This window comes from Choloepus didactylus, chromosome 18 (assembly GCF_015220235.1).
Source record: "Choloepus didactylus isolate mChoDid1 chromosome 18, mChoDid1.pri, whole genome shotgun sequence".
In the NCBI taxonomy this organism is placed as follows: domain Eukaryota; kingdom Metazoa; phylum Chordata; class Mammalia; order Pilosa; family Megalonychidae; genus Choloepus; species Choloepus didactylus.
The window spans coordinates 18,917,950-18,990,038 of record NC_051324.1 but is presented as its reverse complement, the minus strand read 5'-3'; the positions used below and the strand labels follow the sequence as shown (position 1 = coordinate 18,990,038).

The following is a 72,089-nucleotide window of genomic DNA, read 5'->3' as shown; positions in this document are numbered from 1 at the left end:
CCACAAAACTGGGTGTGGACATTAGTCTTCCCTGCAACCTCAACTGATTGTCCCAGATTTGGGAAGGTGGAGCAGTGTGAATTAACAAAGCCCCATTCAGCCATCATTTCAGCAGACTGGGAGACTCCCTACACAGCCCAGCAGCCCAGAACTGCCTTGGGGGGACGGCACTCACCTGTGACATAGCACAGTCATCCCTCAACAGAGGACCCGGGGTGCACAGCCTGGAAGAGGGGCCCACTTGCAAGTCTCAGGAGCCATACGCCAATACCAAGGACTTGTGGGTCAGTGGCAGAGACAAACTGTGGCAGGACTGAACTGAAGGATTAGACTATTGCAGCAGCTTTAAAACTCTAGGATCACCAGGGAGATTTGATTCTTAGAGCCACCCCCCCCTCCCTGACTGCCCAGAAACACGCCCCATATACAGGGCGGGCAACACCAACTACACACGCAAGCTTGGTACACCAATTGGACCCCACAAGACTCACTCCCCCACTCACCAAAAAGGCTAAGCAGGGGAGAACTGGCTTGTGGAGAACAGGTGGCTCGTGGACGCCACCTGCTGGTTAGTTAGAGAAAGTGTACTCCACGAAGCTGTAGATCTGATAAATTAGAGATAAGGACTTCAATTGGTCTACAGATCCTAAAAGAACCCTATCAAGTTCAGCAAATGCCAAGAGGCCAAAAACAACAGAAAATTATAAAGCATATGAAAAAACCAGACGATATGGATAACCCAAGCCCAAGCAACCAAATCAAAAGATCAGAAGAGACACAGCACCTAGAGCAGCTACTCAAAGAACTAAAGATGAACAATGAGACCATAGTACGGGATAAAAAGGAAATCAAGAAGACCCTAGAAGAGCATAAAGAAGACATTGCAAGACTAAATAAAAAAATGGATGATCTTATGGAAATTAAAGAAACTGTTGACCAAATTAAAAAGATTCTGGACACTCATAGTACAAGACTAGAGGAAGTTGAACAACGAATCAGTGACCTGGAAGATGACAGAATGGAAAATGAAAGCATAAAAGAAAGAATGGGGAAAAAAATCGAAAAAATCGAAATGGACCTCAGGGATATGATAGATAATATGAGACATCCTAATATAAGACTCCTTGGTGTTCCAGAAGGGGAAGAAAAGGGTAAAGGTCTAGGAAGAGTATTCAAAGAAATTGTTGGGGAAAACTTCCCAAATCTTCTAAACAACATAAATACACAAATCATAAATGCTCAGCGAACTCCAAATAGAAAAAATCCAAATAAACCCACTCCGAGACACATTCTGATCACACTGTCAAACACGGAAGAGAAGGAGCAAGTTCTGAAAGCAGCAAGAGAAAAGCAATTCATCACATACAAAGGAAACAGCATAAGACTAAGTAGTGACTACTCAGCAGCCACCATGGAGGCGAGAAGGCAGTGGCATGATATATTTAAAATTCTGAGTGAGAAAAATTTCCAGCCAAGAATACTTTATCCAGCAAAGCTCTCCTTCAAATTTGAGGGAGAGCTTAAATTTTTCACAGACAAACAAATGCTGAGAGAATTTGCTAACAAGAGACCTGCCCTACTGGAGATACTAAAGGGATCCCTACAGACAGAGAAACAAAGAAAGGACAGAGAGACTTGGAGAAAGGTTCAGTACTAAAGAGATTCGGTATGGGTACAATAAAGGATATTAATAGACAGAGGAGAAAAATATGACAAACATAAACCAAAGGATAAGATGCCTGATTCAAGAAATGCCTTCACGGTTATAACGTTGAATGTAAATGGATTAAACTCCCCAATTAAAAGATATAGATTGGCAGAATGGATCAAAAAAAAAAATGAAACATCAATATGTTGCATACAAGAGACTCATCTTAGACACAGGGACACAAAGAAATTGAAAGTGAAAGGATGAAAAAAAATATTTCATGCAAGCTATAGCCAAAAGAAAGCAGGTGTAGCAATATTAATCTCAGATAAAATAGACTTTAAATGCAGGGATGTTGTGAGAGACAAAGAAGGCCACTACATACTAATAAAAGGGGCAATTCAACAAGAAGAAATAACAATCGTAAATGTCTATGCACCCAATCAAGGTGCCACAAAATACATGAGAGAAACACTGGAAAAACTAAAGGAAGCTATTGATGTTTCCACAATAATTATGGGAGACTTCAACACATCACTCTCTCCTATAGATAGATCAACCAGACAGAAGACCAATAAGGAAATTGAAAGCCTAAACAATCTGATAAATGAATTAGATTTAACAGACATATACACGACATTACATCCCAAATCACCAGGATACACATACTTTTCTAGTGCTCATGGAACTTTCTCCAGAATAGATCATATGCTGGGACATAAAACAAGCCTCAATAAATTTAAAAAGATTGAAATTATTCAAAGCACATTCTCTGACCACAGTGGAATACAATTAGAAGTCAATAACCATCAGAGACTTAGAAAATTCACAAATACCTGGAGGTTAAACAACACACTCCTAAACAATCAGTGGGTTAAAGAAGAAATAGCAAGAGAAATTGCTAAATATATAGAGACGAATGAAAATGAGTACACAACATACCAAAACCTATGGCATGCAGCAAAAGCAGTGCTGAGGGGGAAATTTATACCACTAAACGCATATATTAAAAAGGAAGAAAGAGCCAAAATCAAAGAACTAATGGATCAACTGAAGAAGCCACAAAATGAACAGCAATCCAATCCTAAACCAAGTACAAGAAAAGAAATAACAAGGATTAACGCAGAAATAAATGACATAGAGAACAAAAAAACAATAGAGAGGATAAATATCACCAAAAGTTGGTTCTTTGAGCAGATCAACAAGATTGACAAGCCGCTAGCTAGACTGACAAAATCATAAAGAGAGAAGACCCATACAAACAAAATAATGAATGAAAAAGTTGACATAACTGCAGATCCTGAAGAAATTAAAAAAATTATAAGAGGATATTATGAACAACTGTATGGCAACAAACTGGATAACGTAGAAGAAATGGACAATTTCCTGGAAACATATGAACAACCTAGACTGACCAGAGAAGAAATAGAAGACCTCAACCAACCCATCACAAGCAAAGAGATCCAATGAGTCATCAAAAAGCTTCCCACAAATAAATGCCCAGACCAGATGGCTTCACAGGGGAATTCTACCAAACTTTCCAAAAAGAATTGACACCAATCTTACTTAAATTCTTTCAAAACATTGAAGAAAATGGAACACTACCTAACTCATTTTATGAAGCTAACATCAATCTAATACCAAATCCAGGCAAAGATGCTACAAAAAAGGAAAAGTACCGGCCAATCTCCCTAATGAATATAGATGCAAAAATCCTCAACAAAATACTTGCAAATCGAATCCAAAGACACATTAAAAAAATCATACACCATGACCAAGTGGCGTTCAGTCCAGGCATGCAAGGATGATTCAACATAAGAAAATCAATCAATGTATTACAACACATTAACAAGTCAAAAGGGAAAAATCAATTGATCATCTCAATAGATGCTGAAAAAGCATTTGACAAAATCCAACATCCCTTTTTGATAAAAACACTTCAAAAGGTAGGAATTGAAGGAAACTTCCTCAACATGATAAAGCGCATATATGAAAAACCCACAGCCAGCATAGTACTCAATGGTGAGAGACTGAAAGCCTTCACTCTAAGATCAGGAACAAGACAAGGATGCCCGCTGTCACCACTGTTATTCAACATTGTGCTGGAAGTGCTAGCCAGGGCAATCCGGCAAGACAAAGAAATAAAAGGCATCCAAATTGGAAAAGAAGAAGTAAAACTGTCATTGTTTGCAGATGATATGATCTTATATCTAGAAAACCCAGAGAAATCGACGATACAGCTACTAGAGCTAATAAACAAATTTAGCAAATTAGCGGGATACAAGATTAATGCACATAAGTAAGTAATGTTTCTACATGCTAGAAATGAACGAACTGAAGAGACACTCAAGAAAAAGATACCATTTTCAATAGCAACTAAAAAAATCAAGTACCTAGGAATAAACTTAACCAAAGATGTAAAAGACCTATACAAAGAAAACTACATAACTCTACTAAAAGAAATAGAAGGGGACCTTAAAAGATGGAAAAATATTCCATGTTCATGGATAAGAGGGCTAATTCTACCCAAACTCATCTACAGATTCAATGCAATCCCAATCAAAATTCCAACAACCTACTTTGCAGACTTGGAAAAGCTAGTTATCAAATTTATTTGGAAAGGGAAGATGCCTCGAATTGCTAAAGACACTCTAAAAAAGAAAAACCAAGTGGGAGGACTTACACTCCCTGACTTTGAAGCTTATTATAATGCCACAGTTGCCAAAACAGCATGGTACCGGCACAAAGATAGACATATAGATCAATGGAATTGAATTGAGAATTCAGAGATAGACCCTCAGATCTATGGCCGACTGATCTTTGATAAGGCCCCCAAAGTCACTGAACTGAGTCATAATGGTCTTTTCAACAAATGGGGCTGGGAGAGTTGGATATCCATATCCAAAAGAATGAAAGAGGACCCCTACCTCACACCCTACACAAAAATTAACTCAAAATGGACCAAAGATCTCAATATGAAAGAAAGTACCATAAAACTCCTAGAAGATAATGTAGGAAAACATCTTCAAGACCTTGTATTAGGCGGCCACTTCCTAGACTTTACACCCAAAGCACAAGCAACAAAAGAGAAAATAGATAAATGGGAACTCCTCAAGCTTAGAAGTTTCTGCACCTCAAAGGAATTTCTCAAAAAGGTAAAGAGGCAGCCAACTCAATGGGAAAAAATGTTTGGAAACCGTGTATCTGACAAAAGACTGATATCTTGCATATATAAAGAAATCCTACAACTCAATGACAATAGTACAGACAGCCCAGTTATAAAATGGGAAAAAGACATGAAAAGACAGTTCTCTGAAGAGGAAATACAAATGGCCAAGAAACACATGAAAAAATGTTCAGCTTCACTAGCTATTAGAGAGATGCAAATTAAGACCACAATGAGATACCATCTAACACTGATTAGAATGGCTGTCATTAAACAAACAGGAAACTACAAATGCTGGAGGGGATATGGAGAAATTGGAACTCTTATTAATTGTTGGTGGGACTGTATGGTTCAGCCACTCTGGAATTCAGTCTGGCAGTTCCTTAGAAAACTAGAAATAGAGTTACCATTAGATCCAGCGATTGCACTTCTCGGTATATACCCGGAAGGTCAGAAAGCAGTGACACGAACAGATATCTACACTCCAATGTTCATAGCAGCATTATTCACAATTGCCAAGAGATGAAAACAACCCAAATGTCCTTCAACAGATGAGTGGATAAATAAAATGTGGTATATACACATGATGGAATACTACACGGCAGTAAGAAGGAACGATCTCACAAAACATATGACAACATGGATGAACCTTGAAGACATAATGCTAAGCAAAATAAGCCAGGCAGAAAAAGAGAAATATTATATGCTACCACTAATGTGAACTTTGAAAAATGTAAAACAAATGGTTTATAATGTAGAATGTAGGGGAACTAGCAATAGAGAGCAATTAAGGAAGGGGGAACAATAATCCAAGAAGGACAGATAAGCTATTTAACGTTCTGGGGATGCCCAGGAATGACTATGGTCTGTTAATTTCTGATGGATATAGTAGGAACAAGTTCACAGAAATGTTGCTATATTAGGTAACTTTCTTGGGGTAAAGTAGGAACATGTTGGAAGTTAAGCAGTTATCTTAGCTTAGTTGTCTTTCTCTTACTCCCTTGTTATGGTCTCTTTGAAATGTTCTTTTACTGTATGTTTGTTTTCTTTTTAACTTTTTTTCATACAGTTGATTTAAAAAAGAACGGAAAGTTAAAAAAAAAAAAAAAAGAAAAACAAGGAAAAAAAGATGTAGTGCCCCCTTGAGGAGCCTGTGGAGAATGCAGGGGTATTTGCCTACCCCACCTCGATGATTGCTAACATGACCACAGATATAGGTGACTGGTGGTTTGATGGCTTGAGCCCTCTACCATAGGTTTTACCCTTGGGAAGACGGTTGCTGCAAAGGAGAGGCTAGGCCTCCCTATAATTGTGCCTAAGAGCCTCCTCCCGAATGCCTCTTTGTTGCTCAGATGTGGCCCTGTCTCTCTAGCTAAGCCAACTTGAAAGGTGAAATCACTGCCCTCCCCCCTATGTGGGATCAGACACCCAGGGGAGTGAATCTCCCTGGCAACGTGGAATATGACTCCTGGGGAGGAATGTAGACCTGGCATCATGGGACGGAGAACATCTTCTTGACCAAAAGGGGGATGTGAAAAGAAATGAAATAAGCTTCAGTAGCAGAGAGATTCCAAAAGGAGCCGAGAGGTCACTCTGGTGGGCACTCTTACGCACACTTTAGACAACCCTTTTTAGGTTCTAAAGAATTGGGGTAGCTGGTGGTGGATACCTGAAACTATCAAACTACAACCCAGAACCCATGAATCTTGAAGACAGTTGTATAAAAATGTAGCTTATGAGGGGTGACAATGGGATTGGGAAAGCCATAAGGACCACACTGCACTTTGTCTAGTTTACGGATGGATGAGTAGAAAAATAGGGGAAGGAAACAAACAGACAAAAGTGCCCAGTGTTCTTTTTTACTTCAATTGCTCTTTTTCACTCTAATTATTATTCTTGTTATTTTTGTGTGTGTGCTAATGAAGGTGTCAGGGATTGATTTAGGTGATGAATGTACAACTATGTAATGATACTGTGAACAATTGAAAGTTTGATTTGTTTTGTATGACTGTGTGGTATGTGAATATATCTCAATTAAAAAAAAACAATCAGTGCGTCAAAGAAGAAATTAAATAAAAATGAGTATATATCTCAAGATGAATGGAAATGGGAACACAGCATATTGGAACTTGAGGGATGTAGTGTTGAGAGGGAAATTTATAGTCCTAAATACTTACATTACAACAAAAGAGCTAAAAATCAAAGACTAAGTGAACAGCTGCAGAAAACAGACAAAGAACAGAAAATGAATATCAAAGCAAACAGAAGGAAATAACAAAGATTACAGTGACAATAAATGAATCCCAGAACAACAACCAAAAAAAAAAAAAAAAAAAAACAATAGCAAGAATCAAGAAAACCAAATGTTGGTTCCTTGAGAAATCATTAAAATTGACAAACCATTAACTAGACTGAAAAGACAAAAAGAGAGAAGATGTAAATAAAATCAGAAATGAGAGAGGAGTCATTACCATGAACAGTGAAGAAATTAAAAAGATCATAAGAGGATACAATGAACAACTGTACAGCAACAAACTAGACAACTTAGATGAAATGGAAAATTTCCTAGAAGTACATGAACACCCTACACTGGTTTGAGAAGAAATAGAAGACCTCAACAAACCAATCCCAAGTAAAGGGATTGAATCAGTCCTCAAAAACCTCCCAAAAAACAAAATCCCAGGAGCAGATGGCTTCACAGGTTGATTTTACCAAGGATTCCAAGAAGAATACCAATTCTGCTCAAACTCTTCCAAAAAACTGATGAAGAGGGAACACTACCTGTTCTAGTTTGCTAATGCTGCCAGAATGCAAAACACCAGAAACAGACTGGCTTTTATAAAGGGGGTTTACTTGGTTACAAAGTTACAGTCTTAAAGCCATAAAGTGTCCAAGATAACACATCAACAATCAGGTACCTTCACTGGAGGATGGCCAATGGTGTCTGGAAAATCTCTGTTAGCTGGGAAGGCACATGGTTGGTGTGTGCTCCAAAGTTCTGGTTTCAAATTGGCTTTCTTCCAGGATGTTCCTCTCTAGGCTGCAGTTCCTCAAAAATGTCACTCTTAGTTACTCTTGGGGCATTTGTTCTCTCTTAGCTTCTCCGGAGCAAAAGTCTGCTTTCAAAGGCCATCTCCAAAATGTATCTGTAAACTGAAGCTCCTCTCTCAGTTCCTGTATACTCTTCAAGTGTCCATCTTGGCTATCTAGCTTGCTCCTTTGATCTGAGCTTATATACTGCTCCAGTAATCAACACCCATGCTGAATGGGCGAGGCCATGCCTCCATGGAAATTATCTCATCAGAGTAATCACCTACAGTTGGGTGGGTCACATCTCCATGGAAATACTCAAAGGATTCCAATCTAATCAGCACTAAAATGTTTGCCCCACAAGATTGCATCAAAGAATACCACTTTTTCTGAGGGACATAATACATTCAAACCAGCACACTACCTAACTCACTCTAATACCAACATCACCCTAATACCAAAGCCTAACAAAGATACTACAAGAAAAGAAAACCACAGGCTAATCTCTCTAATGAATATAGATGCAAAAATCCTCAATAAAATATTTGCAAATTGAATCCAACTGCACATTGAAAGAATTATAACATGACCAAGGGGGCTTTATTCCAGGTATGCAAGGGTGGTTTGACATAAGAAAATCAATTAATGTAATGCACCACATTAACAAATCAAAAGGAAAAAAAACCCACATGATCATCTCAATTCATGCGGAAAAGGCATTTCACAATTTCCAGAATCCTTTATTGACAAAACACTTTGAAAGGTAGGTATACAAGGAAACTTCCTCAACATGGTATAGGTCATATATAAAAAACCCACAGTTAACATCGTACTCAACAATGAGGAACTGAATACTTGCCCTCTAAGATCAGGAACAAGACACAGATGCCCACTGTCACCACTGTTATTCAACACTGTGCTAGAAGTTCTCACCAGATCAAAAGGCAAGAAAAATAAATAAAATGCATGAATATTGGAAAAGAAGTAAAACTTTCACTATTCACAGATGTCATGATTCTATATCGAGAAAGTCCTGAAACACTATGACAAAGCTACTAGAGCTGATAAATGAGTTCAGCTAAGTGGCAAGATTCAAGATCAACACACAAAACTCAGTAGTATTTCTACACACCAGTAATAAGTTATTCAAGTAGTTAATCAAGGGAAAAATTCCAGCTAAAAGAATCAAATATCTAGGAATATAGTTAGCAAAGGATGTAAAGAACCTGTACACAGAAAACTACAGAACATTACTGAATCGAAGAAGACCTAAATAAATGGAAAGATATTCTGTATTCATGGATTGGAAGGCCAAATGTTATTAAGTCGTCAGTTCTGTCCAACTTGACCTACAAATTCAATGCAATACCAATCGAAATTCCAACAACCTACCTTGCTGAAATGGAAAAGCTAATTATCAAATATATTTGGAAGGAAAAGGAGCCTCAACTAGCCAAAAACAACATGAGAAAGATTAACAAAGTGGGAGGACTCATGCTTCCGGACTTTAAAGAATATTATAGAGCCACAGTGATCAAAACAGCATGGTCCTGTCCTAAAGATAGACATATTGATCACTGGAATCAAATCAAGAGTTCAGAAATAGACCCTCATATCTGTGGTCATTTGATTTCTGACAAGGTTCCCAAATCCATTCAACTGGGACAGAACAGTCTCTTCAAAAAAATGGTGCTGGGAGAATTGGATTTCCATATCTGTAAGAATAAAAGAAGACCCACATCTCACTCCCTTTACAAAAATTAACTCAAAATAGATGAAAAACCTAAATAAAAGAACAAGTACCATAAAACTCCTAGAAGAAAATGTAGGGAAACATCTTCAGGATCTAGTGATAGGCTGTAGATTCCTAGACCTTACACCCAAAGCACAAGTAACAAAGAAGAATTAGATAAATGGGACCTCCTTAGAACTGACTACATCTGTACTCCAAAGGACTTATGAAAAGGATGAAAACATAGCCTACTCAATGTAAGAAAATACTTGGAAAACACATATCTGACAAAAATTTGATATCCAGACTATAGAAAGATATTCTACAAGGAAACAATAAAAAGACAACCCAATTTAAAAAAGACATAAATAGACATTTTCCCAAAGAGGAAATACAAATGGATAAAAAGGACATGAAAAGATGGTCATCTTCACTAGCTATTAGGGAAATTCAAATAAAAAACACAATGAGATATCATCTCACACCTACTAGAATGGCCGCTATTAAACAAACAGGAACCTACAAGTGTTGGAGAGGATGTGGAAAAATTGGAACATTTATTCACTGCTGGTGGGAATATAAAATGGTACAGTCACCATGCAAGAGAGTTTGGCAGTTGTTCACAAAGCTAAGTATAGAGGTGCCCTAAAATCTGGCAATTCTACTACTCGGTATATACCCAGAAGAACTGAAAGGAGGGGCACAAACAAACATCTACATACTAGTATTCATAGCAGCATTATTCACAATTGCTAAAAGATGGAAACAACCCAAGTGTTCATTAACAGATGAATGGATAAACAAAATGTGGTATATACATTTTATGGAATATTATTCAGCAGTAAGAAGGAATGAAGTTCTGCAGCACACGACAACCGTGAGAATATTATATTGAGTGAAATAAGTCAGACACAAAAGGACAAATATTGTATGATCTCATTAATATGAACCAACTGTAATATGTAAACTCATAGATATAGAATCTATGTTACCATGAGATAGAATGAGGCTGGAGAATGTGGAGTGGCTGCTTAAGATCTGCAGAATTTTTAACCAGGTTGAATGTGTGAAATGGATAGAGGTGATGGTAGCACATTATTGTGAGTACATTTAACAGTGCTGAATCATGTGTGAATGTGATTACTGATAGAGTTTAGAGTCATATATTTCACCAGAAGGAAATTAAGAGGTTAAAACATGACACGGTATAACACAGTAAATCTTGTTGTGGACAATGACCATGATTAACAGTACAAGTACAAAAAATGTTCTTCCATGAACTAGAACAAATGTAGGAAACTATTACAAGGAGTTAATAGAGGTAGTTGGGAAAAAATGCACCTATTGTAAACTATGATCTATAGTTACCAGTAATATCTTAATATTCTCCCATCAATAGTAACAAATGTACCACACCAATGTTAAGGGTCACTGATGGGAGGCATAAGAGGTGTAGGATGTTTTTGGTTCTCTCTTTGTTTTGAAGTAACAAAAATGTTCTAAAATTGACAGTGTGAAGAATTCACAACCATATTATGACACTCTGAGCCACTGAATGTATACTTTGGATGGATTGTATGTTATGTGAATATATCTCATTAAAATTGCATTGAAAAATAAACGTCATGAAGGCCATTTATTTAACATTTTCTAGGTAATGTAAATAGGGGACAGAATGAAATATATCATAAAATACTGGGAGGTAGAGAAAAGTTATAACTGAATATTGTAAGCTGGTCTAAATCCATTGGAAAAATGTCTTAAATCTCCTATTCTTATCTATTTGTTAGAAATAGACATAGTTATTTGTAGCCATTTGTTGGTCTATACAAACTGTACTTTTTGAGGCCTCAAAAAATCAAACTGTAATTTGTTTAAGATTGCATGGAATTTATAGTTTAATTTAGAAGAAATGTCACCTTTATTTTGTTGTTCTATTCAAGAACAAGGATTATTGCTCCATTTTTTTTTTCAGAGTATCTTCCAACTCTTGATTACAGAATTGTGATCAAATTCTTTCAGAAAAACAAGAAGAAAAACATTTCTTCTGAGAAGTCTTGTGTATTTTAGTTAAATTGATTCCTGGATACTTTATAGCTGTATGGATGGTATCTTATTTTTATCATATTTTCTAACAGGCTATTTCTTGTGTGATAAAAGTTGATTTTAAAGATGATCTTGTAATGACAATCCTGCTGAATCTTCTTAATTCTAATAGTTTGCTTTTTTTTTTCAACAGAAAAACACATTACATTCAAATAATGACAGATTTATCTCTTCAGTATAAATCTTTGTACTCATTTTTTTCCCTTCAATACTATTTCAGTTTTTCCTTAGAATACTACTCAGAATTCCTAGGCCTGAGCTGTTTACTTTCATTGGCTCTTTCCCAATCCTTCCCTTTCCTTGGAGGGCTAATTTCTGAGACCTCAGGGATAAAACTGTTGTGAAGAGAACCATAAGAGAAGATGTGAGCTTCTTTTCCCCTTGCTTCCTTATAGATAGCTCCTTACTTGTCTTATTGGTACATTACTGGGCTTGCCTAGCTCCTCATCTTCTTTCCTGAAGAGATCTCACTGGCTTCTATTCCAGGGTAAGTGGTCTCATGGGTCTTTCTTCTGCTCTTAAAAACAGAGAAGGGGTTTCCATTGCCAGCACTCAAACTGACTCCAAACATGGAGCAACTGATGTCCCAGAGAGGAGAAAAAAAGAGTGGAAGGGCTGGGACCTCACTAGAGGTCCTGACTCCTTTCTGGGGACCCTTTGTCCATACCCCTCCTTCTTGGATGAAACCTGCTCTCTTCACTCTTAGGTGTGGGTATAAGGGGATTCACTAGTCCAGCTCCCTATGAGGAAAAATCCATCATGCCTCCTAGAACTTTCACTCCAGGGAGGCTTTGTTGAGTCTTTTCATCTTCAGGAGCATGAAGGGCCTGGTTGGAGTTTCAGGGTAGGGAACAGTCTCTGTTCAGTAAGGAGAGCCTGGGACTCAAGATGAACCCCTGAGAGTGGTAATGCCAGAGGACCTCTTCAGTGAGGGGCATCATGGTGCCCCTGTCAGACATGCTGGATGTCCTGGATGATCAGAGTTCACCCCAGAATCCAAGGGTTTTAATCAAGCTGCATCTCTAGCCACCTGGGTATTAGGCAGCAGCTGTTTGTTGCTCTCTTAACACTGACTATGATATTCTTTTCTGTAAGGTGTACCCTAATAAAGGCCTTCTTCTTTAGAGAAATTTACATGGAGAGAAACATGTCAGTCTATGGATTGCTCATGTTACCTTCTTGTCCCATCAAAACAAAGGGAAGCAACAGTGCTTGCAGCAATGTTGCACTTTACTTTTGTCCCTACACATCCCCTAAAATATACTAATCCATAAAAGTCTAGCCCAAATTCCAACAGGAAGAAAGTCATCCTTGACAACTCCAACTCACACTGCTGTCCTCTTTCTCTGAAATCCTATGGATATTTTAGACATCAGTTTATTTATATGAGCAATAATTGGTAATTACTATGTGCAAATTAAATTATTATAAGGATTACTATTGAAAAAGTGAGTGAAAAACTTATTGTCTTCAACTTGGTTATGGTGAAATAGGGCAGATGTGCTCTATAGAGAAATGACTGTGCTAGAAGGTAAACAGTAATAAGTTCCACACAGTATTGTGTAATGGGAGTTTAGGAGACAGAGAAATCATTTTTAAGTAGTGAAACTTTAAGGAAGCAGTGATTCATTAACCAGCATTTCAAGTCTTGAAATACAGAGGCATGTGAAGTAGGAGAATATCACTTATAAGTAGAGAAAACAACATGAGCAAAGAAGGTAGAAATCACAGGGTCACAATCTAATGGCTTCTGCTAAAATGGACTTGAGAGAATATGTGGGGAATGATCATTATTTAATATAGATATGTAGAGTGCTGCTATCCACCCATTGATTTGTCTAATGGTAAAGCACTTATCAATTGCTAATTTCATTGATGATGATCAGGCCTGAGGAAGGTTTTATTCCTGATGCCCCTAAAAATTCCAAAAATTTTAGAATTTTAAGGAGATTTGTCTTAGAGATCATACATCCAATTTCTGATGCATGTGGTATCCCCTTTGCAAATTCCCAATTGCCTGAACACATGCAGTGGAGCCCTCATTAGGGTGACTGAGGTATCCTCAAATTGGATGCATCCCTCTGCAGGAACAGAAGGGTCAGTGAGATGAACAAGGACCATTAACTACTTGAAGTGTGAGTTAGGTTGAAGTTACTGCCTTGGCTTCATGCTAAGTTGGAGGAGTCTTTGGAGAAGGGGAGTAAATAACCTGGAAGGGCTGGTTGCGTTTTTTGTCCTGTAAGAAGAAAAGCAATGAAGAGGAGAGGGCAATGCCATCACCAGGGCTTCTAGGGTACAAGGAAGGCAGAGGTTCTCTATTCTGTCTGGACATTAGAATCCTGTGGGAAACATTAATAAAGCATCCATGCCTAGGTGGCATCCAAACACAAATCAGAATTTTTTTTTTTTTTTTTTTTTTTTGTGATAAGATCTGAACATCACTATTTTCTTCTTAGGGCTTCTCAGAAGATTTTTATAATCATCCAGATTGAGAATCTAGTCTAAGGGAGGGTCAAGGAATTGAAGTTGTAAATATTGAATCTCAGAGCTCTGCAAGATATCGTAACTTTCTATAATGTCTCTGTTAGTCATTTTTAGGTATCATCTCTTCTCCCATCAGGTTTATTAATAAATGAAAATGAGAAAGGCCTTTTCTCAAAAATGAATGAATGCCAAGAAAGGGATAGTGGAGGTGGTGGCTGGAAGCACCCAGTCAATGGAGGCTGAGAGCCGTGATTCATTGGAGTCACCCAAGAAGCTTTAAAAAATGCTGGTTCTGGGCTCCCACCCTCAGAGATTCTGGTTGAATTGGCCTGGATTGGAGCCCAGGCATCAGGACTTTTTAAAGCTCCCAGTTAATGTGCATCCAAGGGTGAGACCCGCTGTGATAGAGAATGTAAAAGAAATGAATGGTCAGCTGATTTCCAGTCTATGGAAAGAAAGGAAAGCCTAAGGCAAGAAGGAAGTATCTGAGAAGTGACTTCAGGATTTTAACAGCTGTGAAATCCACGTGGTTGCTCTTTGACAATCAGTGGCAGCAAATTCTTCAATTTCCTAGGATGCTATGATCATTTTCTCTTTCTCACTTATTGCTTTGCATAGTCATACTACATTCCTTTTTATTCGTGGTAAGGTCACCTAGCTAAAGATAAATCAATTTCCTTTTACTCCAAGAACCTGCTTTTGATTGTGTTTATTACTACTTTTGTTCTTCTGTTTTCTAAGTTATTACTTAGTACTTTCCTTACATTTACTTTGTTTTCTTATTTGAACTTTCTGAAGCTTAACCCTTTCAATTTCTCTATTTTTTTAAAGAACATGAACACGAATTTTTCTCTCAGCACTCTTTTAGTGTTATCCCTTACCTCTAATATGTAGTGATTTACCTTTGTTTTTGGTTTGGTTTGGCCCAAGAGTCACTTAAGAAAGCATTTTGAGGATTGTCTGGTGAGAGGCCTTTTTCTGATTAATTTCTGTTTTATTAGGTGTTCTTAGAAAATATGATTTATATGAACTCTTTTTAAAATTATTGGATATATTTAGGCTTAAGATTTGATTAATGGCTGTTTTTCTTCTATGGGCAATACAAAGGAAAGCAAAGTTTCTGCTTTCAAGTTACGGAGTTCACGTTATCATTTATGTTCTCTATATTGTTTATATAATTATTTTATTTTTGTCCTTTTTATTGGTCATGCCTTGAAAGAGGTAAATGAACATCCCTGATAATTAATCTTACTGTATATTTCTTTCAATCCCTTGTAGATTTTGCTTTATTATTGTAGATACCAAGTAATTTGTCCATAGATATTCACAACAGTTAAATATTCATTGTCCTTTTCTTACACCCTTTATAAAATGTCCTACTTTTCCTGTTTAAATTTTTATCCTGAATTTAATTCTGTCTGATATTAAAATTACAACCTGTTTATTTATGTTTATATTACCTTTTATGTATTTGTTGGCTATGTTTCAGTCTTTCTAAATTATTTTTGTTTAAATGTGTCTCTACAAACAGCATAAAATTGAATTTTGCTTTTAAATAGACCATGAAATTCTTTTTCTTTTAATTGGTAAATTTGGCTTATTGAAATTTATTGTTATAATAGGTAAGTCTGGTGATTGTTCTCTTATAGTATTTAATTTTATATTTTTAAATAATTTTTGGAAAAAGTTTTCTCATGTTCTGTATTTCCCTTGATTTATTTTCCATGCAATTCCTTTTTTTAATTATATTCAAAATGAATAACAACTAGTTTGACATGGACATTGATCATTCAGAATGTTTGACTGAGCAATTAGTGATGTCACCTGTAGAAACCTATACAACTATAACCTCTTACCCAGTATCATATCCATTCTAAGATGCATCTCTTTCACACAATACTTGAGGAATTCCAATGAAGAAAGTGGTGAACCTTGGCCTGACCACAGTGAAAATGCTGGCGGGATGCTGGTAGATATTAGAGAGAGTGTCTGTCTCAGACTATCTACAGTTGGAATCTCAAGTTTCCCAAATAATCAATAAACACCTAAAATTATTTTCTTTGATATAACTTGTCAGTCAACTAGAAAATAGGCTATCCAGAGTGACCTCTTAGCTTGCCATGAGTTAGATTTCCTTCAAAAAGTTTGAGAACACTATCCCCAGATTATTTGAAATTTTTCTCCATTTCTCTTCGTTCTCATATATAAATTCTGGTTTTCACTTTGTTGGATGAAGTCAAACTATTGATTAATCTCCCTGGTTTAAGTTTATCAACTTATTAATAATTAACTGTTTTTTCTTATTCTTTGACTTATCTCTGAAATTGGGATGCATCTTACTATCAATGGCATGTCATACTTTATTTTGCAGAAGTTTTACTTTGATAATGATGCCTAAGATAATGGTGCATCTTACAACTGATGGTGTTTTACATTTGACAAAATTTAATAATGCTCTTAATCTTCTCCTTTTAAAAGACAGAGTCTCTCAACTCCTTACTCTGAGCAACAATAAAAATTAAAACATTTTCCTCCATCCTTCCCTCCTTCTCCATCAACATTCAATTTTAAATCATCAGATTATTATCATCAACCTTTGTGTTTGTATGGTTAAGCCTAGCTCCATTACATGATTGGTATCTCTATTATATGCTGTATCAGGGTTAAATATTTTTACTGATAGCTATAAGAAATGAGGAAATCAGCATATCTTCACTACACCTACTCTTCACTCTCCCCTCTGAACTTAAGACAGGTCATTTCAACATCATCATGGTTCATGATGTATATTCAATTTTGAGAACTTAATCCCCACATAGGGTTTAAACTTAGTTCTCAGTTTTAAAATACTCAATTCATGTCATAGTTCTTGTTCTGTATTTACTCCCTTTACTTGGTTGACTGAAGTTTGTCCTCTAATCATTTACCCTGCTGGGCTCACATAAATACTACTTTCTTATTTTTTAAAAAATTAGATAAGTAGTAGGTTTACAGAAAAATCATGCACAAAATATTGTTCCCATATACACCCCTATTATTAATACTTTGTATAAGGGAGATACATGTGTTATAACTGATGAAAGAATATTATTATAATTATACCATTAACTATAATTCACCATTGATATTATTCAATGTATGTATTTTACATGCCTATGTTTTTGTGTGTTTTTAAAATTTTTATTCCAGTAACACACATACAACTTAAAATTTCCCATTTTAGCTGCCTGCAAATTCTTAAGTAATTGATGTCTAAAAATGTTAAGCTGTTTGTTGCTTGTATACTCAAACAGTTTCTTACAAAATTTTTGGATCATGTTTTCTTCCCCTAAAGACTTTGCAAGCATTGCTCCAATTTCTTTTAGTTTGAATGATTCATTAGAGAACTAAGACACAAGCTGTTTTTTTTCCTGTTTTAAGTGACTTGATCTTTTCTGACAAACCACCCAAAGGATTTGCTATTTCTGAAATTCAAAGACTTTATTTGGACATGCCTCACCATGGAAACTCTATGCCTATATTTCCACACACAGGCTGTGCTTTCTCAATATTTAGAAATTAGTCTTCCCTTAATTTTGAAAAAGATACTTGAAAAGGATCTTCAAGTAGCTTTTCTGGGACATTATCACAGTTTTCTTCTTTGGTAATTCCAAGAAGGCATGTGTTGGACATTCTTTGCATGCTCTTTATATCTGGCTGAGCTTCCTCTCCTTCCATATCTCACAAGGCAAATCATCACACACAAGACAAAACAAGGGTTTCTTCCCCTCTTGGTGAATCTGTAGATTGGTAGAGATTTGGGAAGGCAATTTAAGTAAAATTAATCAAAGCCCATGACAATAAAACTCTTGGCCAAGAGATTTCACGTTATGCATTTGCCCATGGAAATAATCGCATAAACAAAGAAAAGTGTACATACAAAAGCATTTACTGCTATCTAAAATACAATGGAAAAATCTGAAAAGAAAATAAAGAATAATAGGAAATTTCTTAAATAAATTGTGATATATTTTTTAAACACTCAAATATCATGCAGGCATTAAATAACAATGTAGCTGAACATTTTTTAACAAAGAAAGATGATATGATTGCTCAGTGAAAATGAAAATTTCAAAAGAATTTGAGTTCATTCTCTTAGAAAAAAGTGTGTAACAAATTGAGGGCTGGCTGTTTGATGTGCCGAGTGCTCTACCATGGGATTTGCCCTTATGAAGCACATTACTGCAGAGGAGAGGCTAATCCTACATATAATTGTGCCTAAGAGTCTCCCCCTGAGTACCTCTTTGTTGCTCAGAAGTGGTCCTCCTTCTCTAGCTAAGCCACCTCAGCAGGTGAATGCACTGCCCTGTTCCCTATATGGGACCTGACTCCCAGGGGTGTAAATCTCCCTGGAAACTCAGGATGTGACTCCCAGGGATAAATCTGGACCTGGCATCATGGGATTGGGAACATCTTCTTGACCAAAAAGGGGGTGTGAAATGAAATGAAATAAAGTTTCAGTGGCTGCCAAGTGGTCACTCTGGTGGACATCCTTATGCACTATATAGATAACCCTTTTTAGGTTTTAATGTATTGAAATAGCTAGAAGTAAATAACTGAAACTATTAAACTGCAACCCAGTAGCCTGGACTCTTGAATATGATTGTATATCAGTATAGGTACATTAAATGACACTAAGAGAGAGAGGGGAAAAATACATCTGACAAACATAAGCCAAAGGATAAGATGGCTGATTCAAGAAATGCCTTGACAGTAACATCATTGAATGTAAATGGATTAAACTCCCCAACCAAAAGATATAGATTGGCAGAATGGATCAAAAAAAATGAACCATCAATATGCTGCATACAAGAGATTCATCTTAGACACAGGGACAAAAAGAAATTGAAAGTGAAAGGATGGAAAAATATGTCATGCAAGTTACAGCCAAAAGAAAGAAGGAGTAGCAATATGAATCTCAGATAAAATAGACTTTAAATGCAGGATGTTATGAGAGATAAAGAAGCCACTACACACTAATAAAATGGGCAATTCAACAAAAAGAAATAAAAATCATAAATGTTTATGTACCCAATCAAGGTGCCACAAAATACACCAGACAAACACTGGCAAAAGTAAAGGAAGCAATTGATGTTTCCACAATAATTGTGGAAGACTTCAACACATCACTCTCTCCTATAGATAGATCAACCAGACAGAAGACCAATAAGGAAACTGAAAACCTAAACAATCTGATAAATGAATTGGATTTAACCCACCTATATAGAACATTACATCCCAAATCACCAGGATACACATTCTTCTCTAGTACTCATGGAACTTTCTCCAGGATAGATCATATGCTGGGCCATAAAACAAGCCTCAATAAATTTACAAAACTGAAATTATTCAAAGCATATTCTCTGACCACAATAGAATACAATTAGAAGTCAATAACCATCAGAGACTTAGAAAATTCACAAATACCTGGAGGTTAAACAACATGCTCCTAAACAATAAGTGGGTTAAAGAAGAAATAGCAAGAGAAATTGCTAAATATAGAGAGACAAATGAAAATGAGACCATACCAAAACCTATGGGATACAGCAAAGTCAGTACTGAGAGGGAAATTTATAGCACTAAATGCATACATTAAAAAGGCAGAAAGAGCTAAAATCAAAGAACTAATGGATCAACTGAAGAAGCTAGAAAATGAACAGCAGACCAATCCTAAACCAAGTAGAAGGAAAGAAATAACAAGGATTACAGCAGAAATAAATGACATAGAGAACAAAAAAAAAAAAAAAAGAATAAATAACACTAAAAGTTGGTTCTTTGAGAAGATCAGTAAGATTGACAAGCCCCTAGCTAGAATGAAAAAATCAAAAGGAGAGAAGACCCATATAAACAAAATAAAGAATGAGAAAGGTGACATTACTGTGGATCCTGAATAAATTAAAAAAATTATAAGAGGATACTATGAACAACTGTATGCCAACAAACTGGATAATGTAGAGGAAATGGACAATTTCCTGGAAACATATGAACAACCTAGACTGATGAGAGAAGAAATAGAAGACCTCAACCAACCAATCACAAGCAAAGAGATCCAATCAGTCAGAAAAAGCTTCCCACAAATAAATGCCCAGGGCCAGATGGCTTCACAGGGGAATTCTAACAAACTTTCCAAAAAGAACTGACACCAATCTTACTTAAACTCTTTCAAAACATCAAAGAAAATGGAACACTACCTAACTCATTTTATGAAGCTAACATTAGTCTAATACCCAAACCAGGCAAATATGCTATGAAAAAGGAAAACTACAGGCCAATCTTCCTAATGAATATAGGTAAAAAATTCTCAACAAAATACTTGCAAATCAAATCCAAAGAAACATTAAAAAAAAATACACCATGACCAAGTTGGGTCATTCCAGGCATGCAAGGATGGTTCAACATAAGAAAATGAATCAATGTATTATAACTCATTAACAAATCAAAAGAGAAAAATCAAATGATCATCTCAATAGATGCTGAAAAAGCATCTGACAAAATCCATCATCCCTTTTTGATAAAAATACTTCAAAAGGTAGGAATTGAAGGAAAATTCCTCAATATGATAAACAGCATATATGAAAAACCAACAGCCAGCATAGTACTCAATGATGAGAGACTGAAAGCCTTCCCTCTAAGATCAGAAACAAGACAAGGATGCCCACTGTCACCATTGTTATTCACCATTGTGCTGTATGTGCTAGCCAGGGAAGTCAGGCAAGACAAAGAAATAAAAGGCATCCAAATTGGAAAGGAAGAAGTAAAATTGTCATTGTTTGCAGATGATATGATCTTGTATATGGAAAACCCTGAGAAATCGAAGATACAGCTCCTAGAGCTAATAAACAAATTTAGCAAAGTATTGGGATACAAGATTAATGCACATAAGGCAGTAATGTTTCTATATGCTAGAAATGAACAAACTGAAGAGACACTCAAGAAAAACATACCATTTTCAATAGCAACTAAAAAAATCAAGTGCATAGGAACGAACTTAACCAAAGATATAAAAGACCTATACAAAGAAAACTACATAACTCTACTAAAAGAAATAGAAGGGGGACCTTAAAAGATGGAAAAATATTCCATGTTCATGGATAGGAAGGCTAAATGTCATTAAGATGTCAATTCTACCCAAACTCATCTACAGATTCAATGCAATCCCAATCAAAATTCCAACAACCTACTTTGCAGACTTGGAAAAGCTAGTAATCAAATTTATTTGGAAAGGGAAGATGCTTCAAATTGCTAAAGACACTCTAAAAAATAAAAAATGAAGTGGGAGGACTTATACTCCCTGACGTTGAAGCTTATTATAAAGCCACAGTTGTCAAAACAGCATGGCACTGGCACAAAGATAGACATATTTATCAATGGAATAGAATTGAGAATTCAGAGATAGACCCCCAGATCTTTGGCAGACTGATTTTTGATAAGGTCCCCAAACTCACTGAACTGGGTCATGACAGTCTTTTCAACAAATGGGGCTGGAAGGGTTGGGTATCCATATCCAAAAGAATGAAAAAGGACCCCTACCTCACACCCTACACAAAAATTAACTCAAAATGAATCAAAGATCTCAGTATACAAGAAAGTACCATAAAACTCCTAGAAGATAATTTAGGGAAACATCTTCAAGACCTTGTATTAGGCGGCCACTTCCTAGATTTTACACCCAAAGCACAAGCAACAAAAGAAAAAATAGATAAATGGGAACTCCTCAAGCTTAGAAGTTTCTGTACCTCAAAGGAATTTGTCAAAAAGTTGAAGAGGCAGCCAACTCGATGGGAAAAAAGTTTGGAAACCGTGTATCTGACAAAAGACTGATATCCTGCATATATAAAGAAATCCTACAATTCAATGACAATAGTCAAGACAGCCCAATTATAAAATGTGCAAAAGATATTAAAAGACAGTTCTCTGAAGAGGAAATATGAATGGCCAAGAAACACATGAAAAAATGTTCAGCTTCACTAGCTATTAGAGAGATGCAAATTAAGAACACAATGAGATACCATCTCACACCAATTAGAATGGCTGCCATTAAAACAAACAGGAAACTACAAATGCTGGAGAGGTTGTGGAGAAATTGGAAATCTTATTCATTGTTGGTGAGACTGTATGATGGTTCATCCACTCTGGTAGTCAGTTGGCAGTTCCTTTGAAAACTAGATATAGAGTTACCCTTCCATCCAGTGATTGCACTTCTTGGTAAATACCTGGAAGATCTGAAAGCAGTGACACAAACAGATATCTGTGCACCAGTGTTCATAGCAGCATTATTCACAATTGCCAAGAGATGGAAACAACCCAAATGTCCTTCAACAGATGAGTGGATAAATAAAATTTGGTATATACACACGATGGAACACCTCACAGCTGTAAGAAGGAACGATGTCGTGGATCACATGACAACATGGATGAACCTTGAAGACATAGTGCTGAGCGAAATAAGCCAGGCACAAAAAGAGAAATGTAAAGCAAGTGGTTTACAATGTAGAATGTAGGGGAACTAGGAAGGGAGAATGATAACCTAATAAGAACTGATAAGCTATCATGGGTAAATTTAACATTCTGGGAATGCCCAGGAATGACTATGGTCTGTTAATTTTTGATGGGTGTGGTAGAAACAAGTTCACAGAAATGTTGCTATATTAGGTTATTTTCTTGGGGTAGAGTAGGAACATGCTGGAAGTAAAGTAGTTATCTTAGGTTAGTTGTCTTTTTTTATTCCCTTGTTATGGTTTGTTTGAAATGTTTTTTAAAATTTTTTTTGATATACTTGATTTAAGAAAAAATTAATTAAAAAACAATAAAAAATATGCAGATCCCCCTTGAGGAGTTGGTGGAGAATGCAGGGGTATTGGGCTTCCCCACCGCGATGGTTGCTAATGTGCTCACAGACATAGGGGACTGGTGGTTTGATGGGTTGAGCCCTCTACCACGGGACTTGCTCTTGGGAAGGCTGTAGCTGCAAAGGAAAGGCTAGGTCTCCTTAAAATCATGCCTAAGAGCCTCCTCCTGAATGCCTCTTTGTTGCTCAGATGTGGCCCTCTCTCTCTAGCTAAGCCAACTTGGCACGTGAAATCACTGCCCTCCTGCCTACATGGGGTCTGACACCCAGGGGAGTGAATCTCCTTGGCAATGTGGAGTATGACTCCTGCGGAGGAATCTAGACCTGGCATTGTGGGTTGGAGAACATCTTCTTGACCAAAAGGGGGATGTGAAAGAAAATGAAATAAGCTTCAGTGGCAGAGAGATTCCAAAAGGAGCCAAGAGGTCACTCTGGTGGGCACTCTTATGCACAATATAGACAACCTTCCTAGGTTCTAATGCATTGGAATAGCTAGCAGCAAATACCTGAAACTATCAAACTACTACCCAGAACCCATGAGTCTTCAAGATGATTGTAAAAAATGTAGCTTAGGAGAGGTGACAATGTGATTGGGAAAGCCATATTGACCACCTTCCCCTTTGTCTAATTCATGGATGGATGAGTAGAAAAATGGGGGAAAAAAAGGCACCCAGTGTTCTTTTTTATTTTAGTTGTTCTTTTTCACTTTAATTTTTATTCTTATTATTTTTGTGTGTGTGGTAATGAAAATCTCAAAAATTAATTTTGTGATGAATGCACAACTATATAATGGTATTGTAAGCAATTGAATGTATGTTTTGTTTTGTATGACTGCATGGTATGTGAATATATCTCAATAAAAATGAATTAAAAAAAAGCTACGTGGTCACCTTTAAACATTGAGAAGGAGTTCACTCATTGTTTTTTAAACTGATAAACTTGAGGATCAAGCATTTTTCCTCCTTTACCTCTATAAGATATACCAATAGATAACCAAAGAGTAGATGAGGGAAGTGTCTCTACAAAACTATGAAATAATAGAATTGGAATATCAGCACTTTGAAACACTCTAAGAATTATTTGATATTAGTAATGAGCATCAATGACTGTTAACATCAGAAAATTAGATGATAGATGTGGGTTTCCTCATGATGAAATAACTTACCACCACCTAGTCTTGTCAAAGGACTGAAACTGAGTCTAATCAAGCCCAAATCTAGCTGTCAATTTGCAAAAAAATATGGAAGACAGAAGAACTCATTGAAAAGCACCTGAAGTGTTCCATCAGCCACAGCCAGACTTAAGAGAATCCACAGAGGAAATAGCCATTTTCCTACAGAGATGAACTACAGGAAAAATAAAAGGATAAGAGGAAAAGCTGCAGATTGAAAAAAGGCTTCAGAGATACCTAATTTTTTTTTAATAAGCAGGACTAAATTTGTGTGCAGAGATAAACATCTGGGTGATAAAATTAAAAAGAAATGAAAGGAAGCAAAGTTCAGGACAGCAGTTCCTTTTGGCTGTCACGAGAGAACTGTGATGGGATGGACACACAGGAGGGCTCTGGGGTGGCTGACAAAGTCTTATATTTTTCACCTGGGTGTTTGTTACAAGGCTGGTTGCCTTATAATAATACACTAAGCTACACATATGTTATATGGATTTCTGTATCTCTGTTTCATTTTACAACAAAAAAAGATATGTCACACTCACAAAGGGAGCTACAAGTACCCAAAATATTGGGACCATTTTTAAGTCTGACAATACCAACCAGTAAAGATATGGAATAAAGGGGACTCTTACTTAATGCTGGTTTGAACACAAACCAGAACAAGAGCTTTGGGGAAAAGTTTGCCAATATCTAGTGAAGTTGGAAATATCAGTCATGGAAACATATAATGTAGGTGGTGAAATGATAAAGGCAGGCAATGGGTGGTTGCCATATTGAGGCAAGTTAGATATAGGAAAGACAACTTGCAAGCCCTGAGGCACCTTTGGACTTGGTGCAGGGAGTGGGGAGGGGTTGTCTGGTGAGAATACTCAGGCTCTTGAAAGGAGGAGGTTAAACAAATTAAGATACATTGTGCACCCATGCGGCATGGGCCAATCACAATGACCAGTCACAGTCCTTGTTTTGCAAGTTTATGCAGCCTACTGCAGTAGCTTACTTACAAACCTTGGACTGCATGTTTGTTAACCAATCACAAGAATGTAATAACAATAGCCTACTAACACTACTTAATTGGGATGCTTACTCACCAATCACAACATGCCAAGTGTACCAGCATCTCAAAGCCCACCTCCCTTTCTTGGATCTGATGAAAACCCCTCGTGCCCAGCACATCTCTTGAGCATGCTCCGTGTGCACCCCTTAGAGCATGGACTTTCACTTTCCTCAATAAACTTTTCTCCCTTGCTTATACCTACTTGCCTCATCCTTGAATTCCTTCTTGTGACAAGGTGGTGAGCCTGGAATGGAGCTCTGGTAACATCTTTTTTGGCAAAAGGGAGCTCCGCTAGCAATATGTCAGAATAGTGGTTCAGAATAGTTGGGTGTTGACATTAGGAAGGAGGGTTGGGAGAGCTCTGTGGACTGGCAATGGCATACTTCTTGTCCTCACGCTTACGTTAGTGTCTATGTTAACTTGTAAATCTGCACATTTATGCCTTATTCACATTTCTGCCTGTGAATTAAGATTCATAATAAAATTAGGAAGAAACTTATGGATACTAACAAACCTATGCTCATGAGAAAGTTAAAACTTTAACTTGTCATTATTAATAAAACACAATAGGGATTAATTCATAAAGCTTTCAACTCAAGAATATAGAAATAGAATAACAAAATAAACCAAGTAAAAGATAAAACAATGAAAATTAAGAGCAAAAATTAGTTAATTATAATATAGAATTCAGAAGAAATTAAGACATGTAAGAACTGTTTCTGCTGGAAATTCCTAAAGACAGTGCTAATCAGTATTATATAAAAAAATTCACAGAACTACAAGTAAAAGGAGAAAATCACAAGAAAAGAGAAGAATTTAAAAATATTTAAGAAAAATATGCATAATGATAGAAATAAACTTGAAAACTGGGATGAAATTGTTGGGTCAATTGAATATAAATAGACTCAAAGAGATGAAAATCCATGGACCCATGTCCATCAATAAGTTGAAAATTTTTCAGATATACCCCTGCAGAAAGTGCTGGTCTCAAACAGTTTTTCTGTTAGTTATTTCCAAAGTTCAAAAAATTTGTAAATAATTTTGATACAATTGAAATTGTGTCAGGGTTTGGAGAAAAGGTACTTCTTAACTCATTTTTAAAAATCCAACATAACACTGTAGCACATCCTGAACAAAACAGTGAGAAAATAAAGTTCCATCCCACTTAAATTTAGAGTCAGAAATCCTAACTATTAATCAAGCACTACATTAGAAGAATGTCCAATTCTGATGAAGAATTCAATAAGGATTTAATCTTAGGAAATTTATTAACATAATTCACCCTATAAAATTTCCTTGGGGGATAAAAAACTCTATGGTTTCTCTTTGGGAGGCAAAATTCATTTAATAAAGCTCAAAACTCATTCAAAATAAAAACTCTAAGTAAATGGGAACAAATGGAGGCATCCTATCATGAATATATCTTGGGAATTCAAGTAACTGAAACCAATGTGTACCATTATTCATTTTTATGTAACATTAGAGAAGTATTCCCTTTTGATATAAAAAACAAAGCATGATAATCTATAACATTTAATAAGGATGACTGTAAATCTTTGGAAATGGATAGCACAATACTATGCAATGATAGCACAATACTGTAAATGTAACTAACAATGCTGAGTGTGAATATGGCTGCGAGGGGAAGGATAGGATTGTCTATGTCACTAGAAGGAAAGCTGGAGGATAAAACATGGATCTGTATAACATATAGAAACATATAATGAACAATGAGTGTGGTTAATTGCACAAATATAAGAAAGTTCTTACAGGAAATATAACAAATGTACATCACTATTATAAGATATTAATAATGGGGTGGTATATAGGAAAAAATATACTTAATGAAAACTAAAGACTGTAGTTAACAGTGACATTGTAATAGTCTTTCATCAGTTGTAACAAAGGAATCAATAATAGGGTAAGCATCAATAATAGGGGGGTATAAGGGGCATGGGATTTTTTTTCGGGAGAAAGAAGAATGTTCTCATATTGTTTGTGGTGGTGAATGAGTAACTACGTGATTATACCAAGAGCCATTGATTTTACACTTTGGATGGATTGTATGGTGTGTGAATAAAACTGTTTAAAAAAATTAAAAAACATGATGACAAGTTCTTTATTTACATGGGAAGATGCCCAGAATATTGTTAATTAGGAAATGTTGACTTACTAAGAGTATATAAAGTATTATTTTTATTTACAAATAATTCTTTGATGCCAATTGTTGGCATGGATATGGAGCAACAGATATTCTGATACATGTCTGTATCAGTGTAATTTATTACAACCATTTTGGAAATTCTTTGTCAATATGTATTAAAAACTCAACATATGCACACACCCTAAAAACCAACAATTCTATTTCCAGGTAAATGGCGTGCAGAAACAAGTCCATAATTTCCCCCATAAGACATGCACTAGAATTTCATAGCAGCAATATTTTGTAATGACCCCAAACTTGAAGCAACGAGATGGTAAAATAAAGTGTGGAATAGTTATATAATGGAATTATATTCAACAGTTAGAATAAGCAAATTGCAATGGCACAAAACACTATGAGTAAATCTTACTAACCTAATGTTAAATAAAACAAACCAAACATAAAAGAGTTATTAAAAAAAAAGCATCAGGGTGACCACCAACTGAATGATTTAACATTTTTCTAACTATTGCAATTAGATGACAAAATGAAATAAATGATAAAATATTGGGAGTAGAGGAAAATTATAATTGAATACTATAAGCAGGTCTAACAAGCAAAGAGAATCCATTGGAAAAATGACTTAAATTACTATTCTGTTCTGTTCATCCCATTTCTCTGGTTTTACACCAATAATGTAATGTTTTGCTTACTGCAGGTTGCAGAAAGTGTTATTATCTGCTAGGAGAAGACCTCCACCTTTCCCCTCTTTCTCAAGGTTGACATAGTTATCTGTAGCATTTATTGGTCCATGAAAACTTTAGTTTTTGAGGCCTCAAAAAAAAATTCTGACTGGAATTTGTTTGGGATTGCATTGAATTTTAATTTAGTAGGAATGTTATCTTTATATTGTTGTCCCATTCAACAACCTGGAATGTCTCTCTAATTTTTCACATTATCTTCTAACTCTCAAATAAAGTATTAAACATTTCTTCAGAGAACTGTTATATGTTTTAGTTAAGTTTATTCCTGAATACTTTATACCTCTGAGTATGAGGTGCTATTTTCATTTTATTTTTTTATGAGCCTATTATTGGTGTGGAAATGTTGAATTTAATGATCATCTTGTAATGACAATCCAGTTGAACTCAATTCAAGTGGTTTGCTTGGTTTTACATATAGATGATCATATTCAAATGACAGTTTTCTCTCTTCCATTTAAACTTTACAAGTCTTACTTATTTTCCATTCCCTGGAGTACTATCCAGAATCTCTAGGCTCAACTTGTTTACTCCCTGCATCCCTCTCTTTCCAAGGAGGGCTAATTTCTGAGGACCCAGAGGATAATACTGTACTAAAAATAGCCCTACCATAGAGAAGACAGGTTATTTCCCCTGTTTTCTTACATATAATCCCTTACATGCTTTGGGGGAACTTGACTGAATCTGCTTAGGCTCTCATCTTCTTTCCTAAGGGAAATCTCACTGTCTTCTATGCCCATTCCAAAGTGAGTTATCTATTGGGTCTTTTTTTCTGCCCTTATAAAATAATGAGAGGCTTCCATTGCCAGCTCCTCAAATCAGACTCTACACATGGAGCAACTGATGCCCCTGGGAGGAGAAAAAGTATTTAATGGAAGAGCTGGGTCTATAACCCAGAGGTCCTGGCCCATTTTCTGGGCCCCATGCCCCTCCTTCTTGGATGAAACCTACTCTCTTCACTCTTAGGTGTGCACATGAGGATATTCACTAGTCCAGCTCCCTGCAATGACCCAATCCATCATGCATCCTAGAACCTTCACTCCAGGGAAGGCTTTGTTGAGTCTTTTCATCTTCAGGAGCATGAAGGGCTTGGTTGGAGTTCTAGCATAAGGACCAGTCTCTGTTCAGTAAGGAGAGCCTGGGACTCATGATGAGCCCCTGAGAGTGGTAATGCCAGAGAAGCTCCTCATAGAAGGGCATTATGGTGCCCCTGTCAGACACCCTGGATTTCCCTGGGTGATCAGAGTTCACCTCAGATTCCAAGGGTTTTAATCAAGCTGCATCTCTGCCCCCCTGGGGGTTAGGCAGCAGCTGTTCTGTTGCTCTTCTATCCCTATGTCTTTCTTATCTGTATAAGAAAGACCTTCTTCTTTAGGGAAATTTACATGGAAAGAAACATTTTAACCAACCATCTATTTAATTGATTAATATTGAGTACCTGCTAAGTGTAAAGAAAATATAATGATAAGGATTGCTATTGAAAAACTGAATCACTTGTTCATCTTCAAGTCAGTTACAGTAAAGTAGGGGACATAGGCTGCACAGAGAAATGATTGTGCTAGAAGGTAAATGGTAGTAAGTCCCATGCAATAATGTGTAGTGGGAGTTTAGGGGTAAAATAGAGACTAATTTTTAAAATGCAAAAGTTTTAGGGAAGTATTAATTCAGAGGCCTGCATTTGAATCATGTTTTGGAATATTGGGGCATATGGAGTTTTCACATAGAGAAACAGTCATGAGCAAGAAGGTAGAAAATCACAGGATCACAATCTAATGGCTCATGTTAACATGTAGTTGAGAGAAAGTGGGAGTAATCATTCTTTGATATAAGGTAAGTCAAGTGCTGCTATCCACCCAATGATTTGTCTATGGCAAAGCATTTATCAATTGCTAGTTTCATCAATGACGATCAGCCCTGAGGAAGGTTATCTCCCCCTTCAAACTCTAAAAATCTTAGAATTTTAAGGAGATCTCAGAGATCACATCCTATTTCTCATGCGTGTGGTACCCCTTCTGCAGCTTCCCAATTGCCTGAACACACACAATGGAGACCTCATTAGGCAGGTTGGTGATTGAGGTATCCTCAAACTGGATGCATCCTTCTGCAGGAATAGAGAGCTCAGTGAGATGAATGCTACCCACTTGACATGTGGGTTAGGCTGTAGTTATTGCCTTGGTTTCAAGCCTAGGTGGAGGGGTCTCTGTAAGGGGGAATGAATAATGTGGAAGAGTTGGTTGCCTTTTTTGTCCTGTAAGAAGAAAAGCAATGAAGAGGAGAGGACAATGCCATCATCACAGGTTCCAGGGTTCAAAGAAGGCAAATGTTCTCTATCCTGACTGGACCACAGAACATCATGGGCATCCAAACCCTGTTAATATAATTCTTAATGAAAGCCCTGAGCAGCAGTACTTTCCTTTTAGGGCTTTTCAGTTGATTTCAATAATCATCCAGATTGAAAATCTAATCTAAGAGGGTGTCAGGAATTACACTCAAAAATATTGACTCCCACAGCTGTGTAAGATACCTTAACTTTCTGTGATTTCTCTGTTTGCAATTTGTTTAAACCACTGGCTCTTCCTCTTCAGGATTATATATATAAGTAAAATGAGAAAGGCTGTCTTAAATTTGAGGAAATGTCAAGAAAGGAATAGTGGAAGTGGTGGCTGGAAATGCCCAATCAATGGAGTCTAAGAGAGCAGTGATTCATTGGAATTCACCTTGGGAGCTTTCAAAAATGCTGATGCCAGACTCCCACTCTCAGAGATTCTGGTTGAAGTGACCTGGGATTGGGGCCCCTGCATCAGGACTTTTTAAGATTTCCAGAAAATATCAATGTGCTTTGAAGTTTGAGACCCACTGTTATAGAGTTTGGAAGAGAAATGAGCAGCTAGCTGACCTCCAGGTAGAAAAGCATAAGGCAAGAAGTGAGTGTCTGAGAAATGACTTCAGGATTTTAACAGCCATGAGACACATGTGGTGGTTCTTTGACAACTGGTAACAACAGAGGGCTCAGAGACCCTGGGCACATACTTGTTGACCAGAGAATGAACTGAAATCACTTGAGGGTATCAGAGGAAAGGCACTTGCAGGCTGAAGGGGAGAGCTGGTCACAGGAAACAGAGTGTGGTTGACAGGAAGTAAAATGAGTGGGGCAGCTGCTGACTGCACTCAGGACCCACCCAAGCTTTGCCGTGATTCAAGTGACTGTTCACAAGGCAAGGACCTTGACATTATGAGGACATGGTCATGGCGAGGTTGGAAATAGCTCAGCCACTCATGAAATGTGCATTTATTGATCACTATAAAGGTAATACTGATAATTTGGAAAGATAGAGCAATTCAAAGAAAACAACTAAAAACCATTATGTGACTACCACTCTTTGAAAACAACTAGTAATATCTTGGTGTTTATTTTAGGCAAGGACCTTGACATTATGAGGACATGGTCATGGCGAGGGTGGAAATAGCTCAGCCACTCATGAAATGTGCATTTATTGATCACTATAAAGGTAATACTGATAATTTGGAAAGATAGAGCAATTCAAAGAAAACAACTAAAAACCATTATGTGACTACCACTCTTTGAAAACAACTAGTAATATCTTGGTGTTTATTTTACTTACTCTGTGTGTGTGTGTGTGTTATAATATTGAGAATAAAGGTTGTGTACAGTTTTGCATTCTGTTTTACATCTCATTTTATCACAGGAATTTACTTGTTTTCATGAAGTTACTTCAGTTAATGTTAGCTTTTTAAAATTATATTTTCTAGTTGATTACAGTTAGTATATAAGAAAATTGTATATTATTGGATTTTTGTTTCTAACCTTGCAATTTTCCCATAACCAGATATTTTAAAGAGTTTTTCCAGGTCCTTTACCATGTAAATTGTTTTATTTTTCCAAATTTTTTTTTACTCTTTCCTGATATCTAACTTTTATTTCAATTTCTTGATTAATTGAATTGGCTACAGCTTTCAAAAAAGTGTGAAATAACCTTGGTGATATGAATATGGGAATCTTCTGTTTTCCCAAATACATGATCCTGGCTTTGAAGCTGTGCTAGTTTTATTTTTATTATGAGGTTTCAAAAATCAAAAGAAATATTGATTACAGTCAAATACCGTTTGGAAAGGATTATACAACCTCCACTTTTACATCTATTATCATGAAATATATTCATAAATATACCAATTTTAATCCATCCTTGCATTCTTCGAATCAATCTCACATAGTTATGGCAAATTATTTTTGCAATGTAGTACTGAATTAGATTTGTTAATATTTAGGATTTTATATTAACATTTGACTGATAGACTGTATTTTTCTCTCTCTTTTTTTGATCTAGTGATGCATACTTAATAAACATCTACTATATCTTCTGTAGTGAGGGTTTTCTCTCTGATTATTCTCATACCTTCTCTTGATCTTTACTATTTCAAGAAAGTTTGAAATTTAAGTTTTGTTTTCAAATGCTTTCTTGTTTCTGTGAGGAATATAACTGCTTATTCTACTGAAATCTGCTTATTGGTTTGCAGTGATCCCTCAGAGGAAAATGAAGAATATTTCATCTTACTCTTGCCACATCCAAAGAATAACTCCACTTTTATCTTTATGTATTTTCTCAAGTATTCTGGCTCCTTCAGTTAGTAGAGGATGGGAGAGACAAGGTATTGGTGGCATTGGGCATCTCTGCTGAAAGCAGGGTAAAGAGATTAAGGTGATGGAGGAGGCCCATGAGTGATGTGTGGCCTGGGGAGTCAGAAAATCTTCACCTTACAACTGGAAATTTACTAGGGGGCTTTGCAGTGAGAAGCCTTAAAACATATATGCTGAATATGTGAATTGAGTGGACTAATTCCTCCATTTTTTCAAAATTTTCTTGTGGTGACTCATGGAGCCAGAAGCTGGGACCAACAGGACAGCAGTTACTGAGTTCATTCTTTTGGGACTAGCTGAAACAGGAGAGCTGCAATCTGTGCTCTTTGTTTTCTTCCTCTTTGCCTACCTGGTCACAGTTGGAGGCAACCTCAGCATCCTGGCTGCCATCTTTGTGGAGCCCAAACTCCACACCCCCATGTACTTCTTTCTTGGGAATCTATCAGCACTGGATGCCGGATGTATCACCGTCACTGTTCCTTCAACGTTGGGTCAACTCCTGTTCAACAAGTGTACAATTGCCCACAATTCCTGCATCTCACAGCTCTTCTTCTTCCACCTCCTGGGTGGGGTGGACTGCTTCTTGTTGACAGCCATGGCCCATGACAGATTCCTGGCCATCTGCTGTCCCCTCACCTATAGCACCCACATGAGCCAAGCAGTCCAGAGGATATTGGTGGCCATGTGCTGGACTTGATCCCTCACCAATGCACTTACACACACTATTGCCCTAAGCACCGTCAAATTCTGTGTTCCCAATGAGGTCAGTCACTTCTCCTGTGATGTACCACAGCTCTTCCAGCTATCCTGCTCCAGCACTCAACTCAATGAGCTGCTGCTCTTTGGTATGGGTTTCATACTGGCAGGCACCCCTGTGGTTCTCATCATCACCTCCTACATCCATGTAGCAGCTGCAGTTCTACAAATGTACTCAGTGGAATGCAGGAGAAAGGCTTTCTCCACGTGTAGCTCCCACCTTACTGTGGTTTTCCTATTCTATGGAACAAGAATCTTCAACTACATATGTCTTGGTTCAGTGGAGGCTTCATAAAAGGATAAAGGGGTCAGGATTTTCAACAGCATTATCAACCCCATGCTGAACCCACTCATCTACAGCCTCAGGAACCCCAATGTGCAGGGTGCCCTGTGGTGGGTCCTTGCAGGGAGGAGGTCACTGAGATGAGATGTGGTAGAATCTCTTCTTCCCTATGTTTCTGGCTAAGAAATATGTCCAATTAGGCAGACACCAGAAAAATTTTTCCATAGCCACTGTTAGGTTCTTTGATCAGGAAGAGAAGAGACAGAAACTTGATTAAAGAAGTTTTTATTGTCCAGCCATGTGCATGTGGGCTGAAGTCTAAGATGGCAACAGCCCTGAGCAAGCAGAACAGTAAGGCTTATATAGGATGCTTGGTGCGAAGTTCTTTGTCCAGGGTCTGGGAGCTGGCAGGTCTAAGTTGGCATTTTCTCAGTGGCTGCTTTGAAGATCAGAAGTGATGAAAATTTTAAATGTTTTCCCAAACTTGAAGAATTCCTGAGGGCAGGAGGGCAGTGGCTCACTGGGGACTTGCAGAATTTCTAAGGGCAGGGGTGGGGTGAGGGCCCAGGGCCTAAACCTGACAGCCACCTATCTATCTCTTGTGCCAGGAGATTGGTTTTAGAGTTTGTCCTGCAAGGACAGCCCTACCCAATTCATTCATTAGTTCTTCCTTCAAATAAATTGTATTGAATTAATTCTATGACTCAGACATCCTTCTAGTGCACTGGCTATAGGGCTGTGAACAAAATAGACAAAAGTCTCTGCACTCCTGGCAGATATACTGTAATGAAGGGAAATAGAATAAACTCTTGGCTATGAGGAAAATATGCTGATTTTGATTTGGTGGTAGTTACATTAAAATATACATTTTCCAGAACTCATCAAATTATATGCTTTAAAGGGGTTGCATTCATTGCATATAAGTTGTCCATCAATAGAACTGGTACAAAAAGTTGATGAGAAACATGATACAATATACCTTAAGTTTTTCAAATTTGTAAACATAAATAATACACATATTTAAGGGTATATACTGTCTTAGTTTTCGAGGGCTACTATGACAAATACCCAACCCAGTTGGCTTAAACAACAGGAATTCATTGACTCACCATTTTTTAGGCTAGTATCCAACATTGTGATCTTGTCAGGCCATGTGTTCTCCAAAGCCTGTTGGGTTCTGGTGTGGTTGGGCTACCAATCACTCTCTCCTTTGGATATAAGGCTATCTCTCTCCTCTGGTTTCTGTTTCTGCATCTGAATTTCCATTGTTTATTAGGCTCCTTTCCTTATTAATGGGTACTACCAAATTAAGCCCATCATATCTCAGTTTAGTTTCATCATAACAGGCTCTTTGAAGACCCCACTCACAATCACGTTCAACTACAGGACAAGGGTTAGGACTTGAACATGACTTTAAGGGGAACATGATTCCATCTCCCAAGCATACAAATGTAATAAAACTATGAAGAAAACAAATGAAATGAAAAACACAAAATAAAGGGTCATAGTTATCCTGCAACAGATAAAGGCAGTGAGTTCTATTTGTTACACTGAATGGTAGATATATGATGTTTATTATATGAATCCTGAAACTTTCCATAATATTAAATTGGAATAATGTAAATGATGATTTGATAAAAATATTACAGTCACAATGAATGGAAGAATGAGTTTGGGTATATATGTGGCTAGCTGTAGATAAGTACAGATATACATGATATAGACATAGATTCAGTCAGAGAAAGACAACCACCCAGGAAGAAATGTAGAAATTGAACAATGCACAGGATAATTTAAAAATGCACAAGCCCAACTGACAAAAGATATGCAGAATACTTACAATTACAAGGAAAAAGATAAACCTCACTACATCAGACAATTCAAATTAAAGCAATGGGACACAAATGGGCTGCAATTATTTTTTTACCACAAGGTAAACAATAATTTATTTAAAGGATAACAAATAGTGTTGGTGAGGACATGAGGAAATGGACACTGCTTCAGATAGCCTTAAGGTAGCTAAAGCAAGAGCAGATTGTGCCTTAAACCGAGAACCTGGTACTAAAACCCAGAGGCAGATATTCAGCACAGAAAAACTGTGTTCTAACCCCAGAAATCCAAAGACCTTCATTGTCTCTGCCTGCCCTCCACATGTCACTTCTGTAAGAAAGGAATAAGTTTAGTTTTCACATAGAGACAGCATGGAATAAGGGAAATGGAGGCAAAACCAGTTTAAACAAGCCCCAGACAAAGAGAAGAGAGAATCTGCCTGCTCCTTATATGGAAAAGTAACCATAGTTACTGGAATGTAAAGAGATATGAGGTAAAATCAGAGGAGGGAACTCACAGCAAAAAAAAAAAAAAAAAAAAAATGGGGGGGGATAGGCTGATCAGTTCAAAATCTCAATAATGACCTAGTTGGCTCTCTGGGATTGGTTGTACAAATTAAAATCTCAAAAGATGAATTAGTGTTCTTGGATAGGCTGTAACCTCTGTAGTACCCAGTCAATGGGGAAACAGGGGAGGGACTTGTGAATTAGGAGTAGGAGATTTAAAGATCGCCATTCTCTTCCTCTGGCGTGCCAGCCTTCCACATGTTTGGCTGGATGCCCTATCTTGCAAGATCATAAATAAATTCTTTTCTCCTCCAGAACTGAGTGAGCGTTTATTCCCTTACAGGTACCGCTTTATTTCTGACAACTTCCAGACTACTTATATCACTTTTTAAACAGTAATACTGCTGTCTGGGGTGGGAGGTGCTGCCATGGTCACTGTAGTCATTTGCTTTCAGTTGAGATCAAGTCATCTTGTTTTTTTTCTCTCCAGAACATATAAGCAGAACTCAGGTCTCTGACCTCTTAACTAGACCATGGGGTAATGACTGCCTTCCCTGCAGGGGCAAGAGTTATACAAGAGGCTGGAGCTCAAAGGCCAAATTAAGCACCTGTGTTAAACTTCAGATTTTAAATGACTGAGAAGGGAACAGGGGCCCCACCTGCCACTCTGCCTCTGTCCCCTGCTCTGCCCAGGGCAGGGTGCTCCACTGATCTGGATGCCCCCTTCTGGGTGGGTGTGGAGGAAGTGACTCCTTGTGGGGCTTGGACTCCCATGGGACCCTTGCCCTCCCATCAGGTGGGGATGAGACACTCACTGCAGCAGCCCCCACCTCTGGCATATTCCCCATCTTTTAGCACCTTCTGCCATCATGACAGTGGAGGGGGAGGCTTGTTCCTCAGGTTTATGATGCACCTGAGGTCAACATGTCAGATGCTGGACATTATTTTTATTGGTTATCTGCTTCCAAGATTTTTAGGTACCAGAAATCTAATCCCATCCCCTTTTTAGGACAATGTTAACTGGCAAAATGTGACTCAAGAAGGACAATATTACTTTTGCTTTTACCTATTATCCTTAAAAACTAGCTAAGCATCCTCTCCTTCCACATCACATGAAACAAATCATTACACACAAGAAAAAAGCAAGTGCTTGTGCCCCTGTGGTGAAAGCATAGTTTGGTAAAGATTTGGAGGGCAATTTGAATAAAATGGCCATGACAATAAAAAGTTTTGGGACAAGTTATTTGCAGGCAAGATGGCAGAGTGGTGAAGAGCAGAATTTTGTCTTTCCCCTAGAGCAGCTGGCAATTACCCAAGAACTATATGAAACAGTGTTTTGGGGGTCTCCAGTAACCAGTCACACATCGGATGCAAATTTGGAATTGGAGGAAAAGCTGAGATCGCAGGGAACATTGTAAGTTCCCCAGACCAGGGGTCTGGCGCCCCTCCCCACACAGACCTCACAGACTGCCTTGCTGCTGGCTCCCTGAAAGGGGGATAAAAAAACCCAAAAAACAGCAATCTGCTGATGGCAAGAAGGGAGGCTCAACCCAGCCTCAACTGCAGAATTAATTAACAAGTTAATTAACTAATTTTGGGAGCTGGGGTGCTAAAGGAGGGCTGGGCTTGGAGAAGTGGGGGCATGTAAAAGCAGGCACCCATTCCCAGACTCCAAAAAAAGCCATTTTTTTTCCCTACATTTTGTCCCTTCTGGCTTCTCACTGACCCCTTATCCTTTTGCATTTCAATAGCCCCCGGCAGGGGTGGAACTGAAGCTGTTGAAGAGTAATTATCAGACAATAGCCCAAAGCATATGTTTAAATGCTCTATTCTGACACTGACTAAACTTCCAGGCTGGGGAAAGACTTTTAAAAGAGACTCTTTTTTTTTTTTTTTCCTTTTCCTGATTTTTTTTAAATCTAAAAGTAATATATGTGGTTATTTTCTATCGGAAAGCCCAGGTTGAAGGACTAGGCTGGGCTTGGGGGGAGACAAAGCACCCACAGTGTCTTTGAGATCTGTATTCACTACTGAAGGTCTCCACCCCCTTCTTTAATTGGCAACTCAGGCTGACCAAGGAATCTACCTGGAGAGGCCCCAAAGAGGAGAGGGGAGAAGGCAATAGTGCCCCTGAGAGATAACTGGAGTTCTGAGGATTGGGAGAGTGTAGGGAGGTCCAGTTCAACTGGCAGTCCTACTTTTGGGAATTCAGACCCCAGGGCTGGAATTCAGATTCTGGCTTCAGTCAGCTATGCCCCTGACAGGATCAGAGTCACCAGGAGAACTGAAGTCCACATACCTCCTTACACTGGTGGGGGATCTGCAGGCTGGCAAGCACCACCTGCTGTACAGGAGAGGAAAAGCACCAATTCTAAAGGCCTCATAGGAGGGTCTCATTCTTAGGAAAACTCCATAAACTCCCAATGAGACCTGGGCCTCACTAGACTGGGAAAATCTGACTAGGGTCAACCATATCTGAGGAGACCCACTCACAAAAAGGTGACATAGAGGCAGAGCAAGAAACAGAAAAAACAAGAGGGGAAAAATTCTGATCAACTAAATAGAACCTAAGTTAGAGATCTAGAATAAGTTGAACTGAATAACAGAGGCCAGAGAACAAAGCCAAACAAGAAAACCACTAGGTAAAAGATAGAAAACAAGCTCCAAAATAAACTAATCAAGAAAATCAGATGCCTAGACAACTTAAGATAACAAGCCATACCAGGAAACATGAAAACATGGACCAGCTAAAGGAACAAACTAATAACTCAGCTGAGATACAGGAGTGGAGGCAACTAATGCTAAATAAATTCGATGAAATGAAGGAAGATATAGGAAAAGAGCTGAAGGATACAAAGAAGACACTGGATGACCATAAAGAAGAATTCATAAACTTAAAAAAACAAATTGCAGAACTCATGGGAATGAAGGCCACAATGGAGGAGATGAAAAACACAATGGAGGGACACAACAGTAGATTTGAACAGGCAGAAGAAAGGATCAGTGAACTGGAAGACAGGTCATTCGAATTCATACACACAAAAAAGCAGATGGTGAAAAAAAAGGAAAAATATGAGCAGGGTCTTAGGGAGCTGAGTGACAACATGAAACACACAAATATACGTGTTATGGGTATCCCAGAAGGAGAAGAGAGGGGAAAAGGGGCAGAAAGAACAATAGAAGACATATTCACTGAAAATTTCCCAACTCTTATAAAAGACAGAAAATTAGATATTCAAGAAGTACAACGTACCCCAAATAGAATAGATCCCAATAGACCTACTCCAAGACACTTACTGGTCAGATTGTCCAATGTCAAAGACAAAGAGAGGATTCTGAAAGCAGCAAGAGAAAAGTGATCCATCACATACAAGGGAAGGTCAATACAACTATGTACAGATTTCTCTGCAGAAACCATGGAGGCAAGAAGACAGTGGCATGATATATTTAAGATACTGAGAGAGAAAAACTGCCAACCAAGAATTCTATATCCAGCAAAACTTTCCTTCAAAAATGAGGCAGAGATTAAAACATTTTCAGACAAACAGACACTGAGAGAGTTTGTGAATAAGAGACCGGCACTACAAGAAATACTAAGGGGAGTGCTACAGGCTGATAGGAAAAGACAGGAGAGAGAGAGTTGGAGAAGAGTGCAGAAATGATTATCAGGAAAGGTAAAAGGAGAGGAAAAAATAAGATATGACATATAAATTCCAAAAAACAAAATGGTAGTAGAAAGTACTGCCCTTACAGTAATAACACTAAATGTAAATGGATTAAACTCCCCAATAAAAAGACACAGACTGGCAGAATGGATTAAAAACCAGGACCCATCTATATGCTGTCTACAAGAAACTCACTTTAGACACAAGGACAAAAAGTTTTGGGACAAGCAATTTCACATTTGGGGTAGGCCCTCAGGAATAATCAAATAAAAAGAAAAAGATATACATCTAAAGAGATTTAATGTCATCTTGTAGACAATGCGAAAAACTGAAACCTAAATATAAAATAATAAGAAATTTCATCAATAAATTGTGGTATATTCATTGAATTAAACACTGGAGTACTGTGCAGGCATTAAATAGTAATGTAGCTGAATATTTATTAACATGGAAAGAAGATATGATTGTTAAATGAAAAAGCAAATTTCAAAAAAATTTGCTTCATTTTTAAAAATAAATGTGCCAGTTTGAATGTATTATGTCCCCCAGAAAAAGCCATATTCTTTGATGCAATCTTGTGGGGCAGACAGAATAGTGGGGATTAAGTTGGAATGTTTGAATTAGGTTGTTTGCATCGAGATGCGCCCCACCCAACTGTAGATGATAACTGATGGGATATTTCCATGGAGGTGTGGCCCCACCCATTGAGGGTGGGCCTTGATCAGTGGAGCCATATAAACGTGCTGACTCAGAGACAGAACTCAGTGCAGCTGTGAGTGACGTTTTGAAGAGGAGCAAGCTTGCTAGAGAGGAATGTCCTGGGAGAAAGCCATTTTGAAACCAGAACTTTGGAGCAGAAGCCAGCCACGTGCCTTCCCAGCTGGCAGAGGTTTTCCGGATGCTATTGGCCATCCTCCAGTGAAGGTACCCGATTACTGATGTGTTGCCTTGGACACTTTATGGCCTTAAGACTGTAACTGTGTAGCCAAATAAACCCCCTTTTTTTACAAAAGCCAGTCCATCTCTGGTGTTTTGCATTCTGCAGCATTAGCAAACTAGAACAATAAAGGTATATTAGCAGATATCAAAGTCTACAACTTACACAAAATATGAATAACAGCTCTATTTGGATGGTGAAAATACAGGCAATTATTTTTGGCTTATTTGTCCTCTGACATTCTATAAGAACTACATGATATTTTTTAAAAAAATAATAAAAGTTAAAACTAATAATCATTCAATATCATGTCATTATATACAGAATAAATTCCAAATGCCTTAAAATGTCAATCAGGGCCCATCAAAAATCTCTGCCTATCACTGAGCTTCATATCTTTCTGCTTCTTGTGTCAAAATGACAATCCTGAAGACACTTTTGACAATATATTGCATGAACACTTTTTTAAAAGGACATGTATTTAATGGAACAATTCTAGTTCTAGAAATTTATCATCAGAATACAGTCAGACAAAATGTAAAGTATACAAGTCTTAGCTGTTCCTCAGGAGCCCCAGTCACCTCCATCAGGGTCTTGCTTTGCCCCCAATCCCAGGAACAACCTCACCCCACCCCATGTCTACAGGGATAGGAGACTCACTTGTGGCCAGCCCCTTGATGCTGTTCACACACGAGATGGAAGAGTGAGGGGATGTATTATTATGAGGTTTCTGTACAAAGGAATATGGATTGTCCAGGTCAGGAGCCTGGGAATAAAAAGAGTCAGAGATGAGCCAGGCTGGCTGTCAGGAGACTAAATGCTCTGCCAGTGAAGAGGGCCAGTGAGGAAGTAAGTTCCCCATCTCGGAAGGCATCCAAACTGATAATTGAGCCATGGGCTAAGTGGCTATTTCTGAGCAGATTCTAGCATTTAGTGGGAGTAGGTGATGTTTAAGGTCTCTTTAACACTAAGATTCCAAAAGATAGAGTGATTGTTAGGGATCCTTTGACATCTTGAGTGAATAGAGGAGTGTCCCTTAGCACACATCTAGGAGACTTCATATTTACAGCTTCCTTGCATGTCTTATTTGTTATGTATAAAGTTCTCCTATAGTTCCACACCACAAATGATCCCATTTCAATCAGGACAGTACATACATGAGGCTTTAACTAGAAGAAAATTGCCCAAGATCATGGAGAGATTTGGTGGCAAAGACAAGGCTATGACCAGGATTTTCAGGCTGTGTTTCCTTTAAATTAGCCTGGCACTAGAAGGAAAAAATCCAGAGAAGGGGGAGCTTCTTGTGTCTTAGAATACTAAAGTGTTGCAAGGAGAAGGAAGGACAGATGAGCTCATCCCAGAGATCACTGGAAGACCTCCAGAGTGATGTCAGGAGGAAAAAGAAAACCAACCTGACTCCCTGAAGAGACCCCACCCTGAGCTCACCTGCCTGCCACCTCTGTTTCGGTCATGGAGACCAAGCCTCCTGCTTCCTTCCACAGCTGGTGCCTGGGACATCTGCCTGACTGGATGGTGGGAAGGAGGCAGGTAACAGAGCTGGGGAAGGCAGAGGACACCCACAGAGAGTGATACAGAAAGGGATACATCTGTTACCCAACCCTCAAGGCCAGTGTTCCCACATTTTGGTTTCCATCAGAATCAACTGAGATGCTTGTTTAAACAAAAAGCCAACGTCCCCCTCCTAAAACACTGGTTTGGTAGCTCTGGTCTGAGAATGAGAGTCTTTTTAGCAAACACCCCAGTAATTCTAGTCCTACTGTTTGGGAAACACTGCTCTGAGTTGGTAAGTCAGTGGGTTCTGAACACTGTAAAGGGCCCCAAACTTAGCCTCCTGACTGACTGCCAACTTTCCTGTTATTTGCCCCTGCTTCCAATTCAGGATAAATAAGAGAAAGCCAAACATGTTTCCCAAGCCAACCACATAAGATACCTTGCTTCTAGTTAGACCTTCTCCAGCTTTCCCATGCCAACAACGCCCAATCAGAACACACCAGAGACTTCCCCTTTTTTCACTATTAAGCTTTTCCACTTCCCTGCCTGCCTTTGAGTCTCTTTCAAATACAGGTAATGACAGCTGCCTCCATTCTAGTGCTAGTTCTGGGTAAACAGTTTCTATTTGCTCTCATTTGTGAGATATTCATTTATTTGGATAGAATGTTTGCCTCTTTAGGACTCTGGCATAGCCAGAAGAGCACACAGCAATCCCTGCTGTGAAGGACAAAACCAATGACCATTTTAAGGGACAAGACCTGTGTGTAGGGAGTGGTTGACTGAATCAGAAATTATATTTGGAGAGTTACATCATCAACATGTTGAGAAAACAGCTACTGAAAACCTCTCCCAAGAGATTCAGTGCAGAAAAAGAAATGACAATTCTCAATTGTTCAGAACCCTGGAGGAAGATATAGATGGGAGAAGGATCCCCCAAATGCCGAATTGAAAGAAGGGAAAAATATCAGCTAGGAAACTTCTGTCCAAGACAGGCCCACCCTCTTCTTTCCCATTTACTTGGTTCCATGCAGCTCAGTCCCAGAGGCAGCAGTTGGGAATCCTCCCATCTCACACCAGGGATACAAGCTATTAAATCTCTCTTAGCAGTGAGACAGATCCCCACCTATATCCAGACACAGAGACCCAAGCCCACAGGGACCCATGGCTGGACTTAAGCCACAGGGAATGGTGGAATACAAAAGGGCAGCAAGGAAGAGCTTCCAAATGGAAGATAAGAGAGGGAACTGAAAAATCTTCTGTAAAAGCAGCACATAGCCAGGAGAAACTACCCACATCAACTGACTGGGGAACCAGGAGACAGGAGAGGACATATCAAGGACCAGAGTGTAAGGAAACATGGACAGAGACTCTGTTTCCAGCCCTGGATTCTGGTGCCCATTCCCCACCCTTGAGGAAAACAGCATTGGGAGGCCCAATCCTTGCCTGGGGTAGAGGGTTGGGGAGCTGGAGTCTGGGGCAGCTGGGGAAATCTTTCACCACAAGTAAAATGGGGGACACAGCCCCACACTGAGGCAGATTTTAGCCAGTGAATTGAGGGGCAAAGAAACCCCACAGTTTCTGCCCCACCCAGTCAGACACTGCTGGATTTCTGAAAGTAAACAGCTTCTGAGGATGATTAAGTCACTGAACGGCAACATCTGCTGGGCAGGCCGGAAAGTGCAAGGAACTGCAGGGCTTTTCAGAGCCTCTCCAGACTGTATCCCAGGCCCACTGGACGTGGTCTACACCCTCTACATGGGTACCTGGCCCTGTTTTGACTGAGAAATATGGATGATACTACTGTTAAAGCAGTGCCTTAATACTAAACCCTAGACAAGAGAGAGAAATCGACCTTCAGAATAGACCCATCAAGATAATCAGATGACCAGATACAAGAAAAAATCACAAGGCATACTATAAGTCAATAAAAAATGGCCCAGTCAAAAGAACAAATCAAAAATTCAGAGGAGACACAGAGTCTGAACACCTAATCAAAGACGTGCATACGAATCTCCTGAATCTATTCAAAGATATGAAGGAAATTTGTATAAAGAGATAAAGAATGTTAAGAAGACACTAGAAGAACATAAAGAAGAAGCTGAAAGAATTCGTAGAAAATAACATAAATTATGAATGTAAAAGACACTGTAGGTGAAATAAAAAAATATACTGGAGACCCACAACAGCATATCTGAAGAGGCAGGAGAAAGAATCAGTGAGCTAGAAGACAGATCAACAGAAATTGAACGACAAAACATCAAAGAGAGAAGTAAATGGAAAGATTTGAGTAAGTTCTTGGAGGAAGTGATTGATGACACAAAGCACACAAAAATATGCATCATGGATGTCCCAGAGGAGAAGAGAAGGGAAAAGAGCCAGGAAGAACATTCAATGAAATAATGGTTGAAAATTTCCCAACCCTTATAAAAGACATAAATATGCAAATCCAAGAAGCCCAATCTACTCCAAACAGAATAAATCCAAATATAGTCACTCCAAGACACATAGTAATCACAATGTCAAATGCCAAAGAGAAGGATAAAATTCTGAAGGCAGCAAGAGAAAAGTGATTCACCACACAGAAGAGAAGGCAAGTAACATTCAATGCTGATTTCTCATCAGACACCATGGAGGTGAGAAGGCAGTGGTATGATACATTTAAGATACTGAAAGAGAGAAATTTCCAGCCAATAATTCTCTATCCAGCAAAGCTTTCCTTCAAAAATGGGGGAGAGTTTAAAATATTCACAGGTATCAGAAGTTTGTTAATATGAGAACAGCCCAACAAGAACACTAAAGGGAGTCCTGCCAGATGAAAAGAGAATACAAGAGAGACAAGTCTGGAGGAGGGTTACAGAATTAAGAATATTAGTAAGGGCAATTTAAAGGACAAAGAGAGGGATAGAAAAATATATATCTGACAAAAAAAACAAAAAACAAAAACAAAGTATAAGACACTGAATCAAGAACTGCATTTACAGTAATAACTTAAAATGTTAATAGATTAACCCCCCAATCAAAAGACACAGATTGGCTGAGTGGATTCAAATAATATGTTCCCTCTATAAGTTGTTTACAATAGACTCATCTTAGACCCAAAGATGCCAAGAGGTTGAAAGTGAAAGGATGGAAAAATATATTCCATGCAAGTACTAACCAACAGAAAGCTGGGGTAGCTTACTAATATCAGACAAAATGGACTTTAAATGCAAAATTGTTGTCAGAGACAAAGAAGGACACTATATAGTAATAGGGGCAATTCAAGCAGAAGAAATTAACAATCATAAATATCTATGCTCCTAATCAAGGTGCTCCCAAATACATGAGGCAAGCACTGGTGAAACTGAATGGAGTAATAGATGACTCTAAAATAATAGTGAGAGACTTTAACACCATTCTCTCCAATAAATATAAAAATTAAACAGAGGATTGAAAAAGTAACAGAGAACCTAAATAATATGATAAATGGACTAGATCTAATAAATATATGTAGATAGAACATTGCATCCCCAAACAAGAGGATACATATTCTTTTCACGTGTTCATGGAGCATTCTCAAGGATAGACCATATGCTAGGGCACAAAACATGGCTTAATAAATATAAAAAGTTGTAATTATACAAAGTACTTTCTCTGATCACAGTGGAATGAAGCTGGAAATAATGAACAACCAGAGAACTGGAAATTTCACAAATATATGCATATTAAACAAGACACTCTTAAAGAATCACTGGGTCAATGAAGAAATTGCAGGAGAAATCAGTTAGTATCTCTAGAAGAATGAAAATGAGAACACAACCTACCAAAGCTTATGGGATGCAGTGAAGGCAGTGCTGAGATAGAAATTTATAGCCCTAAATACCTACATTAAAAATGAGGAAAGAGCTAAGATCAATGTCCTAATGAACAACAGGAGAACCTGGAGAAAGAACAACAAACTAACCCCAAAGAAAGCAGAAGGAAAGAAATAACAAAGATTAGAACAGAGATTAATGAAATGGAGAATAAAAATACAATAGAGAGAATCAATAAAACTAAAATGTGTTTTTTTTTAGAAGATCAATAAAATCAAGAAACCCTTAACTAGACTGACATAGACAAAAAAGAAGCTGTCAATAAATAAATCAGAAATGAGAGGGAAGGCATTACCATGGACTCCAAAGAAATAAAAAAGATCATTTAGTGGTTACTGTGAACAACTGTATGCCAATAAGCTAGAAAACTTAGATGAAATGGACAATCTCCTACAAACACACAAACAACTTACACTGACCTGAGAAGAAATAGAAGACCTTGATGAACCAATCACAAGTAAAGAGATCAAATCAGACATTACATAAACCTACCAACAAAGAAAAACCCAAGACCAGATGTCTTCACAGGTGAGTTTTACCAAGCATTCCAAGAAGAATACCATTCCTGCTCAAAGTCTTCCAAAAAATTGAAGAGGGAACACTACCTAACTCATTCTATGAAGCCAATATTACCCTAAAACAAAGCCAGATGAAGATACTATGAGAAAAGAAAACTTCAAACTGATCTTTCTAATGAACAGAGTTTTAAAAATCCTCAACAAAATAGTTGCAAATAGAATCCAACAGCATAGTAATACATTTATACACCATGACCAAGAGAGTTTCATTGCAGGCATGTGAGGGTGGTTCAACACAAGAAAATCAATTAATGTAATACACCATGTGAAAAAAATTAAAAGAGAGAAACCACTTGATCATCTCAGTTGATGCAGAAAAGGCATTTGACAAAATTCAGCATCCTTTCATAATAAAAACAATTCAAAAGGTAGGAATTGAATGAAAATTCCTCAACATGATAAAGGGCATTCATAAAAAACCCACAGCTAACATCATATTCAATGGTGAGAGACTGAAAACTTTCCCTCTAAGATTGGGAACAAGACAAGGATGCCCAATCTCACCACTGCTATTCAACATTGTGCCAGAAGTTCTAGCTAGAGCAGTTAGGCAACAAAAAGAAATGAAAGGCATCCAGATTGGAAAGGAAGAAGTAAAACTGTTGCTATTTGCAGATGACATGACCCTATATTTTGAAAATCCAGAAAGAATGACAGCAAAACTATTTGATCTAGTAAGCATGTTGAGTGGTGGCATACAAGACCAACATGCAAAAATCATTAGTGTTTCTATATACTAGTTATGAGCTATCTGAGGAGGTAATCAAGAAAAAAATTCCATTTACAATAGCAGCTAAAAGAATCAAATATCTAGGAATAAACCTAACCAAGGATGTAAAGGACTCTATGCAGGAAACTACATTGCTAAAAGAAATAAAAAAAAATAAAAAAACCTGCGTAAATGGGAAAACATTCCATGTTCATGGACTGGAAGGCTAAATGGCATTGAAATGTCAATTCTACCTAAATTGAGCTATGGATTCAATGCAATACCAATCAAAATTCCAACAGACTACTTTGCAGAAATGGATAATCTAATTATCAGTTTTATTTGGGAGGGTAAGTGGCCTCAAATAGCCAAAAACATCTTGAACAAGAGGAATGAAGTGGGAGATATAATGTTTCCTGACCTTAGAGCATAAGATAAAGTCACAGTGGTCAAAACAGCATAGCACTGGCATAAAAATATTGTCTTCTATGTGTCTCCCCTGGGCTGAAAAACAACTTTTTTGAAAGCAGTCACGTGGAACTCTGTGAAAGCAGTATGTTACACAGTTCTGAAAACTAAGTTGAATACAGCATTCATTGACTTCTATGTGCCTTCCCTGGGCTGAAAAACAACTTTTTTGAAAGCAGTCACGTGCAACTCTGCGAAAGTACTATGTTATGTTGATCAATGGAATTGAATTGAGAGCTCGGAAACACATCCTCAGATCTATGGTCAACTGATTTTTGATAAGGCTCCCAAGTCTACTCAACTGGAAGAGAGAAGAGTCTCTTCAATAAATGGTGTTAGGAGAACTGGATATCCATAAGCAAAAGAATGAAAGAGGACCCCTATCTCACACCCTATTCAAAAATTAACTCAAAATGGATTAAAGACTGAAATATAATAACCAGTAACAAAACTCCTAGAATAAAATGTAGAGGAACGTCTTCAAGATCTAGTGATAGGTGGTAGTTCCTTAGACTTTTCACCCAAAGCACAAGCAACAAAGGAAAAAATAGATAAATGGAACTCCACAAAATTGAATACTTCAGTGTTTCAAAGAACTTTGTGAAAAGGCAACCAACCAATGGGAGAAAATATTTGAAAACCACATAACTGACTGGGTATACTGCATTTGATATCCAGTATATATATATATAAAGATCCAACAACTCAACAATAAAAAGACAAACAAACCAATTTAAAAATAGGTAAAGGACATTGTACCAGTTTGTATATATATTATGTCCCCCAGAAAAAGCCATATTCTTTAAGACAATCGTGTGTGGGCAGACGTATTAGTGTTGATTAGATTGTAATTCTTTGAGTGTTTCCATGGAGATGCTACCTGACCAACTGTAGATGATAACTCTGATTGGATGATTTCCATGGTGGTGTGGCCCCACCCATTCAGCATGGGTCTTGATTAAAGCACTATATAAGCTCAGACAGAAGGAGTGAGCTTGCTACAGCCAAGAGGGACACTTTGAAGAATGCACAGGAGTTGAGAGAGGAGCTGCAGTTTACAGAGATGTTTTGGAGATGGCTTTTGAAAGCAGACTTTTGCTACAGAGAAGCTAAGAGAGAACAAATGCCCAAGAGCAACATTTTGGAGAATGCCATTAGGAAATTCAACCTAGGAGCAAGCTGATGCCAGCCACATGCCTTCCAAGCTAACAGAGGTTTTCTGGATGCCAATGGCCATCCTTCAGTGAAGGTACTCTATTGATGCCTTACCTTGGACTCTTTATGGCCTTAAGACTGTAACTGTGTAACCAAATAAATCCCCTTTATAAAAGCCAATCCATTTCTGGTATTTAATGGCAGCATTAGCAAACTGGAACAGACATGAATAGACATTTCTCCAAAGAGGAAATACAGATGGCTAAGAGGCACATGAAAGAGTCTCAGCTTCACTAGCTACTAGGGAAATGCAAATCAAAAACACAGTGAGATGGTATAAGGAAATAATTGAAACTGTAATACATAACACATATCATTTTTGGAAATTTCCTAAATAAGCACTTGTTAAATCATATTTTGAAATCTATTATCTTTTCACATATATATTTTACAGTAAGGAAATAACTGAAACTGTGAAACTGTAACCCATAACATTCTTTGAAATTTGCTAACAACTTGTTAAATTTCACTTGGAAAATTATCACTTTTCTGTCTATATGTTACAGTTACAGTAAAAATTATGATTTAAAAATTCATGGGACATCATCTCACACCAACTAGAATGGCCACTATTAAACAGGAAACTACGAGTGTTGGAGAGGGTGTGGAGGAAGAGTAACACATATTCACTGCTCATGGGAATGTAAAATGGTACAGCTGCTGTGCAGGACAGTTTGGCAGTTCCTCAGGAAGCTAACTATAGAGTTGCCTTATGACCCTGCAATCCTGCTACTTGGGATATACCTGGAAGATCTGAAAGCAGGGATGTGAACAGACATCTTCACTCTGATGCTCATAGTGGCATTATTCACAATTACCAAAAGATAGAAACAATCCAAGTGTCCATCAACAGATGAATGTATAAATATAAAGTGGGATATTCCTACAGTGGAATACTACTCAGCAGGAAGAATGAATGAAGTCCTGAAGCATGTGACAACATGGATGAATCCTGACAACATTATGTTAAGTGAAACAAGTCAGACACAAAATGACAAATATTGCATGATCTCACTGATAAGAACTAATTATAATATGTAGACTCATAGATACAAAATGTAGAATACAGGTTACCAGGATATAGAATGAGGCTAAAGAATGGGGAGTGGTTGCTTAATAGGTGCAGAATGTTTAACTAGGATGAACTTCTATGTTTGGAAATGGACAGAGGCGATGGTAGCATATTATTGGGAGAAGAATTGGCAGTGCTGAATGGTGTGTGAATGTGGTGGAAAAGGGAAGTTTAGAGTCATATATGTCACCAGAAGGAAAGTTGGAGGTTAAAACATGGGAATGTATACCACAGTGAATCTTGTGGTGGACAATGCCCATGATTAACCATACAAATATTAAAAAGTGCTTTCATGAACTAAAGCAGAAGTATGACTATTATGAGGAGTTAATAATAGAGGGATATATGGGGAAAGTGTACCTATTGCAAACTATGGACTGTAGTTAACAGTAATGTTTTAATAATCTTCAACAGTAACAAATGTGTCACACCAATATTATGGGTTAATAATATGGGGGAATATGGTGTGTGGGAGGATTAGGGTTTTCTTTTTTCTTGTTATTACTTTTTTGGAGTAATGAAAATTTTCAAACTTTGATTATGGGGCTGTTTGACAACTATGTGATGATACTGTGAGCCACTTATTGTATACTGCAGGTTTCTATACTGTATGAATATATCTCAATAAAATTGCATTACAAATAAAATAATATAAAATTATATTTTATCCTTGGGGGCACTGAAGTTTAAATGCACTTTGCATACCTTACATGAATTCCTATTACTGTGACAAGGTGGGAAGATAATGGGGGTAAGAAATATTAGCCCCAGCTATAGGTAGTGTAGCATGATTGCTATAAGCTTGGGCTCTTGCCCAGTACTGCCAGGTTCACATCCTGGCAATGAGAATTTGCTGCCCAAGTGTCCTTGGGCAAGTTTCTTAATCCCATGAGTCTGTTTGCTCCTGGGTATAATGGGAGTAATAACAGCACCTACTTCATTTTACCATCTTCACTGTGAGGATTCAAAGTGTTAATACAAGTAAAGTCCTAGTACAGCAACTGCTGTGGAATAATCTCTTGATAAATGCTAGTTGATGCCATTATTATTATTACCTTTGTCAATGTTTGTCAGCAGGGGGCAAAGTAAAGCCTAACCTTTCCATTCTCACACCACATATCTCAGGGTCAAATAGGACTTTGACTGTGAACCCTGGAGACCCTCTCCAGACCAAAACACTTCCTTGGCCCCTCCCCCATGCTCTCTGTACCCCGGGTACAAACTTCAAAGACCAAATAGAGGGGATCCCAGAGTGCTGGTGACTCCAATTACTAATTAAAGTTACTGGACATTGTATTTAGGGGGAGATAACATCATCCTAAATCTCAAATTATTTTTCCAAATATTTTTCTGAATCCAATGTGCACATGGAAACAACGATAACCAGACAGGCTTTGACAATACAGATAGAGTAAAAAATATATAATGTTGGGGTTGGGAAATGAATGGGGATATCAAATGCAAAGAAAATTTAAACTGTTTTCTTTCATCATAATTGCTGGTCATAGAATTCAGATTGTTATTCTGACTGTAACATTATATATTGTGGGATAAAGCAAATTATAGGATATTTTAATTCTCTTATCCCCTATGTCCTTCAGAACCAGCACAAACAGTGTGAAAGTAAGTAGATATACATGTAAAATCTTATTTTTTTATCTGAGTGTTTGTTACAACAGTGGTTGCCTTCATGAAGCTACACATTTGTGTTATGTGAAACTCTCTGTTTCATTTTACAACAAAAAGATCAATCACAACACAAAGTAAGATACAGCCTCATACCCAAATTATTGCTAAAAACTCTCAAGTCAGACAATGCCAAGTCATGACAATGTGGAACCACAAGATCTCTTACTCCTGCTAGTGTGAACACAAACCAGTACAAGAGCAGTGGAAAGAAAGTTTGCCAGTATCTAGTAAAGTTGGACATATTGATCATGTAAACATATTTAGGTGGTAAAATGATAAAGGCAGGCAATCACTGGTTGCCATATGTCAGAACAGTGGTTCAGTTTTTTGGGCTGTTGTAATGAAGAGAGAGGATATGGAGGGATGTCTTGGTCCTCACAATAATATACTTCTTCTCCTGGGCAGTGGTTACATTTGTGTTTATATTACAGTGACTTGTTAACCTGTACATTTATGCTTTACTCACATTTCTGCATGTGAATTCAATTTCACAATAAAATTTAGAGAAACTTAGGAGATACTAACAAAACTATGCTCATGAGAAAGTTAAAAACTTTAAACTTATCATTATTAATAAAATAGAATACAGACAAATTCATAAAACTTTTAGCTCAAGAATTTAGAAAATAATAACAAAATAAACCAAAAAAAGAACAAAGAATACAAGTTAAAAGCAAAAATGAAAACAAAACAAAAAAGTTAAAAGCAAAAATTTATTAATTAGAATACAGAAACCAGATAAAATTAAGAAATGTAAGACCTGATTCTGATGTGAATTCCTAAATAACACATTATCTAGTATAATATTAAAAATTATATACCAAATTAGGAATTAAATGAGAAAATTACCCCCAAAAAGAGGAATTTAAAAAGAAATATGAGAATAATATACATAACTATGAAATAAGCTTGAAAATGTGGATGAAAATGAGGATTCAAGAGGGATACAAATAGACCCGAGACCAGCAAGAAACTCAAATCAGACCCATGTCCATAAAAGAAATTGGAAAATTTTTGAAGAGATGCACCTGAAAGAAGTGCCAATCTCAAACAGTTTTATAGCTAGTTATTTCTAAAGTTTAAGAAATAAATCATTTTCTGTAATTGAAACTGTTTCAGGTTTAGAGAAAAAGGATACTTCCTAACTCATTTTAAAAAATCCAGCATAACACTGTAGCAAGTCCTGAACAAGATAATGAGAAAAATAAAGTTCTAAACCACTTAAAGTTAAAGAGACAAAAGTCCTAAATGTTAACTGCAGCACTGCCTTAGAAGAATGCCAAATTCTGACCAAGAGTACAATAAGGTTTTAATGTTAGGAAATCTGTTAACATATTTCTCCCTATTAAAATTTCCTTGGAGGATAAGAACCTACAGTTATATCAACAAGTGCCCAAATGTGTTTTTTAAATTTTAATGCAATTTTATTGAGATATATTCACATAACATACCGTCCTCCAAAGTGTACAATGTTGTTCATAGTATCATCATATAGTTGTGCATGCATCACCACAAACTTTGAACATTTTCATTACTCCAAAAATTAAAAAATTAAAAAAATCCAAAACATTCCATACCCCTGCTCCCCTCATTGTTCATTTACTTTAACACTCATTTTTTTTACTTTATCAAAAAATTAAAAAACAATAAAAAATTTCAAACAACCAAAACAAAGGAATAAGAAAAAATATACATTGCTTCCAACATGTTCCTAGCATACCCCAAGAAAATGAACAAACTATAACCAAAGGAATAAGAAAAACAAATAACCTAAAATAACTACATTTCAGCCAACTTGTTCCTACCATATCTCCCCAAAATTAACAAACCAGTCATTCCTAAGCATACCCATAACATTAAGTTTACCCTCCATAAATTATCTGTTCTTTTTTTTCATTTTTTAATTTTTATATTCATTTTATTGAGATATATTCACATACCACGCAGTCATACAAAACAAATTGTGCATTCAATTGTTCACAGTACCATTACGTAATTGTACATTCATCACCAAAATCAATCCCTGACACCATCAATGCCACACACATACAAATAAGAATAATAGTTAGAGTGAAAAAGAGCAGTTAAAGTAAAAAAGAACACTTTGTGCCTTTGTTTGTTTGTTTCCTTCCCCCATTTTTCTACTCATCCATCCATAAACTAGACAAAGGGGAGTGTGGTCCTTATGGCTTTCCCAATCCCATTGTCACCCCTCATAAGCTACATTTTATACAATTGTCTTCAAGACTCATGGGTTCTGGGTTCTATTTTGATAATTTCAGGTATCTACTGCCAGCTACCCCAATTCATTAGAACCTAAAAAGGCTTGTCTATATTGTGCAAAAGAGTGCCCACCAGAGTGACCTCTCGGCTCCTTTTGGAATTTCTGTAACTGGAGCATATTCCATTTCATTTCATTTCATTTCCCCCTTTTGGTCAAGAAGATGTTCCCCATCCCATGATGCCAGGTCTACATTCCTCCTCTGGAGTCATATTCCATATTGCCAGGGAGATTCACTCCCCTGGGTGCCTGATTCCACATAGGGGGAGAGCAGTGATTTTACCTTTCAAGCTGGCTTCACTAGAGAGAGAGGGCCACATCTGAGCAACAAAGAGGCACTTGGGAAGAGGCTCTTAGGCACAATTATAGGGAGGCCTAGCCTCTCCTTTGCAGCAACAGTCTTCCCAAGGGCAAATCCTGTGGTAGAGGGCTCAACCCATCAAACCACCAGTTCCTCAAGTCTGTGAGCACATTAGCAACCGTTAAGGTGGGGCAGGCCAATACCCCTGCATTCTCCACCAGCTCCTCCAGGGGGTTCTGCATATTTTTTCCTTGTTTTTTTTTAAACTTTTCTTTTAAATCAACTGTATAAAAAATAAAAAAAAATTAAAAAAAAACATATAATAAAAGGACATATCAAAGAGACCATAACAAGAGAGTAAGAAAAAGACAGCTAACCTAAGATGACTACTTTACTTCCAACAAGTTCCTACTCTACCCCAAGAAAGTTACCTAATATAGCAACATTTCTGGGAACTTGTTCCTACTATACCCATCAGAAATTAACAGATCATAGTCATTCCTGGGCATTCCCAGAACATTCAATTTACCCATGATAGCTTATCTTTTCTTATTAGATTATTGTTTCCCCTTCCTTAATTGCTCTCTATCGCTAGTTCCTCTACATTGTACATTATAAACCATTTGTTTTATATTTTTCAAAGCACACATTAGTGGTAGCATACAATATTTCTCTTTCTGTGCCTGGCTTACTTCACTCAGCATTATGTTTTCAAGGTTCATCCATGTTGTCATATGTTTCACAACATCGTTCCTTCTTACAGCTGTGAGGTATTCCGTCATGTATATATATCAAATTTTATTTATCCACTCATCCTTTGGAGGACATTTGGGTTGTTTCCATCTCTTGGCAATTGTGAATAATGCTGCTATGAACATTGGCATGCAGATATCTGCTCGTGTCACTCCTTTCCGAGCTTCCGGGTATATACTGAGAAACGCAATCACTGAATCGAAGGTTAACTTTATATCTAGTTTTCTAAGAAACTGTCAGACTGACTTCCAGAGTGGCTGAAAAATTATACAGTCTCACCAGCAATGAATAAGAGTTCCAATTTCTCCACATACCCTCCAGCATTTGTAGTTTCCTGTTTGTTTAATGGCAGCCATTCTAATCGGTGTGAGATGGTATCTCATTGTGGTCTTAATTTGCATCTCTCTAATAGCTAGTGAAGCTGAACATTTTTTCATGTGTTTCTTGGCCATTTGTATTTCCTCTTCAGAGAACTGTCTTTTCATATCTTTTGCACATTTTATAATTGGGCTATCTGTGCTATCATCATTGAATTGTAGGATTTCTTTATATGTGCAAGTTATCAGTCTTTTGTCAGATACATGGTTTCCAAAAATTTTTTCCCATTGAGTTGGCTGCCTCTTTACCTTTTTGAGAAATTCCTTTGAGATACAGAAACTTCTAAGCTTGAGGGGTTCCCGTTTATCTATTTTTCCTTTTGTTGCTTGTGCTTGGGTGTAAAGTCTAGGAAGTGGCCACCTAATACAAGGTCTTGAAGATGTTTCCCTAAATTATCTTCTAGGAGTTTTATGGTACTTTCTTTTATATGAGATCTCTGATCAATTTTGAGTTAATTTTTGTGTAGGGTGTAAGACAGGGGTCCTCTTTCATTCTTTTGGATATGAATACCCAACTTTCCCAGCCCCATTTGTTGAAAACACCATTATGACCCAGTTCAGTGACTTTGGGGGCATTATCAAAGATCAGTCAGCCATAGATCTGGGGGTCTATCTCCAAATTCTCAGTTTGATTCCATTGATCAATATGTCTATCTTTGTGCCAGTTCCATGCTGTTTTGACAATTGTGGCTTTATAATAAGCTTGAAAGTCAGGGAGTGTAAGTCCTCCTAATTTGTTTTTCTTTTTTAGAGTGTCTTTAGCAATTTGAAGCATCTTCACTTTCCAAATAAATTTGATACCTAGCTTTTCCAAGTCTGCAAAGAAGGTTGTTGGAATTTTGATTGGGATTGCATTGAATCTGTAGATGAGTTTGGAAGAATTGGCATCTTAATGACATTCAGCCTTCCTATCCATGAACATGGAATATTTTCCATTTTTAAGGTTCCCTTCTATTTCTTTTAGTAGAGTTATGTAGTTTTCTTTGTATAGGTCTTTTACATCTTTGATTAAGTTTATTCCTACGTACTTGAATTTTTAGTTGCTATTGGAAATGGTATCTTTTTCTTGAGTGTCTCTTCAGTTTGTTCATTTCTAGCATATAGAAACATTACTGACTTATGTGCATTAATCTTGTATCCTGCTACTTTGTTAAATTTCTTGATTAGCTCTAGTAGCTGTATCATCAGTTTCTCCGGGTTTTCCAGATATAAGACCATATCATCTGCAAACAACGACAGTTTCATTTCTTCCTTTCCAATATGGATGCCTTTTATTTCTTTATCTTGCCAGATTGCCCTGGCTAGCACTTGCAGCACAATGTTGAATAACAGTGGTGATAGTGGGCATCCTAGTCTCATTCCTGATCTTAGAGGGAAGGTTTTCAGTCTCTTGCCTTTGAGTACTATGCTGGCTGTGGGTTTTTCATATATGCTCTTTATCATGTTGAGGAAGTTTCCTTCAATTCCTACCTTTTGAAGTGTTTTTATCAAAAAGGGATGTTGGATTTTGTAGAACGCTTTTTCAGCATCTATTGAGATGACCATATGATTTTTCCCTTTGGATTTGTTAATGTGTTGTAATACATTGATTGATTTTCTTATGTTGAACCATCCTTGCATGCCTGGAATGAACCCCACTTGGTCATGGTGTATGATTTTTTTAATGTGTCTTTGCATTTGATTTGCAACTATTTTGTTGAGAATTTTTGCATCTATATTCATTAGGGAGATTGGCTGGTAGCTTTCCTTTTTTGTAGCATCTTTGCCTGGTTTTGGTATTAGATTGATGTTAGCTTCATAAAATGAGTTAGGCAGTGTTCCATTTTCTTTGATGTTTTGAAAGAGTTTAAGTAAGATTGGTGTCAGTTCTTTTTGGAAAGTTTGGTAGAATTCCCCTGTGAAGCCATCTGGCCCTGGGCATTTATTTGTGGGAAGCTTTTTGATGACTGATTGGATCTCTTTGCTTGTGATTGGTTGGTTGAGGTCTTCTATTTCTTCTCTGGTCAGTCTAGGTTGTTCATATGTTTCCAGGAAATTGTCCATTTTTTCTACATTATCCAGTTTGTTGCCATACAGTTGTTCATAGTATCCTCTTACAATTTTTTTAATTTCTTCAGGATACACAGTAATGTCACATTTCTTATTCATTATTTTGTTTATCTGGGTCTTCTCCCTTTTTGATTTTGTCAGTCTAGCTAGGGGCTTGTCAATCTTGTTCCTCTTCTGTAAGAACCAACTTTTGGTGTTATTTATTCTCTCTATTGTTTTTTTCTTCTTTATGTCATTAATTTCTGCTTTAATCCTTGTTATTTCTTTTCTTCTACTGGCTTGGGATTGGTTTGCTGTTCATTTTCTAGCTTCTTCAGTTGATCCATTAGTTCTTTGATTTTGGCTCTTTCTTCATTTTTAATTTATGTATTTAGTGCAATAAATTTCCCCCTGAGTACCACTTTTGCTGCATCCCATAGGTTTTCATATGTTGTGTTCTCATTTTCATTCTTCTCTATATATTTGACAATTTCTCTTGTTATTTCTTCTTTAACCCACTGATTGTTTAGGAGTGTGTTGTTTAACCTCCAGGTATTTGTGAATTTTCTAAGTCTCTGAAGGTTATTGACTTCTAATTGTATTCCATTGTGGTCAGAGAATGTGCTTTGAATAATTTTAATCTTTTTTAAATTTTTTATTGAGCCTTGTTTTATGACCCAGCATATGATCTGTTCTGGAGAAAGTTCCATGAGCACTAGAGAAGAATGTGTATCCTGATGATTTGTGATGTAATGTTCTATATAGGTCTGTTAAATCCAATTCATTTATCAGATTGTTTACGTTTTCAGTTCCCTTATTGTTCTTCTGTCTGGTTGATCTATCTATAGGAGAGACTGAGGTGTTGAAGTCTCCCACAATTGTGGAAACATCAATTGCTTCCTTTAGTTTTGCCAGTGTTTCTCTCATGTTTTTTGTGGCACCTTGGTTGGGTGCATAAACATTTATGATTGTTATTTCTTCTTGTTGAATTGGCCCTTTTATTAGTATGTAGTGGCCTTCTTTGTCTCTCATAACATCCCTGCATTTAAAGTCTATTTTATCTGAGATTAACATTGCTACACCTGCTTGCTTTTGACTGTAGCTTGCATGAAATATTTTTCCCATCCTTTCACTTTCAATTTCTTTGTGTCCCTGTGTCTCAGATGAGTCTCTTGTATGCAACATATTGATGGTTCATTTTTTTCTTCCATTCTGCAACTCTATATCTTTTAATTGGGGAGTTTAATCCATTTACATTTAATGTTATAACCATGAAGGCATTTCTTGAATCAGCCATCTTATCCTTTGGTTTATGTTTGTCATATGTATTTTTCCCTTTCTCTATTAATATCCTTTAATGTACCTATGCTAAATCACTTTAGTGCTGAACCTTTCTCCATGTCTCTCTCTCCTTTCTTTGTTTGTCTGTAGAGCTCCCTTTAGTATCTCCTGTAGGGCCGGTCTCTTGTCAGCAAATTCTCTCAGCATTTGTTTGTCTGTGAAAAATTTAAGCTCTTCCTCAAATTTGAAGGAGAGCTTTGTTGGATAAAGTATTCTTGGTTGGAAATTTTTCTCACTCAGAATTTTAAATATGTCATGCCACTGCCTTCTCGCCTTCATGGTGGCTGCTGCGTAGTCACTACTTAGTCTCATGCTGTTTCCTTTATATGTAGTGAATTGCTTTCCTCTTCCTGCTTTCAGAACTTGCTCCTTCTCCTCAGTATTTGACAGTGTGATCAGAATATGCCTCAGAGTGGGTTTATTTGGATTTATTCTATTTGGAGTTCACTGGGCATTTATGATTTGTGTATTGATGGTGTTTAGGAGATTTGGGAAGTTTTCCCCAACAATTTCTTTGAATACTCTTCCTAGACCTTTACCCTTCTCTTCCCCTTCTGGAACACAAATGAGTCTTATATTTGGATGTTTTATGTTATCTATCATATTCCTGAGGTCCATTTTGATTTTTTTCAATTTTTTCCCCCATTCTTTCTTTTATCCTTTCATTTTCCATTCTGTCATCTTCCAGGTCACTGATTTGTTGTTCAACTTCCTCTACTCTTGTACTACGACTATCCGGAATCTTTTTAATTTGGTCAACAGTTTCTTTAATTTCCATAAGATCATCTGTTTTTTTTATTTAGTCTTGCAATGTCTTTTTTATGCTCTTCAAGGGTCTTCTCCTTTATATCCTGTCCTTTGTATCCTGTGTTATGCTCTTCTTCATGTCCTTTATATCCTGTGCCATGGTCTCATCATTCATCTTTAGCTCTTTGATTAATTTCTCCAGGTACTGTGTCTCCTTTGATCTTTTGATTTGGGTGCTTCAGCTTGGGTTACCCATATCATCTGTTTTTTTCATATGCTTTAAAATTTTCTGTTGTTTTTGGCCTCTTGGTGTTTGCTTATCTTGATAGGTTTCTTTTAGGATTTGTAGACCGATTGAAATCCTTATCTCTAATTTGTCAGATCTACAGCTTTGTGTAGTACACTTTCTCTAACTAACCAGCAGGTGGCATCCATGAGCCACTTGCTCCCCTCAAGCCAGTTCTCCCCCACTTTGTCTTTGCAGTGAGTGGGGGAGTGAGTCTTGTGGGGTCCAATTGGTGTACCAAGCTTGTGTATGCAGTTGGGGCTGCCTACCCTGTATATGGGGCATGTGTCTTAGTGGTAAGGGAGGGGTGTGGCTCTAACAATCAAACCTCCCTGGTGTTCTTGGAGTTTTAAACCTGCTGCAATAGTCTAATCCTTCAGTTCAGTCCTGCCACAGTTTGTCTTTGCCGCTGACCCACAAGTCCTTGTTATTGGTGTATGGGCCCTGAGACTTGTGAATGGGTCCCTCTTCCAGGCCATGCATCCCCAGGTCCTCTGTTGAGGGATTACTGTGCTATGTGACAGGTGAGTGCCATCCCCCCAGGGCAGTTCTGGGCTGCAGGCTGTGTAGGGAGGCTCCCAGTCTGCTGAAAGGGAGGCTGAATGGGGCATGTTAATTTACACTGCTCTGCCTTCCCAAATCTGGGACAACCAGCTGAGGGTGCAGTGAAGGCTAATTTCCACGCCCAGTTTTGTGGTGTATGCATGTTATTGGAAGCACTTCTGTCACACTGGATTGTCTGGGGCAGCTCTGGGCTATGGGGCCAGCAACGAGCAGGAGTGTTCCCTGTCCACCAGGATGATGGCTGTGAGAGGATGCCCCCTTTTCTTGGGAAGTTGTGGTGTTTAGTGAATTTTCTCAGCCACTGGATTATTGCCTTTTGTCTCAGAACTCTCTTAGTTCTGCTTTTGTCTTGGCCAGTGCAAATTGCAAGTCTTTGAGGCTTTCTGTATTGGGCTTCTTAGAGTAATTGTTTTAGAAAAAGAAAAAAAGATAAAAAAGGGCCCTCCTCACAGATCTAATGGGTTATTGAAATGCTAAGAGACAAAGCAATTAGGGCCATTAAGGAAAGGTCCAGGGGGCAGAGAGATCGCTTTTTCTTCTGGATTTGCATATGAGCCTCAGGGCCTGAGCTCTGCCCTATCCTTTTCTCTGTTCACCAGAACTCCAAAAAGCCTCTGCCTTTATTTCTGGGTTTTTCTTGCTGTTTTTGCTATCCCTATCTCCTCTTTGCCAGGCTGGCTGCTCCCAGATTCTCTGGTATCTGGTCTATCTATGATTGGAGTTTGGATCAGTAGAATGAGTTTCCAATAAGAGCTGCCACTGCAGTTCTTCCTTCTTATTCCCAGTGCTGATGGCCCCTCCTCCCATGGGACTGAGCCTGGCAGGGAGGTGCATGTGTTCATGAGTGTCGTATGATGTATGCCCAAAATCAATTTGCTCTGCGGTGTCCAGTCCATGCAGTTCCTGGCTTTCTACCTACTTCTCTGGAAGAGTAACTCTGAAATGCATTTTTAAAAGTTCAGTTTTCATTCAACATTAAATAGGAAGTAGATGGAAGCATCATATCATGACTATATATTGGGGATTCAGATAACTGAAACCAGTATTTATCATTTTTCATTTTTGCATAACATTAGAGAAGTGTTCCTCTGTCAAATCAAAAATTAAGCATCAGGAAGAGGAGCAGGAGGAAGAGGAGGAAGGCACAGGGGTGGGAGCTGTTGCAGAAGCTGCCAGTGCAGAACCTCTCACCCTTACCACTTCACCTCCTTCCAAGTCCCCTAGAAAGCTTTCAGCTACCACAGATTCAATTTGGGGTTGCTGGTGGATAGAGGGAGGAATCAGCAGCTTGGAAATTCAACTAAGTGATCTTCCTGGATTTGCATTGTCCTGACATACTTTATAGAGGAATTTGATGGCTTAAGTGATTAAGGTGATACTGTGGGGTTTTGAAGCCTATGAAAGGTGGCAACTCAACCATGATTTTTTTCAACTCCACAGCATTTCCTTCTTTGAAGTCTTTGTTTTCACCTTAGTCTCAAGAGCCTAAAGAAATAAATGCAGATGATGAGGTGGAGGATACATTTGATAACAAGGAGGGTGACCTGGGTGCTGTGGAAGAGCAATGCAGTGTTATCCTATGTCTCTCCTCACAGCTCAAACTGGGCATGGATTTAACAGAGTGGTGCTTCTACATTTATTAAGCATTCCTTGCTGGAAATGTATGCAGACTTTATATCTCATTCATACCTGTAGCCACAGCTGAGGACAGAATGATTCATTTTGTTGAGAACTACTTTGCCTCACTACATGAAGGCTGTAAGGGAGCCCTGCTAAGAAACCATACAGTCTTGTCATTGGAGAAACATTTCACTGTTCCTGGAGGATGCCAAAAACTGAGGCAGCAGCCAGGGATACTAGCAGTTCTTCCACCCAGACAGTTATAAATCAAACTCCTCTATCAGAGGAGTCTTTTTGCCAAGTTGGATCAGACTATTTACAGTCAGATTTGTTGCTGAGCAAGTTTCCCAACATCCTCTAGTCTTAGGATTTTATGCAGAATGTTCAGAGAGGAAGATGTGCATAAATGCACATATTTGGACTAAGAGAAAATTCTTAGGCATGCCAATAGGAGTTACAATGGTTGTACAGGGTATCCTCAGTCTATTGGAGCATGGAGAAGAGTATTTTGTGCATATGCTTAGTCAATTTTAACTGTTCCTTGGGTGGAACTGGGTGGCAAAGTCAGTGTCAACTGTGCAAAGATGGGAACTCAGCCAGCATCACTTATATCAAGTCATTTTATGGTGGAAAAATGCACTGGGTTTCAGCTGAAATAAAGCACATCAACAACTCTGTGGTATGCAGAGTGCAAGGGGAATGGAACTGTTCTTGAGATCACTTATAGCAATTGAGAGATGAAGTATGTGAACTTGACTAAATTGGCAGTAATGGAGAAAAGAGTAAGACCTCTGGAGAAGCAGGATCCATTTGAATCCAGGAGATTACTGAAAGAAATGGAACTGACTCTCTGTGGTCTTATCAGTTTCAGAGCATACCCTGGAAGAAAGCCAGAGGACTGAAGAAAGTCTTCACACCAAAATAGGCACACCCTGGGAAACAAAATATTTATTAATGAGGGAGATCAGTGGGTTTATCACCAACCCCTTTGGAAAATAAATCCAACAACACAACTAGCAGAGTGACACACATCATCTAGGACTTGATCAAATGAGGTTATCCTTCACTCTCCCAGCCTGCAGTCACTTCACTGAGACACCTGCTTACTGACTGTACAGATGGAAACTAGCTGAAAACTAATGTACCTACTAAGGCACTACTGTAGTACTGCTGCAAGACCAAAGTGCTGAAGAAACATGATGGACCTTTCACCAGCTTGTTTCATGAGATTTGAAATATCATCTTAAAATGTTTTACCTGAAGTATTAGATGATTAATCTTCTATACAGTTCCTGTTCCTAAAGCTAAGTTTGAATCCTGGCTTTGCACAGGAGCAATAGATGTACACAACAGTGAGAACTCCATGGTTTTGATTTCTTTAAAGTGAAAAGTGAAGTCTCTTTCAGAGTTTGTGCTTTGCTTTTGATCAGTCACTGAAGTATTCACTACTTTTATTAAACAAAAACAAAACAAAACAAAACAAAACAACAACAAAAAAAAAACAAGAGAAGGAGGAAGATGACCCAGAAGTGGATTCAGCCATTGTGCCTGAAATCAATGTTTAAAAAACAAAACAAAGAACCAACCAGGTTGTTCTAACAAGACATTCTATTCCTTCTGAAAGACTCTGCCTGTATCTGAGGAACTTATCCATTATCCCCCTCTGTTGGAACTCTCTTTTAAAAAGCGTATTTATAAGTGGATTAGAATTGTACCCATGAAAAATTTTTCTTCTGAATATCTTAACATACTTGAAAACAACACTGGCTCAAAAATTTTCAGAACATTTTTCACTACCTAGTTTTATTAAATATTACACTGGAGAACAATTTTTTCAGATGTGTTCCTGTCAATAGGATGAAATTTTAACTTTTCTCAACAATGAAGGCATTAAAGAAACAGCAAATAATTAAAAATAAGACTGTTATTTTTTTTCCACTTGTAGGTTAATATCCAGTATTATGTACTATCCCTTTGGATAAGTATGCTTTATTTTACCTTTGTTTCCTCAAAATTTAAAACAACTATTCACGTATGTCAGTAATTCAGAAGTTATATATATGACTGAATGCATGCAAGGTGTGGTTTCCTTGTTTTCAGGAAAAAGTAAATGCTGAAGAAAGTATGAAATTTTAAAGAAAACATGAAAAAGATAGCTGGAAATTGTATTCAGGGATATAGCTTTTTTAAAATAAGTATTTTATTGAGGTTGAAGAATTGCTGGCAATTCAAAGATTAGTGCTAACTATGGCTTTCATCATTCATTCAAATATTTATTGAGCACCTACTTATGGTCCTCAACACTTGTTACTGCACCTTAATTTTCCAAGAGTGGTGCCTTAACTCTGTTTCTTCTGATGTGGTCTTCCAATCAGTGTGTAACATACCTGTTTTCCATCAACCATTGTAGATGGCTATGTCTGTTGCATCAGGAGGAGAAGTTGAAGATCTGTGCTCTGAAAAATTGTGTCTTATTAAAAGGGTTAATAAAATAGAAACAGCAAAACAATATTTTTTAAACAAATTGTAAATTATATTTAAAAAAAAAACCAGAATTGGTTTATGCACAACCATTTTAATGATTCCCTTGTTCATTTTTGCTGTGAAGTGCACTGAAAAATCTCCAGATGAGTTATGGTTCATGTGTTAGGAAAACTGAAAAATAAACTAGAGAACAATGAAAAAATAAGCATGAGGCTCACTAATGCAAGGTGTTAATAATAAGATGGCATATCGGAACTCTATTCGATGCATGATTTTTCTGTAAACCTACAATTTCTCTAAGAAAAAAAATACAAAGAAATAAACAAAGCATCATGGTCACTCCCACATCAATCATTTAACATTTTCATAGCCAGTGCAGTTAGAGGACAGAATGAAATAAATGATAAAGTTTTGTGAAGTAGAGAAAAAATATAGTTGAATTCTGTAAGCTGGTCTAGAAAACAAAGAAACTCCATTGGAAAAATGACTTAAATCTCCTATTCTGTTCCATTCATCCCATTTCATTCTTTCACCATCATGTTTTACTTACAAAAGGTTTGTAGACAAATGCTGAGAGAATTTGGTAACAAGAGACCTGCCCTACTGGAGATACTAAACGGAGCCCTACAGACAGAGAAACAAAGAAAGGACAGAGAGACTTGGAGAAAGGTTCAGTACTAAAGAGATTCGGTATGGGTACAATAAAGGATATTAATAGACAGAGGGGAAAAATATGACAAACATAAACCAAAGGATAAGATGGCTGATTCAAGAAATGCCTTCACGGTTATAACGTTGAATGTCAATGGATTAAACTCCCCAATTAAAAGATATAGATTCGCAGAATGGATCAAAAAAAAAATGAACCATCAATATGTTGCATACAAGAGACTCATCTTAGACACAGGGACACAAAGAAACTGAAAGGATGGAAAAAAATATTTCATGCAAGCTACAGCCAAAAAAAAGCAGGTGTAGCAATATTAATCTCAGATAAAATAGACTTCAAATGCAGCGATGTTTTGAGAGACAAAGAAGGCCACTACATACTAATAAAAGGGGCAATTCAGCAAGAAGAAATAACAATCATAAATGTCTATGCAACCAATCAAGGTGCCACAAAATACATGAAAGAAACACTGGCAAAACTAAAGGAAGCAATTGATGTTTCCACAATAATTATGGGAGACTTCAACACATCACTCTCTCCTATAGATAGATCAACCAGACAGAAGACCAATAAGGAAATTGAAAACCTAAACAATCTGATAAATGAATTAGATTTAACAGATATATACAGGACATTACATCCCAAATCACCAGGATACACATACTTTTCTAGTGCTCATGGAACTTTCTCCAGAATAGATCATATGCTGGGACATAAAACAAGCCTCAATAAATTTAAAAAGATTGAAATTATTCAAAGCACATTCTCTGATGACAATGGAATACAATTAGAAGTCAATAACCATCAGAGACTTAGAAAATTCACAAATGCCTGGAGGTTAAACAACACACTCCTAAACAATGAGTGGGTTAAAGAAGAAATAGCAAGAGAAATTGCTAAATATATAGAGACGAATGAAAATGAGAACACAACATACCAAAATCTATGGGATGCAGCAAAAGCAGTGCTAAGGGGGAAATTTATAGCACTAAACGCATATATTAAAAAGGAAGAAAGAGCCAAAATCAAAGAACTAATGGATCAACTGAAGAAGCAAGAAAATGAACAGCAAACCAATCCCAAACCAAGTAGAAGAAAAGAAATAACAAGGATTAAAGCAGAAATAAATGACATAGAGAACAAAAAAACAATAGAGAGGATAAATATCACCAAAAGTTGGTTCTTCGAGAAGATCAACAAGATTGACAAGCCCCTAGCTAGACTGACAAAATCAAAAAGAGAGAAGACCCATATAAACAAAATAATGGATGAAAAAGGTGACATAACTGCAGATCCTGAAGGAATTAAAAAAATTATAAGAGGATATTATGAACAACTGTATGGCAACAAACTGGATAATGGAGAAGAAATGGACAATTTCCTGGAAACATATGAACAACCTAGACTGACCAGAGAAGAAATAGAAGACCTCAACCAACCCATCACAAGCAAAGAGATCCAATCAGTCATCAAAAATCTTCCCACAAATAAATGCCCAGGGCCAGATGGCTTCACAGGGGAATTCTACCAAACTTTCCAGAAAGAACTGACACCAATCTTACTCAAACTCTTTCAAAACATTGAAGAAAATGGAACACTACCTAACTCATTTTATGAAGCTAACATCAATCTAATACCAAAACCAGGCAAAGAGGCTATAAAAAAGTAAAACTACTGGCCAATCTTCCTAATGAATATAGATGCAAAAATCCTCAACAAAATATTTGCAAATGGAATCCAAAGACACATTAAAAAAATCATACACCATGACCAAGTGGGGTTCATTCCAGGCATGCAAGGATGGTTCAACGTAAGAAAATCAGTCAATGTATTACAACACATTAACAAGTCAAAAGGGAAAAATCAATTGATCATCTCAATAGATGCTGAAAAAGCATTTGACAAAATCCAACATCCCTTTTTGATAAAAACACTTCAAAAGGTAGGAATTGAAGGAAACTTCCTCAACATGATAAAGAGCATATATGAAAAACCCACAGCCAACATAGTACTCAGTGGTGAGAGACTGAAAGCCTTCCCTCTAAGATCAGGAACAAGACAAGGATACCCGCTGTCACCACTGTTATTCAACATTGTGCTGGAAGTGCTAGCCAGGGCAATCCGGCAAGACAAAGAAATAAAAGGCATCCAAATTGGAAAAGAAGAAGTAAAACTGTCATTGTTTGCGGGTGACTGAGCTTGTACCTCGACTTACCAGGCCTGGGCCAGGGGACCTGATATCACCCCCTGGGGAGGGTAGTAGGTACGGGCGTTAGTGCCCTCTGCAGCCCCCCCGAGCCTGGGGAGCGAGGTCAAGGCAGCTCCCTTTTCCTCACCCAAAATGCCACTGGCAGGGGAGGCTTGCCGGAGGAAACCGCCTTTCTCCCAACTGCCCTTTCTCCACTTCCTTATCTTGCCCGCACACTCCCCTGTGCCAAGGCAACTCCTGCCACCGCCAGCGCGCATGCACCGTGGCCAGAACAACTCCCGCCCGCTGCAATGGCTCCTGCGTCCTCTCAGAACCAATCCTAGCCCCTATCCCTTCAGTATTGCCATTTAAGGCTACTTCACCTCCTTTCCAGCCCTACCCTTCTTACCAGCCTATATAACCTGTAATCACCCCTGAATAAATCTCTTTGGCGCATACTCCTACTGGATGAAGAGTGTCTTGTCCTTATCGCCGCCCTCCACACCTTGCACGCCTCCCGCCGAGGACCCGGCCAAGTCCTCCGCCTCGCCCACGCCTCCGGGAAAGAGCCCCCGCCGCCGGTACCCTTTAAGCAGCCCCGAGAGCTGAGGGCTCAGCTACCGGCCGCCCCTCCCCCTAGAAGCAGTAACCGCGACCGCAATTGTTTGCAGATGATATGATCTTATATCTAGAAAACCCTGAGAAATCGACGATACAGCTACTAGAGCTAATAAACAAATTTAGCAAAGTAGCGGGATACAAGATTAATGCACATAAGTCAGTAATGTTTCTATATGCTAGAAATGAACAAACTGAAGAGACACTCAAGAAAAAGATACCATTTTCAATAGCAACTAAAAAAATCAAGTACCTAGGAATAAACTTAACCAAAGATGTAAAAGACCTATACAAAGAAAACTACATAACTCTACTAAAAGAAATAGAAGGGAACCTTAAAAATGGAAAAATATTCCATGTTCATGGATAGGAAGGCTGAACGTCATTAAGATGCCAATTCTTCCAAACTCATCTACAGATTCAATGCAATCCCAATCAAAATTCCAACAACCTACTTTGCAGACTTGGAAAAGCTAGTTATCAAATTTATTTGGAAAGGGAAGATGCCTCGAATTGCTAAAGACACTCTAAAAAAGAAAAACGAAGTGGGAGGACTTACACTCCCTGACTTTGAAGCTTATTATAAAGCCACAGTTGCCAAAACAGCATGGTACTGGCACAAAGATAGACATATAGATCAATGGAATCGAATTGAGAATTCAGAGATAGACCCTCAGACCTATGGCCGACTGATCTTTGATAAGGCCCCCAAAGTCACTGAACTGAGTCATAATGGTCTTTTCAACAAATGGGGCTGGGAGAGTTGGATATCCATATCCAAAAGAATGAAAGAGGCCCCCTACCTCACCCCCTAAACAAAAATTAACTCAAAATGGACCAAAGATCTCAATATAAAAGAAAGTACCATAAAACTCCTAGAAGATAATGTAGGAAAACATCTTGAAGACCTTGTATTAGGCGGCCACTTCCTAGACTTTACACCCAAAGCACAAGCAACAAAAGAGAAAATAGATAAATGGGAACTCCTCAAGCTTAGAAGTTTCTGCACCTCAAAGGAATTTCTCAAAAAGGTAAAGAGGCAGCCAACTCAATGGGAAAAAATGTTTGGAAACCGTGTATCTGACAAAAGACTGATATCTTGCATATATAAAGAAATCCTACAACTAAATGACAATAGTATAGACGGCCCAATTATAAAATGGGCAAAAGATATGAAAAGACAGTTCTCTGAAGAGGAAATACAAATGGCCAAGAAACACAGGAAAAAATGTTCAGCTTCACTAGCTATTAGAGAGATGCAAATTAAGACCACAATGAGATACCATCTAACACCGGTTAGAATGGCTGCCAATAAAAAAACAGGAAACTACAAATGCTGGAGGGGATGTGGAGAAATTGGAACTCTTATTCATTGTTGGTGGGACTGTATAATGGTTTAGCCACTCTGGAAGTCAGTCTGGCAGTTCCTTAGAAAACTAGATATAGAGTTACCATTCGATCCAGCAATTGCACTTCTCGGTATATACCCGGAAGATCGGAAAGCAGTGACACGAACAGATATCTGCATGCCAATGTTCATAGCAGCATTATTCACAATTGCCAAGAGATGGAAACAACCCAAATGTCCTTCAACAGATGAGTGGATAAATAAAATGTGGTATATACACACGATGGAATACTATGCGGCAGTAAGAAGGAACGATCTCGTGAAACATGACAACATGGATGAACCTTGAAGACATAATGCTGAGCGAAATAAGCCAGGGACAAAAAGAGAAATATTATATGCTACCACTAATGTGAACTTTGAAAAATGTAAAACAAATGGTTTATAATGTAGAATGTAGGGGAACTAGCAATAGAGAGCAATTAAGGAAGGGGGGACAATAATCCAAGGACAGATAAGCTATTTAACGTTCTGGGGATGCCCAGGAATGACTATGGTCTGTTAATTTCTGATGGATATAGTAGGAGCAAGTTCACAGAAATGTTGCTATATTAGGTAACTTTCTTGGGGTAAAGTAGGAACATGTTGGAAGTTAAGCAGTTATCTTAGGTTAGTTGTCTTTTTCTTACTCCCTTGTTATGGTCTCTGAAATGTTCTTTTATTGTATGTTTGTTTTCTTTTTAACTTTTTTTTCATACAGTTGATTTAAAAAAGAAGGAAAGTTAAAAAAAAAAAGAAAAACAAGGAAAAAAAGATGTAGTGCCCCCTTGAGGGGCCTGTGGAGAATGCAGGGGTATTCGCCTACCCCACCTCCATGGTTGCTAACATGACCACAGACATAGGGGACTGGTGGTTTGATGGGTTGAGCCCTCTACCACAGGTTTTACCCTTGGGAAGACGGTTGCTGCAAAGGAGAGGCTAGGCCTCCCTATGGTTGTGCCTAAGAGCCCCCTCCCGAATGCCTCTTTGTTGCTCAGATGTGGCCCTGTCTCTCTAGCTAAGCCAACTTGAAAGGTGAAATCACTGCCCTCCCCCCTATGTGGGATCAGACACCCAGGGGAGTGAATCTCCCTGGCAACGTGGAATATGACTCCCGGGGAGGAATGTAGACCTGGCATCGTGGGACGGAGAACATATTCTTGACCAAAAGGGGGATGTGAAAGGAAATGAAATAAGCTTCAGTGGCAGAGAGAATCCAAAAGGAGCCGAGAGGTCACTCTGGTGGGTACTCTTATGCACACTTTAGACAACCCTTTTTAGGTTCTAAAGAATTGGGGTAGCTGGTGGTGGATACCTGAAACTATCAAACTACAACCCAGAACCCATGAATCTCGAAGACAGTTGTATAAAAATGTAGCTTATGAGGGGCGACAATGGGATTGGGAAAGCCGTAAGGACCACACTCCACTTTGTCTAGTTTATGGATGGATGAGTAGAAAAATAGGGGAAGGAAACAAACAGACAAAGGTACCCAGTGTTCTTTTTTACTTCAATTGCTCTTTTTCACTCTAATTATTATTCTTGTTATTTTTGTGTGTGTGCTAATGAAGGTGTCAGGGATTGATCTGGGTGATGAATGTACCACTATGTAATGGTACTGTAAACAATCGAAAGTACGATTTGTTTTGTATGACTGCGTGGTATGTGAATATGTCTCAATAAAATGAAGATAAAAAAAAAAAAAAGAAGGGAAAGTTAAAAAAAAAAAAAAGAAAAACAAGGAAAAAAAAGATGTAGTGCCCCCTTGAGGAGCCTGTGGAGAATGGAGGAGTATTCATCTACCCCACCTCCATGATTGCTAACATGACCACAGACATAGGGGACTGGTGGTTTGATGGGTTGAGCCCTCTACCATAGGTTTTACCCTTGGGAAGACGGTTGCTGCAAAGGAAAGGCTAGGCCTCCCTATGGTTGTGCCTAAGAGCCTCCTCCCAAATGCCTCTTTGTTGCTCAGATGTGGCCCTCTCTCTCTGGCTAAGCCAACTTGAAAGGTGAAATCACTGCCCTCCCCCCTACGTGGGATCAGACACCCAGGGGAGTGAATCTCCCTGGCAACGTGGAATATGACTCCCGGGGAGGAATGTAGACCTGGCATCGTGGGACGGAGAACATCTTCTTGACCAAAAGGGGGATGTGAAAGGAAATGAAATAAGCTTCAGTGGCAGAGAGATTCCAAAAGGAGCTGAGAGGTCAGTCTGGTAGGCACTCTTACGCACACTTTAGACAACCCTTTTTAGGTTCTAAAGAATTGGGGTAGCTGGTGGTGGATACCTGAAACTATCAAACTACAACCCAGAACCCATGAATCTCGAAGACAATTGTATAAAAATGTAGCTTATGAGGGGTGACAATGGGATTGGGAAAGCCGTAAGGACCACACTCCACTTTGTCTAGTTTATGGATGGATGAGTAGAAAAATAGGGGAAGGAAACAAACAGACAAAGGTACCCAGTGTTCTTTTTTACTTCAATTGCTCTTTTTCACTCTAATTATTATTCTTGTTATTTTTG

General features: G+C 37.8%; 2 pseudogenes; both read left to right on the top strand.

The window, feature by feature from the left end:
* The first annotated feature begins 33,062 nt into the window (after window positions 1–33,062).
* LOC119514664 lies at window positions 33,063–34,022 on the top strand (annotated as a pseudogene).
* Window positions 34,023–42,286: 8,264 nt separating this feature from the next.
* On the top strand, window positions 42,287–63,236 carry LOC119514663 (annotated as a pseudogene).
* Window positions 63,237–72,089: the final 8,853 nt, after the last annotated feature.